General features: G+C 45.1%; 1 long non-coding RNA gene across 1 annotated transcript; it reads left to right on the top strand.

Annotated features, from left to right (window-relative positions):
• Window positions 1-28,423: 28,423 nt before the first annotated feature.
• Window positions 28,424-70,356, top strand: LOC144492273 (uncharacterized). Its single transcript, XR_013497572.1, has 3 exons — window positions 28,424-28,450; window positions 67,555-67,585; window positions 70,257-70,356. It is a non-coding gene; the product is annotated as an uncharacterized LOC144492273 (long non-coding RNA).
• Window positions 70,357-72,089: the final 1,733 nt, after the last annotated feature.

Genomic DNA, 72,089 nt, shown 5'->3' with positions numbered 1-72,089 from the left:
GGGTGGAGATTGTTATGCTGAATACATTAACAGTAACTGATATGTAGGATACTGGAACAGATTCACCTCTTGTGCGGGGTATGAAATTGAGTACTCAATATCTATAACACCAACCATTGTGAAAACAAGGAACAGGGCCTGAGGCAGTAAAGACAGTTGTAAATAAAATACTCTTGTTAGAAAAAGATATCGCTTATTTTTCTTGACGATATGAAGGAGGAGAAGCGAGGCGTAATAATTCTGCAGAGAAAGCGGAGAAAAGAAGAAAGGACAAAGGAAAATGTGCTCATCATTGGGTAGCAGGAGAAACACATGCAGAAAATAGTTATGTTCACCTTTGAGGGAGAAATGTTTGCATGTAAATTCTTAAGTACATCTTACCATAGTAAAAGCCACAGCAGTTTGATAGTCTTTTGATAAAACATAGTTAAATATGAAATATGGAGAAAAGCAGCCAGAAGCTGACAGCTATGGAGCTGTTGAAACTTCCAGAACAGAGACAAAGGACTTGCTGCAGATCTGAAAGCACTGAGAAAAAAAAACATCTATAGTCGTATATGAAGCTTAGTATGGCTGATGGAGATGGGAAGGTGACAGTTACATTGTTTTTTACTTAATAGGCACTCTGAGCAGAGTACAAGCACTGCACGAGCACTGTAACCCTAAGACAATTGAAGGCCGTTACCGGTTAAGTGCCAGAATGTTTTTTTTACTTGCAACCAAGAGGTAAAAGCGCAAGTGGAGAAGTATGTCACCGATCTAAAAATTTTAGCAGTTGTCTCCAGCTTTGGGGAATTGTATAAATCTTTCATTAGATTTAGGGTCATACAATGAATTAGTGGCTCATGCTTAAGGTAGAGGCTCAGTTGGTTGCAAATATGCTGAGCAGTCGAAAGAACAATGCTAAACTCAGATACAGATCATACTCTAAAGTCGGAGGTGATTGCACTGAAGCGGCATTTATACCAGGAGAGATTGGCTGCAAAACTTGGCTTCGTAGTGTCTCTATTTTTGTCATTATGGTTAGAGATTTGGATATAAATTGACAAGAGCACATTTCTGGGCATCATTTTGGTGAGGGCATTATTGTCAGTGTTAGGAACATGTACAGAATAGGCAGATCATGACGGCAGCCTGTGTGTAATGCCGATTTGAAGCCAGCACTGCCATATTTCAACTCAATGCTGAATGAGCATTGACAGAACACAGAACACAGAACAGTACAGCACAGAACAGGCCCTTCGGCCCACGATGTTGTGTCAAGCTTTATCTGAAACCAAGATCAAGCTATCCCACTCCCTATCATCCTGGTGTGCTCCATGTGCCTATCCAATAACCGCTTAAATGTTTCTAAAGTGTCTGACTCCACTATCACTGCAGGCAGTCCATTCCACACCCCAACCACTCTCTGCGTAAAGAACCTACCTCTGATATCCGTCCTGTATCTCCCACCACGAACCCTATAGTTATGCCCCCTTGTAATAGCTCCATCCACCCGAGGAAATAGTCTTTGAACGTTCACTCTATCTATCCCCTTCATCATTTTGTACACCTCTATTAAGTCTCCCCTCAGCCTCCTCCGCTCCAGAGAGAACAGCCCTAGCTCCCTCAACCTTTCCTCATATGACCTACCCTCCAAACCAGGCAGCATCCTGGTAAATCTCCTCTGCACTCTTTCCAGCGCTTCCACATCCTTCTTATAGTGAGGTGACCAGAACTGCACACAATATTCCAAATGTGGTCTCACCAAGGTCCTGTACAGTTGCAGCATAACCCCACGGCTCTTAAACTCCAACCCCCTGTTAATAAAAGCTAACACACTATAGGCCTTCTTCACAGCTCTATCCACTTGACTGGCAACCTTTAGAGATCTGTGGATATGGACCCCAAGATCTCTCTGTTCCTCCACAGTCTTCAGAACCCTACCTTTGACCCTGTAATCCACATTTAAATTAGTCCTACCAAAATGATTCACCTCACATTTATCAGGGTTAAACTCCATTTGCCATTTTTCAGCCCAGCTTTGCATCCTATCTATGTCTCTTTGCAGCCTACAACAGCCCTCCACCTCATCCACTACTCCACCAATCTTGGTGTCATCAGCAAATTTACTGATCCACCCTTCAGCCCCCTCCTCTAAGTCATTAATAAAAATCACAAAGAGCAGAGGACCAAGCACTGATCCCTGCGGCACACCGCTAGCAACCTGCCTCCAATCCGAAAATTTTCCATCGACCACCACCCTCTGTCTTCGGTCAGACAGCCAGTTACCTATCCAATCGGCCAACTTTCCCTCTATCCCACACCTCCTCACTTTCATCATAAGCCGACCATGGGGGACCTTATCAAACGCCTTACTAAAATCCATGTATATGACATCAACTGCCCTACCTTCATCAACACACTTAGTTATCTCAGCTACAGGAGGGATCCCAATAGACTTAAGGAAATCATCAACTACTTTCAGGTTAGTTGCTGATTTGATTTCTGCTGGCTTTCGCTGTGTTTGGGTAAGTCCTGTCGGTTTTCTATGACTATTTTCAGTTGGCGAAGCCTAAAGGGAGAGATGCTGCATGTAGTGGAGGCCTTGGTGCTGGCTTCAATAATTGCTTCCAAGACTACTTGCTTACAGTTATGTGCACTGTGGATGTGCTTGTCGTGCAGCATGTCAGAGAGTAAAGAAAACACAGGACAAACTGCTCTCAGTGGGATGGGGAATGGGGAGAAGGGTTCTCAGCTGGAGACCTAACCCACCTATGATCTTCCAGGAGCAACTACCTCACTGGGTAACAGCTTGTGTGAGACATCTCTGTTTTATGACAGAGGTGTTGATTAACTCTGCTACCTCCTGCAGACAGATCCGTAGCATCACAGCGGCCGAGGACAGCAGTGCCAATGCCAGAAATGTGGTTGACTCTGAAATGTCCTTTGAAATGGCCGACCAAACTCCTCAGTTCAAGGGCAATTTGAGATGGGCAATAAACGCTGGCTCAGCCAACAATGCCTATATCCCATGAATGAGTAAAAAGAAAGGATGTGAAGCTGACCCATGGCTATGAATTTCTCAGTGTTGGGATCCTTTCTGGAGGCAACAACTCTAACGTCTCCCAGTTTGCTGTGCGCTGCTGAATAAGGGAGGACTGACATCCTGTATGCCAGGAGGGGGAATACTTTGTCTTCTCTCTTTCCGTAGAGATGCACACAGAGCCTGTAAGTGGTTTCACCAGAATAGCAGGCATCACCGCGGTGCAGGGTACCACTAACTGCGCACAAATAGCTTTCCGAGTGCCGCAGTACAGATTTGTACCACAACCACAAAGGATTCCACTCCCTAACTGTGCAATCAGTCTGTGACCATACTCAATTGATCATGTAGGTTCATTCTCAATATCATGACAGGAGTCATGGGGCATGTTTTACATGTCATTAAATAATCGTCTGGGCTCACTTACCTTTCCCACCTCACAGGTCGAGCTCCTCACTGGCGAAGATCACAGATGGCCCCCATCAACAGGAACCAGATGTGATGGCCTCGCCGGTGGGATTGGAGGCCATGGAAGCCCCCTGGGTGGTTGGGGCAGAGCCAAAGAGTGCCCATTGGGCAGTGTCAGCCTAGCACTGCCAGCCTTGCACCCTGGCAGTGCCAGCCTGGCACTCTAGCACTGCCCACTGGGCACCGAGTCATTGCCTCCATGCTCATAAACAGTGACAATTGGTTTTCTCCCAGGCCTGCCATTACACCAAGGATTTCATTGTGCATCCCCATCAGCCTTTTTCTTCACATCTTCAAAGTCCTCACCTGAGTCTGGGTATCTGACACTTGTCTGCTTGTTTCCCCTTGCACAAGCTATTATGGAAGGAGTTCCAGGAACATGCAGGTGGTGGTGTTCCCACACTACACCACATTCACCATCACAGTCCCTATCTCTTGTAGGACCAGGTGGTACAGTACGCAAAGGCAACATAGGTCCAGCTCACTCTTGCCCAGGTCTGTGCCACCCTATAATGTATGCAGTGTCAGTATCTGAGCTGGTGACTGTGAGATGGCTTGCTGCTCCTGTGCCCTAGTCTGGTAAGGTTAGTATCCTTGGGTACTTGTGTATTGGAAGAGATTGTGGGGTGAGGGAGGAATGGAATTTAAAAAGGAAAGAAGCAAACCATTATCTTTGATCCTTTCAGACCACCTCTGGTCACCAACGCAATCATGATTTCTCCAATTCTGTTCACAGAATCACAGAATCTTTATAGTGCAGAGGAGGCTATTCAGCCCATCGAGTTTGCAGTGGCTCTCTGAAAGAATATTCTACCTAGCCCCATCCCCTGCCATATCCCCATGACCTTGCACACTCTTTCTTTTTAGATAGCAATCCAACTGCGTTTTAAATACCTCAATCGAACCTGCCTCTACCACCCTCTCCCGAAGGTCGTTCCAGACTCCAACCACCCTCTGGGTGAAAACATTTTTCCTCACCTCTCTGCTACACCTTTTGCTCATCATTTTGTACTTGTGCCCTCTAGTTCTTGATGCTCTCTTTAGTGGGAGCAGCTTCTCACTATTTATCCTGTCCATATTTATCAGGATCTTGAATACCTCTATCGAGTCTCCTGTCACCTTATTTTCTCTGAGGAAAACAGTCCCAACTTCTTCAATCTATCCTCATAGCTACAGTTCTTTCACCTTGGAATCATTCTTGCGAATCTCCTCTGTACTGTCTCCAGTATCTTCACATCCTTCCCCAAGTATGGTGCCCAGAACTGTCACAGTACTCTAGATGAGACCGAATAAGTGTCCTATACAAGTTCAAAATGATCAACTTAATCTTGTACACAATGTCCCTATTAATAAAGTCTAAGAAACTACATGCCTTATTAACTGCTCTCTCAACATGCCATGCCAATCTTCTCATTACAGTGAGGACATTCAACTGGACCTATGTTGCCTTTGTGTACTGTACCACGTGGTCCTGCAAGAGATAGGGACTGTGTTCGTGAATCTGGTGTAATGTGGGAACACCACCACCTGCATGTTCCTGGAATTCCTTCCTGAATAACACTGTAGGTATACCTACACCACATGGACCGCTGTGTAATGGAATCATAGAATCATAGAATCCCGACAGTGTAGATGGATGCCATTTAGCCCATCAAGCCTACACTGACAATAATCCTCCCAGGTCCTATCACCCTACGTATTTACCCCATTAGTCCCCCTGACACTAAGGAGCAAGTTTTAGCATGGCCAGTCAACCTAACCTGCACAACTTTGGAGCATGCAAGGAAACAGGAGCACGCAGAGGAAACCCACGCATATACAGGGAGAACGTGCAAACTCCACACTGTCATCTGAAGCTGGAATTGGACCAGGGTCCCTGGAGCAGTAAGGCAACAGTGCTAACCACTGTGCCACCATGCTGCCCAGTGGTTCAAGAAGACAGCTTACTACCACCTTCTCAAGGGCAACTCGGGATGAGCAACAAATGCTGGTCAGTGATGCTAATATCCCAAGAATGAATTTAAAAAATATATGTTTGAGTGATGGTTGTCATCTGCTATAGCTGGCACTTTGGTGATATCCCCATCTTCAGTGATAAGGAGCCCAGCCCATCAGTTCAAAAGTGAAGGCTGAAACACTTGAAACTACCGTCAGCCAGTAGAGACTGTGGTTGATCCATCTCGACTTCATCCTGAAGTCCAAGGGCCTGGATGTAGTCCTGAAAGAAGTTTAATGACCTCAAACAAGTGGTAAAGGTCTGTGAATAGATCTTCAAATGCCATATCCCACAATCTGTACCTGTGTGGTATCTGCTCCCATTGCCTTCTCAGTATCTGCCCAGTCCTCTCCAGATGCAGGACTTCTCTCCGCTTCTCTGCATCCTGCATGAAGGCTGCCACTGTTGTGTTGGGCACATTGTAGTCCACTCTCTGCCATCTTGTGCCTTTTTCTTGTTTCTGCCCAGACCAGGTCACTTGTTCAATGAAATCCAGCACCAATTCCAGCAAAATGGGCATCTCTCCTTCAAGAGGGTCAGGCTTACTGTAAGTGGCAGGCTCAAGACTGTGTGCCTCTGATTCAAGCATACAGTCACTCAACAATGCTTTTACAGCACGCTGCAATCATGTAAATGAGTGGACGATATTGCGAGCCTCATCCACCACCCCGCCATAACTGTTCTCGGGCCTTATCCAAATTTCTCCCATGAATTTATTTCAGGTCATCTATTTTGTTTTTCATGTTAAGCAAAATACTACGGATGCTGTAGTCTGAAATTAAAAACAGAAAATGCTGGAAATACTAAGCAGCTCAGAGATCATCTGTGGAGAGAGAAAGGGTGAACATTTCAGGTCGATAACCCTTTCCTCACAACTGGAAAAAGAATCTCTCAAAGGGCCATCAACCTGAACCATTAACTCTCCACACAGGTAACTGGCAATGCTCCTGCTTTCTGGTCATCACTGGGAAACTTTGTTACCACCATAAAACCTGGACAAACAGCAATGTATTTGTTTTGTACTAAATTCTGATATCTCTCCTTAATTTTATTTTAATTTATAAACCCACAGTACAGTGAGAGTCTAGTATTCAGGCGCCATCTAGGGGATGGTTCAGACAAGAAGTTGAGTTGAAGTGTAATGGGGCTTTGGTCTAACAACATTACCAGAACCAGAGAACAAGAGCCTCTTGCAAAGAGAGGGCGACATTTGGAAATTAAATCAGCCAAAAAGTAAGTTATTATTTTCTGTCAATGGGAAAATGAAAGGAATAAACTCTACTGCACTGTTCTCGCTGGTAGACGGTTCTGTATGTCCTTCTGTTTGTCTTTCTGTCAAAGCGACTGATTTTTTTTATAATTGTGAGGACTGTACCAAAGATTGGGGGGGGGGGGGTGCAATTGACTAAATGTCAAATCTTATCACTAACCTTAACATCAGCAGATTGTTGCACTCTTATCTGGTGGTGCCAAGTTGTCAGAAAAGGAAATAGAACATAGGTGCCAGCTTTGGTTCTCACCCAAGTTGCGGGTTCAAGCCACACTCCTGAAACCCGAGCACATAATGTATGCTGGCACTTCAGTGCAGTACTGAGGGATTGCTGCACTGTCACATGTGTTACACACTATCTTACAGATGAGGTGTCGAACAGACAACACTGGGAGAATTTTCCCGTTCTGTCCACCACTGGAATCGTAACAGGCGAGGGGTGGACCATGGAAAGGATTTTCCGGTTTTGGGGCGAGTGCAGCCAACAAATCCCACCCCATATATGTTGTCCCTGGTTGGATGAAAAAGAGATGATTCAAAGAGCAGGGAAACTCTCCCTGTGTCTTGACCAATATTCATTGCCATGAAATTACTATATGTACCACTGGACAGGCAATATATGGTTACATTATTTTCCAATGATGTTTTATGCAGATAAAAATCAACTTGCAAGACTGAAAGCACTTGTTGTCCTATTCTTCCACACCGGCAGTTTGATATTTTTGATGAATAATCTTGAAAAGTCAATGAACAGCCTACAACACATTGCATTATTGTTACTGAGATTCAAAGGGTGAAAGGGTTTTGAAAGCTGATTTTGCAGCACATACATTATCTGTTGTCACCATACCTAATGCATTGCCTTGGAAAGGAGTTTTCGAACAAGCTGCTCTTGACTATTACACACGTAGGCCCCGATTCTCCCATCGCGATCCGCAACTTTTCTGGCAGGTCGGGGTGGGAGATGTGAGTTGCCGGCCTTATTCCGGGATTTGCGCATGTGCCGAGAATGCATGCAGCATCTCCCAGAGCCGGCGAACAGTCGCCGGTCAGACCACGCTGGAAACCGGCGGGAAAGCAGGTAAGTAATTTGAATCTTTTTAAAATATGCTTTAAATGTTGTTTAAATCTAATTACTGGGAACTTTCCGGTCCCGATTGAATCTCCCACCCTGCCAGGAGTACTTCTGTCAGTTCAGCGCTTTTGGGAGAATCGTGGCCATACTTTCCAACGTGGGATCTTCAGATCATGGTAGAGAATGGGAGTTGTGGCGAAACATTTCCACATTCCACCCCCCTTCACCGACTCCCTTCAAATTACTAGCGACTGTCACCCCACTATTATCTTACTATCTAATCCTATATTCAGAGGGATGTTGGATCTTAGAAATTCCTTGTCAAAGAATCATTGAGTCAAAGAAGCATTGCTTTTAAAGGAAAATGGATACATAATAGGAGCACAGGAAATTGTAGAGAAGGATATTAGGCAATGGAAAAAGTGCAGGAATAAGTTTTTGATTGCTCATTGAAAGAGCTGGTAGGTACAGTGAGCTGAATTATGATATAATCCCTTTATCACAGTGCAGAACTGGCAACAGAGTTTTGGAAAACTTCAGTTGTCGGAATGCTTAAAAAATGTGTTTGACTGAATAGCCACTTTCTAGTTTCTCATTACTTTAGTTTTGCTTTGTAAAAGGAAAATATAAACTTTCACCAATTAACACATTTAGGTTAGTTTGTTATTGTAAAGGAACAGGATTTTTCTAAGGATACTCAATGCTCACAAAACAGGGTGCAAATTTTAACATTTCTATTTTGTGATGGATTTATCTTCGGATGACCCAAGTATAGAACCTTATTGATCCCTCTTCATTGGTCTACATAAGCTATAATTCAAAACCAGCAAAAAATCAATTCCACATCACCTTACTAATAAATCCAACTGTTTCACCTTCATTCTTTCAGCCTCAGCTGCCATTCTCTATTAGTCGGATGCAGAATTTTCAGCACAAAAATTGTTGCGCGCATTAAAAATGAAGGTAGTGTGTTTGTCGCTGCCCTTTTCTGCTCATTCCAATTTAGACAAATTAGAACTCAGCTTTCAATGTTTCTAGGTTGTGCCTATCCACATGTTTTCGGCTCCCGTTCCCAGTCACAGTGTTTCATGATGGTTTGGCCATTCTATGAGCACTACAATGTTATCTTAGATTACAAAAGAGGGTGGCACGGTGGCGCAGTGTTTAGAACTCCTGCCTCAGAGCACCAGGGACCCGGGTTTGATTCCCAGCTTGGGTTCACTGTCTGTGTGGAGTCTGCACGTTCTCCCTGTGTCTGCGTGGGTTTCCTCCGGGTGTTCCGGTTTCCTCCCACAGTCTGAAAGATGTGCTGGTTAGGTGCACTGGCCGTGCTAAATTCTCCCTCAGTGTACCCGAACAGGCGCCAGAGTGTGGTGACGAGTGGATTTTCACAGTAACTTCACTGCCTTGTTACTGTAAGCCTACTTGTGATTTATACATACATTTTAAACTTTAAAAGCAATGTGCAGTTTACAACAAAATACACCAATGGTCAAATCTCACAAAACTTTAATTCTCTACATTCGCAACTCCAAGGCCTGAATTTTTCATCCATTGGGTGCACGCACTCGGCCGGCTCAGAATTGGACACAAAACACGCAGTGATCGGCCCCGGAATGTGATTTCTTGCCGATTGGCCAAGTAACAGGCAGCCAGTGGGAAAGGTGCTGGGAAAGACTCAACACTGCCAGGGAGGGCGGGAAGGCGCTCTGTGCTGAGGAAAGGGAATGTGAGGGCTGGTGCTTCTAAGGTGCTCCCTGAGGGAGACAGCTGCTGAAGAGCCGTGTCAGGGAGCTGCAGACCCAGGAGACATAAGTAACAATGGAAAAATAAGGCAAAGGGTGTCCAGGCAGACATTCAGACACCATCATGACTTTGACAAAGGATCATATGGACCTCGAAACATCAGCTCTTTTCTCTCCTTATAGATGCTGCCAGACCTGCTGAGATTTTCCAGCATTTTCTCTTTTGGTTTCAAACACCATCACGAGCCCACAGATATCTTTTTAAACTTTATTTCAACCCGGACAGTTCATCTGGCCTTGGGTTGGGGCTACAGCTAAAACCCAAAGACCGTCTAGCCAATTGGCCTGCCCGCCAACTATATCAACAGATGGAAATTGCATCAAATTGGCCCTGAATTGTCTGTTTGACTGTCCGCGGGCGATCTTCCAACACTGGCGCCCAGCTGCTGACGGAAATATTGGCTGGAATTGTACCACTCTGCCCACCACGGGAATCGGATCTGTTTCGGGACGAGCAAGGCTGTAAAATCCCACCCAATGTGCAACTGCGCGTTGATGTGGGGGTGCGCATCCGGCGCCATTTTGCTCAATTCCACGCCATTCCGGGTTAGGCACACTCGCACCGGAGAAACACAAAGTTCTGGCCCATGAGATTTCCTGACCAAACAAGCCAAGGATCTTATTTCTGAGGTAAATTTTTAGTGGACATTTTAATAACAGTCAGTTAAGTTCACCAGCTCCCATTTTGCCATTCCCTATATTTCACATGAGAATTTGTCAGGCATTGTTAAATATACAGCACCACCTCAAATATTCAGTCAAACTAGTTGAAGCACCAAAACCAAACCATCTTTTTCATTAGCATATTGTCAATTTAATGAGCCAAATCTCTTGTGCATCCTTTTTATCTGAAATACCCTGTGCTTTCAACTGTCCGGCTATATTGACCCTTTAAAAAAAAACTGTGTTTCAGTATTGTGGCTGGGTTTCTCATTAATTGGTTAATGTGACCTAATTTCATGAATTTGTTATATTAATATTAATTAATGTTGCTGGAAGAATTAATAATTAAAGATTTCAGCCACATATCACCATTTTGGAGAGTGTAGAGAAGGACATTAATATTGATCTTGCGTAAAAGGAAATAAACTCAAAAGAAGAAAAAGGTGGAGTCGTTGAGGCTTTGCTCCAAGGGAAGACTTTACTAAAATATAAAAAATGCTAACTCAGGTAAATCCCGAATATTACTATCTTAGGCAAAAGCTCAAGACAAAAGGACAATGTACAAATTGGTTAAAAACTGATATGTTAATTTTGGCACTGTGGTAGTCCTCTCACTCCTGAATCAGAAGCTTGTGGTCTCAAGTTCAATTCAGAGACTTGAGTTAACACTGCAGTGCAGGATTGAGCGAGTGCTGCAGTGTCAGAGATGCTGGACAGGATTTTATGGCCTCACCAACCTCCAGGGTTATCCGTTCCCATCGAAGGTCAATGGACTTTCGGCTGGGCCACCAAAATTCCCGGTGGGTCCCGCCACAAAGGGGCCAGAAAATTCTGGCCACTGCCTTTCAGATGGAATGTCAAACCAAGATCCTGCATCCCGTCTCAGGTGGACCCCAAATGATACCATCACTCTACACTAAGGAAGGTAGGGGAGTTCTTTCCTGTATCCTGGATGACACAATGGCTCAGAGGTTAGCACTGCTGTCTCATAGTGCCAGGGACTCAGATTCAATTCTGGCCTCGGTTCAATGTCTGTGTGGAGTTTGCACGTTCTCCCTGTGTCTGCGTGGGTTTCCTCCAGGTGCTCCAGTTTCTTCCCACAATCTAAAGGTGTGCAGGTTAGGTTGATTGGCCATGCTAAGTTGCCCCTTAGTGTCCTAGGATTTGTAGATTAGGGGGATTGGTGGGGTGAATATGTGGGGTTACAGGGACTGGGCCTGGGTGGGATGCTCTTTCAAAGAGTTGTTGCAGACTCAATGGGTTGAATGGTCTCCTTCTGCACTGTAGGGATTTTATATCCATTATCACTTGATCACAGATCTTTCTGTGTAAAAATCGGTTGCAGTATTTCTCAGCACTGCAACTTCCTAAAGTGCTTCATTGTTTGTAATATACTTTGTTGTATGCTGATTGTGTGAAAGGCAAGACATAAGTGCAATAGAATAATGGAGACAAATGCATGTGTGGCATTCAAAATAATGCTGAAGTTCAAATGAGAACATTAGGGGACCGCAGAATGAATCTTGGGCTGACGCGGTTTTTTCCCATTCTTGACATTTTTTTTCAACTACTTCAACTTGGCATTATTGCTTTAGCACTGACAGAGACAAGAGGCAGCTTGGTGTTAGTGCTTCCTGTCTTTCCCACTGCCAACCGGACTTCAAATTCCTCTTTTTTGTCACCGCTTCTGATTGGGAAAATCAAGAAATGGGAATGCTTCTGCAGCGGCCATTTCAGAACTGAATAGAAAACCTGGAAATTCAGAATAATGCAGGGCAAGAAGCAAGGAAATAGAGATTGATGGATTTGTGCAGTCAACCTATGGATATCGGAATGCAAGGTAATTGACCTGAAACTTTGGAGGTGATTCTCCCAAAAGTGCTGAATTGGTGGGAAATCTGTTCTAGATCTCAGTTTTCTCAGTTCAACTTCACACTCGAATCTCCCCACTCTGTGCACTGCAGAGGTCCCAATCATGAATCTCATTACAACCCAGGGGGGCGGGGCCCATTCGTGCCAGAGTCTGACAGTTCTGGAGCTCTGCCCATGCACAGTGGTCCCAGTCTGTCAGTCTCCCCATTTGCTGACCAGCTCAATCACTGGCCAGCAAGGGACCCCCGCAATGCGGCCCCTCCAGCACCCCCCCCCCCCCCCCCCGCCCCTCAGAGCCTGATCGCGGCCCCCACAACAATTCCTGAGCCAGTCCTGACTCACCTCCTGCCCCGGAGCGCCCTGATGTCCAGCCTACCCCCCCGAGCAGTGGTGATTCCCCCCACCCCCCTCACCCCAGCAGACCCCCTCACCCTGGCAGACCCCCCCCACTGACCACCCCTGGGGTCAGACTCCCCCTGGGAGGCAGACCCCCCCTGGGAGGCAAAACCCCCCCGACAGACCACATCCCCCCAGCCCGCCCTGATCGCTGGCCTCCCTCCAGCCCAGACCGATCGCCATGCAGTGTGGCAGCGGGACCTCCCACCACCGCCGATTGTCCCTAGGCCCCACCCACATAAGCTCCACCCGCTTGGCATTGCCTGATGCCTGGTGGGCAATGCCAAGGTGCCCCCGGGCATGGGCACTTTGCCCCTTGGGGCAATGCCAGGGGGCACAGGCTGTTAATGCCAGGGTGCCCATGCCCGGGGGCACCACCACCCCCACCACCACTCCCACCCTGGGGGGGCCCCGATTGCCCCCCCTTCATTCCGGTGGGATCTCTCGCTTGTTCCCCAAACATGGGGAGCTATTCTAAACTCTGTCGGAATGAAGCACTCCTGGCTGGGTGGGAGATTCAATCGAGCCCGGCAAGCTCCCGATAATCAGATGCAAAACATATTTGAACTACATTAAAAAAAGATTCAAATTACTTACCTGCCTTCCCACCGGTTTCCAGCGTGGTCTGACCGGCGACTGTTCTCCGGCTCTGGGAGATGCGCAGGTGTTCCAGGCACATGCGCAAATCCCAGAAAAAGGCCAATGACGCGCATCTCCCAGCCCAACCAGAAATGTTGCAGGTCGCGATGGGAGAATCGCCCCCATTAACTCTGCATCCCTCTCCATAGATGCTGCCAGAACTGCTGAGTATTTCCAGCATTTCTTGTTTTTATTTCAGACTTCCAGAATTGGTCGTCCTTTGCTTTAGTGAAGGTATCTTAGCTGCCTATAATTTGCAAATAGATCTTTCTCCGTTTTGACTAGGTGCTGTGGCACAAGTGTTGAGTCCATTCATTCATTGGAAGAGATGAGAGGACAGCAGTGGTATGAGTTTTTAAATGGTTTTCTTTATTGGAAATAACTTAAAAGATTAACATGACAAAAGCAAGAAAAAGCGAACATGGAGACTGGCTTCTAAGCTAGTCCCTCTAATCTAAGAACTGAACTTGAACTCAAACTGAAAACACACTCTCCAGAATCAAAAATATATCTTAGCCCTTATCTCGTTATTGGAAGTGTTTGTTGCATGCTGTCTCCGTCTAGAAAAACATGGGAACTGTTATGGGAAACTGTTGTTTGCCTGCATTGTTTACCCTTCAGGAATGCAGTCAATTTTTAGCTAACCCATCATGCCTTCTGATTCTACATGTAGTCAAGTTAGCTACAATTATTCAGCTTAGCAGAGTTAGTTAACCCCTACAGTCTTGCATTTAAATGTAATTGTATATAGGCAGAAATATCTTAAAATGAAGTCTTTTCATAGACTGAAGCAAACAGGCTTACACATACACGGGATCCCTCAACTAGTAAGCATACACTAGAACAAACAGCTAACTTTGTACGCTTGCCAAAACCGGAGAGGAAACAGCTTCCTTCTGTCAATCTAACCGGGTAAGAACTAATCCTTGCAATGGGTAAATAATTGCCCCCTGTGATTATGCTTTTGGTAGCCCTGGATTACTATGTGAGCCAATGGTTTGGATTTTTCACTTGCTTTGGTCAATGGGCAGAAAATCTGGCTAAACGTCTTCTCTAGAGACAGTATGATGCATTGCTTTCTGCAACAATTTCAACTCTGCAATACTTAATAAAATATAATAGCTAGCCCCAGGGAGAAATTTGCAACACAGAAAGGAGAAACATTGCACTTGGTGGTAGCCTTGGGTGTGCTTGCAGTGTTAGTGTCATATGTGGCACAGTGGCACAGTGGTTAGCACTGCTGCCTCACAACACCAAGGAGCAAGGTTTGATTCCAGCCTTGGTCACTGTCTTTGTCCAGCTTGCACATTCCCCTCATGTCTGCGTGGGTTTCCTCCGGTTGCTCTGGTTTCCTCCCACAGTCCAAAGATGTGCGAGTTAGGCAGATTGGCCATAATAAATTGTCCATTAGTGTGAGGAGGATTAGGAGGGTAAATATATGGGATTGCACCAATAGGGCCTGGGGGTGATCGCTGTCGAAGCAGGCTCGATGGGCCAAATGGTCTCCTTCTGCACTGTAGATTCTATGATTCTATGTGCTCATGCATTCACTTGTAGATGTAAGTTGAAAGTGGGAGAAACTAGGCCATCTCACAAAAATGTTCTCAATATGTCACCGAATTCTGGTTGATCAGGAAGCTGAGCAATAACTTGCAGTTATTTAATGTCTCCAACATAGAAAACATCCCAAGGTGATACACATATTATAAAAATAGGTGCCAAACTAAAGGACGATAACCTAGGAGGAGTCACCAAATAGTTGAGCTATAATGGAGCAGTTGGAAACAGACAGTAGGATGGGAATTTCAGAAAATCAGATCCCGCTGAGCGAAGGTATGGCCACCTGTGGCAGAGTGAAAGGAAATGGATGCACAAGAAGCTGAATTTGGAGCAACAGAGGGTTAGGAGATGTTGTAGAGCTGGAGAGAGTTAAGGGGGACAAACTCCTGAAGGGATTTAAAGAAAAGATTATGCTTACCTATTTGAGTGAATTGGAAACAAGACTGGGCTACCTAAAGTATAATTCGGGAAGGAAGCTGATCTGAAACATAACCAGAAAGTTATGGGGGAAACATTGGATGATGTTCATAATCAGACATAGGGATTGCAATGTGCGATTAACCCACACTCGTTTGTGGGTTAATGGACAGCAGAGTGTAAACTTGGTGCTGTCTGCAAATGGAAATGATTAGTTATGTGTAAATAAGTGTTTAAAGTGTTGCAGAATGGCCACATGCCTCAGCAGCCAAATATGCGTGGGGCAAGCACAACTTCAAGCTCGCCCGCACTGCGTTAAGAGTTGCAAGGTGACTTTAAGAGAAAATTCTGGCAGCAACAGGCGCTGCAAGTGGCAGTGGCAGTGTGACCCATCTGCATGGAGAGTGAACATGAGCAATAGGAGAGAGAGAGCGGCTCCAAGGTTTTCTGCAGCACTGAGTAGGCCTTGGAGATGGAAGCGGGCAGTAGAAGCAGGGTGAACAACCTCCGGGAAAAAAATATAAGGAACACTTTGATATAAGGGACTATGTATGAGCAGACAGGGGTTACTGGGGAGAGGATGAGGAGTGGATGGGGGCTGGCTGGGGCGTGGCTGGCGAGAGGATGGGGAGAGAATGAGGATCGCCTAAACACATTCACTAACATACTTCCCTCTCTCCTGCAGGGAAAGTTTGCACACATCTAAAGGTAATAATATCTACCGGGCAGCGGAAAGACACTGATGCAAGTCCTAACCCTGACAGCAGTGGTCAGACTCATCATCATCAGAGTTACAATGACTGAGGCTATAGCCAGCAGCAGAACAGAAATCATTGAATATGATGGTGTGTTCCCACTCACATCCCACATCCCTTTCATTCTTCAATCTCTGCTGATTTAAAAGCTGCAGATGTTGTAAGCATGTACCCCCTCCTCTACTCTATCACCCCACAACACCCCTCATCCTTGTACCTTGCTCTTTTCAGACACCCAAAAAACTGCAACCAGGTTGAAAGAACGTGAAGTCCAGGAAGAACCAGGGACAGATGAAGATAAAATACCTGCTTCTCACTTACAACCGCTAGCTCAGGTATTGACACTGTGAATACTTTATTCGAGTGCATAGAGACGAGATCTGCATATGGTGAGTCATTGGCTATGAGTGGACTGCATTCAGGGGGAAAGGATAGTCAACTTGTCTCAGGGAAAGACTATGCATGAGTTTCACTGTCAACTTGGTGAAGCTACAAACAGGACTTCTTGTGTGCCAAACACCATAAGTGGCAATTGATAGACAGAGCTAAGCAATTCCACAATCAATGGATCAGATCTGAGCCCTGCTGTTCTGCCACATCCAGCTGTAAAGGGTGATGGACAATTAAACATGTCACTGGAGGTGATAGAGTAGAGGAGGAGGCTCCACAAATAGCCCCATCCTCAATGATGGAGGAGCCCAGCACATCAGTGCAAAAGATAAGGCTGAAGCATTCACAACAATCTTCAGCTAAAAGTGCCAAGTGAATAATCCATCTTGGCCTCCTCCTGAGGTCCCCAGCATTCCAGATGTTAGTCTTCAGCCAATTCGATTCACACCACAAGAGATCAAGAAATGGTTAAGGGCACTGGATATTTCAAAGGCTATGGATCTTGACAATATTCTGGCAATAGTACCGAAGACTTATGTTCCAGGATTTGCCATGCCCCTAACCAACCTGTTCCAGTACAGTTACAACACTGGTATTGACCCAGCAATGTGGAGAATTGCCCAGGTATGTCCTGTACCCAAAAGCAAGACAAATACAATCTGACCAATTATCGTCAAATCAGTCTACGCTCAATCATTAGTAAAGTGATGGAAGGGATCATTAACAGTGCTATTAAGTGGCACTCAGTTTGAGTATGTTCAACACTACTTGTAACTCCACAGGTACTGAAGCAGTTCATGTCCAAATGCAGCAAGTCTTGGACAATATCCAGGCTTGGGCTGACAAGTGGTAAGTAACATTCGTGCCACACAAGTATCAGGCAATTACCAAAGTTTAAAGTTTAAAGGTTAAAGCTTATGTATTCATAGAAGTCATAGAAACCCTACAGTGCAGAAGGAGGCCATTCGGCCCATCGAGTCTGCACCGACCACAATCCCACCCAGGCCCTACCCCCACATATTTACCCGCTAATCTACACATCTCAGGACTCTAAGGGGCAATTTTTAACCTGGCCAATCAACCTAACCCACACATCTTTGGACTGTAGGAGGAAACCGGAACACCCAGAGGAAACCCACGCAGACTCCACGCAGTGACCCAAGCCGGGAATCAAACCCGGGTCCCTGGCACTATGAGGCAGCAGTGCTAACCACTGTGCCACTGTGCTGCCCCTATGTCCAACAAGAGAAGATCTAACCATCGCCCCTTGACATTCAATGGCATTACCAACTCTGATCCCTGACTATCAATTTCGAGGTTACCATTTACCAGACGCTGAACTGAACTAGCAATAAAAATACATTAGGCTACCAGAGCAGGTCAGAGGCTAGGAATCCTGTGGCGAGTAACTCACCTCCTGACTCCCAAAGCCTGTCCACCATCTACAAGGCACAAGTCAGGAGTGTGATGGAATACTCTCCACTTGACTGGATGAATGCAGCTCCAAGAACACTCAAGAAGCTTGATACCATTCAGGACAAAGCAGCCCGCTTGATTGAGACCCATTCATAAACATTCACTCCATCCACCACTGACGCACAATGGCAGCAGTGTGTTACTCTACAAGTTGCACTGCAGCAACTCATCAAGGCTCCTTAGGTATCACCTTTTAAACCTGCTACCACTACAATCTAGATGGACAAGGCCAGAAGACACATGGGAATACCACCACCTGGAAGTTCCCTCCAAGCTACTCAGCCTTCTGGCTTTTGAATATATCACTGTTCCTTCACTGTCGCAGGGTCAGAACCCTGGGACTCCCTTCCCATGATGTGGAGATGCCGGCTCCCTTCCCAAACAGCACTGTGAGTGCACCTACACCACATGGACTGCAGCAGTTCAAGAAGGCAGCTCACAACCATCTTTTCAAGGGCAATTAAGGATGGGCAATGAATGCTGGCCTAGCCAACAAAGCTCACATCCCAAGAAATAATAAAAAGTAACATGAAATAACTGATGGTTTGGGAAACCTGTCAGAAATCCTGTTGACAATAGCAAGGAGCATGGAGAACTCCACCAGCTTTGTGTCTGGATTTGCACAGAACTTTACACAGCGGAAGTGACCAATTCCAGCAGAACCCTTGCAGATCCAATAGTGCAGCATCCTTTAGCTAGTGTTTCATCTTCCATTGCAGCACCACCAGAGACCACACAATATCTGGTTTCTACAGTGGAGATTCAGACTGAGGTCATGTAAGCACAGATTACTGCCATCTCCATTTAAGCTGCAGTCATTGTGGAATCCAGTGTTCAAAGGGGGCTTGCAGACTCCTACTACAGTCTCGGAATCTGCTCAAACAGATTACTGGATTGTTGGGAGTTCCAGGGTTCAGAGCCTGCGACAGTGAAGGAACAGTGACATATTTCCAAGCCAGAATGCTGCTTAGCTTGGAGGGGAACTTCCAGGTGGTGGAAGTGCCCCAGCTGTTGCCTGTCAGTGAGCCAATCCAGACTGGGATCTCCCATGTCTGCAGTCTGAAGGTAGACATTCTGGAGCCCGTGCTGCTCAAGGTATTCTGCAAAGCAATCTGCAGTCTCCCCAACTGAAATTCAGCAGCCTTCCACCACCCATGGTGCAGCCTCTGGAGTAGCTCTGTATAAAGACACGAAGACAAGCAAAGGCACATACCAGACAGGCACTAAAGGAAGATGCTAGGGTGATTCATTGTACGTGGAATACTGGATTGTTTGTTTTAGGTTGGAAACGTCATTTTGTAGTTGCTTTCATTTTTGCATTGTGGTCAAGGGGACACAATGATGGTCAGTGACAGAGACATTAATATCCTGGACTGTTGTAGAGTGGAATATTGTGTTTAGGTTTAATGGTACCACAGTCAAGTGAGCAGTCACCTGTGAAGGGACTGTATTGGCCTCCTCTTTCTCTATGTCAGCCTATTACCTTATGCTTGGTGGCAAGACCAATGCCCTCATGAGCGCATTATTGAGCAGGATGTAGCAGATCACATTGAATTGTGTTACAGGCTCCTGGGAGTTCTGCTGGGCTGTTCGATGATGATCCAGGCAGATGAATCATTATTGAGCAGCCCACTGAGCTGCATAATGACAGTTAAGTGGCAGTATGGCTCTCATTAATGCACACTACCCATGTGCGCTTGGGTTGCGCAACAGAGTCATGAGCCAGCTGCTTGGCAGATAGTAATTGGCACCCAGCAGTGACTCTCAAAGTTTCTTGTGATGGCTCAAATACTGATGGTACTGCTACCCAATAGGGGCATTGTGACTGCTGCCAGGATACTGGGCATGCGCTGCATGGTGTACACCTGCCCATTGAGGGAGTGGAAACCTTTGTGGATATAATACACCTATGCAGTTAAATGCAAAGTTGACAAAGCTATGTCGGTGCAGTCAATGGTACACTGCACAATGGAGGAATCCATTATCCTGGCAAAGGCACACATGATCTGTTTGCTCTCTCTGATCAGAGAGGGCACAGTATACTCCCTTCTCCTGTGTCAGTCACCTCCCTTACAGAACAGTGAACGGGAAACTGGGAGATGTTAGATGTTCCTGGTCCAGTCGAGAAAGATATCAAGACTTTTATGGCTACAGTCCCCTTCAAAGACATCAACAGCACATTCCTCACCCTGTTTTGGGAGTACGGGTCTAATTGCAAAGCTGGCCATTTTCTGTGAGCTCGTTCTTTGCAAAATGGAAGCATCACATACATGCTTCCTGTCTCAGGTGAAGTGAGCAAATTGTTCTCTGAAGACATTGAGCCTAAGGTCTCTGGCTGAGAGCCGTTGCAGTCTCTGACCCCGCTCTTCAGAAGCTGCAGCGGCGACTTCAGACTTTTATTTTGCAGGTCGGTAACAGCGCGGACGCGGATCGGGCCAGAAGACGGTAAAGTGGGATTTGGCGGTAGAGTTGGGCGCACGGTTTATTAAGTCGATTTAAATGCATGCAAATGCATCGGGTCGCCTGATTCGGGCGCGGGCCAAACCCACGCCCGAATTGGGTCTCAGTAAAGCCACGATCTGCTCGGAATCGGGTGCAGATCGCGGTATAGGCCCGATGCCTAACTTTACCGCGATTTTGGTAAAATCAGGCCCTATAAGTTTTTATAAGATATTCCCACATTCTTCTGAATTCCAATGAGTATAGCCCCAGTCTACTCAGTCCCTCCTCATAAGCCAACCCTCTCAACTCCGGAATCAACTTGCTGGAATGGTCAGGCCAGAAATGGCAGTGCTGACAGATGTCTCCACGTAATTCAACTGCACGCAGTACTTGCCTTCACAGCAATGGCATCCAATGTAACTTCACCAGAAGTGTGCCGCATAAATATCATTTTGTACCAAACTGTCTCTCATGATACTGAAACCACAGGGGTGCTGTAGAAGTGAACTTTGTGGCTATTGTGTTAGCATGAGCACCGAATATGTTTGTTGGTTAAGGAGTTAATGAAAAGAGTTGGTAGCAAAAAATATTATTTTTCACTTCCGAACATGAATTCCTATTTATTCCATTTTCAGTTTTGTCATATTAGGAACTTTATTGATACTGAAAAATAGCATACGTGGCACATTGTTACTGACAATTAGAAGCTTAAATTAAATGCAAAATCCTTACGGATCAGGTTTCATCTTGCTAAACTGAAATTCCCTCCACAAAGATTACATTTCAAACGTTTAATAAGCAAAGTATAATTCCACATGTGAGCATGCATGCCCACACAATATTATATTGCTTGACTCTTAACGCATTGTTGTTTGGATTTGACCTGTTTTATGGTTGGTTCAGCTGCTTTTTTTTACTGAAAATCCATCTACTTCAAGAAAAGCATTTTTCTTGGGAAGCGAAGAAAAAGGAGTTTTTGAAAGCTATAATGCTAAAATATTGCTTGGAGATTTACAGAAGTCACTGTGTGTTATAGCTGCCAAAGATGAGGTCATGCCTATGCCCCAAGGATAATATTTTAGCCCTGCAGTCGATGTTTGCTTTATTATACCTTTGGCTATAGTTATGTATCAATAGTTCAGTCACACTTAGTTCAGTCAGTCCTTCACCAGGCAACAGACTTCATTATGGCACCAGCATTCCTAAAGTAGCAATTTATTTTTCACAGCCTACTTCAGGGGAAGGTTTAATTTTAACTACATTAGAATCCTAGTAGCTACGTAAAAAGTGGAAGGATTTAGGTAGAACCGCTTAAGGAAGACAATCCCCTGGACAAGTTTCAGAGTTTATTGCGCAATTCCCAAACATCAGCTTGGATTCTTCCCAATTTTGATAGCTTTATTTATGCATTGAGGAAATTAAATGCTTTGAATTTCCAGTTCTTCGAACTTATTCTGATCATCATCTGCCATTTTCCTTTTCCCCAGCGTTACAAATTCTATCAGTTGTCACAAGATTATTATTTGGTTGTAGCACACAGAATTATTGCTGGCAATTACATTCATGAGCTTTATCACCATAGAGATGTCATAGAATCCCTACAGTACCGAAGGGGGCCATTTGGCCGATCGAGTCTCCACCAACAACAGTCCCCCCTAGGCCCTATCCCCGTAACCCTGCTAATCCCCACTAACACTAAGGGTCAATTTAGCATGGCTAATCCATCTAACCTGCACATCTTTGGAGTGTGGGAGGAAACTGGAGCACCCGGAGGAAGCCCACTCAGATAAGGGGAGAATGTGCAAACTCCACACAGTCACTTGAGGCCAGAATTGAACCTGGGTCCCTGGCGCTGTGAGGCAGCAGTGCTAACCATTGTGCCACCATGCTGTTGTTTGTCGTAGTTGAATACTGCGGATACGTGAGGCGAGATTTTACGGCCTCCTCAATCCGAGCCCGGAAAATCCTGCCCGAGGTCAATGGACCTTCCCAATGTTTGCCCCTCGCCCGGTCTGATTCCTGTGGCGGGCGGAGCGGTAGAATTCTGGTGCTGGTGAGAGAAGGCTGGTCTACATTGGCAGAAGTCATTGATTCACTGGTGTGGGAGCAATGACACTGCCAAATATTTCCAGTCACTTTTAACCGAGGATTGGCTGCTCCTGACAGGTTTCACATGTTCACCTTTTAGGACTTGGGAGCTGAATAAAGTAACAGGACTGTGAGCGTGAAATTATGGACCATGAGCACAAAATCTAAGCTGACGTCTCAATGCAGTACCTAGCGAGTGCTGCACTGTTGAAGGTGTGGTGTTTCAAATGTTAACTCAAGGCTTTGCCTGTCTTCTCAGAAAGAGACTGCATTGCACTATTTTGGAGAAGGGCAGATGAGTTATCCTTAATGTCCAGGCCAATATTTATCCCTCAGACAACATCAGAAAAGCAGATTATCTGGCGATTATCACATTACTATTTCTGGGAACTTATGGTGCACAGATTGAATGATGTGTTTCCTTTATGACTACATTTCAAAAGTACTTCATTGGCTGTAAAATGCTTTGGGATGTCCTGTGGTCATGAAAGGTGCTATATAAATGCAAGTATCTGTGGTGATTGTCATTTTAAGGGCAACACAGTCGAAGAGGCTCACCTGGTTTGGGGGAGCCAACTGGGGCTGAGTGGGTAATCACCCCAGGGGGTGGAGCTCTCTCTCTTAGGGAGAAGACGTGTAGAAGACTGGGGCAGCCGAGGAGGGTGTGGGGGGGAATGCTGCCAGCCTCTGTGCAGTTCTCCTTATTAATAAATACCCCCTGCGTATCTGACAAAGTCGGTGAGCGTGCAGCATTATAGCATCTCTCTCGTTCTCTTTTTCTTTCTCTCTCACTTCCTCTATCTCTCTCCCGCTTTGACTCCCTCTTTGTCACTCTCTCGCTCCTTCTTTCTTTCCCTCGCGCTGCCAATTTTTCCAATTTAGATTTACCTGTAATACGCTTAAGAATTTTTCAATTTTTCCACACCATTAATTTCTCCCAGCTTATCCCCAACATGTTAAGATACCATTCTGAGCCTTTCATTTCTCATTTGATTTTGATTCAAAATTATGATCCATCATTTTTCATATATCTTAAACATGAAGCACGTGGGCAAAGTAGGAGAAACAGAACAAATATATTTGGTGGAGTAGAGTTTGCTCTTCTTATTTCATCACAAGCTTAGTGAAGTCAGTTCAAACAGCACCAAGTACTGGGGAATTTTAAATGTGCTGTTAAGTTAAATAGGCTGCGATCAAAACCCATTTTGGCCGATAAATCTCACGAGAGGCCCAAAACGGGATTTGCGCTGGCAGGATCTCGGTTTGGGATCTTCTCCACCGTGTGGTTACAATGACATGATCAGATTCAAGTCTAGGAAAGGGGTGAACCTGGTTGCTTTATTTCAAAATAAATTTGCCAGGGGCACAAAGGTCAGTAATAGCCAATGGTTCATGAGGGATGTGACTGGGCAGTGCCAGGTGGGGGCAGGCCACCTGGGGAACCCCATTGGTAGTGGGTTCCCTTGTGTGTGAATGGGAGGGTGGGGGGTGAGGGGGGAAGGCGGGGTGTCCCAATGAGAGGGAGGTCCGATGCCTGTGAGGTAGGGGAGGCAATGCCTAGGGGTGAGGGGAGGGAGGGGAAGGCCTCTGGAGGGATGGGGGGGAGGGTGATACCTGTTGTGGAGGGTGCCTGATGTCTGGGAGTGGGAGGAGGGCGATTCTTGTAAGGGAGGAAGTGTGGGGAGGGTGATGCCTATAAGGAGAGGCTGTCTGCTGGACGCTGCAGAGGACAGGAGGGACATTTTCTTCCCCCGGAACGAGCGATGACCCAGGGGTCTGGATGGCAATGAGGTCTGGGAGGCGGTGGTGGCAGCATGTGAGTGCCCGCGCATTGGAACGGAGGACCAGCCACCAGTGCCAGAAGAAAACCTCATTCAGGCAGCAAGGGTGAGTGTGCATCCCTTCCTGGCATCAGTCCCGTCTGATACCCTGCGGTCTTCCAGCACTTGACCCCCTAGTGCTTGCCTCCAACCATTCTGACGACCCCAGTGCTGTCGGGAATCACCGCCCTCCGCTACTCCTGCTGAGGTACCTCACGACAGCAGCGGCGACACCCTGGTGGAAGACACTGAGGTACCCAATGAGGCCAGCACCATTCACTCAACACAGGCTTCCACCACACAAACCACCAGCACAGATAGTCACCTCAGTGGGACAAGTTAGTAGTGAGGCTTCTGGGTCACCGTCTGGTGTGCACAGTACAGCCATTGATGTACACCGGGCAGAGGTGGGAATGTCCGAGCTTGGAAATGCAGAGGTCTACAGGATCCAATGAATCAACTGTCCCCCGGCCAGGTGCCAGGATGATGGGATCAGTTCTCTCCAAGGTGCTGGAGATGCAGCAGCAGAGCTGGGGAATGCAGGACGGGCTGTCAGCAACACTGCTGCAACTGCAAGGCTGTTTTGAGGAGTCCCACAACTTTCAGGTGTAGCAGGTATTACCAGCATTGTGTGTTTCCTAGGTCAACACTGTAAGGGTGGCCTCCACAGTGGAAAGCTTGGAACAGGAAATGGTCACCATGGGCGGCAGGATCCAAGGTATGGGCCAGCCACAGAGAGCCATGGCCGAGTCACAGCATGCCATGGCTGGCGTGCTCAGGAACATTCTCGAAATACAGTGGGTCATGGCTGTGGGCTCCAAGAGCATGGCCCAGTCACAGCTGTCCATCGCTGAGGGACTGCAGAGCTTGGCCAACCTCAGAGGGCACTGGCTGCAGACCTCGAGAGCTTGGCCCAGATTCAGAGGGCCATCGCCGAGGGCTCGCACACCATGGGGCAAATGCAGTTTGGCCTCCAGGACTGGGAGAGCCATGGTGATGCCGAGGCTTCTGGAGGTCACACCAGTTGCCTCACCGTCCCATGGAGTGTCCCAGGGGCCCATGGGCACCATGAGGAAGAAGGAAGGTTCACATGCAATCTTATACAATGCCACGCCGATTGACGGGCGGGCTGAGGTCATAAGATTGCGCCCATATTCTTCAATGCAAAGTTAAAAAGGATTCTATTCTCTTACACTGCCTGATGATGCTGGTTCATGAGAGATTTTTGATTATGTAAGTGATTTTTAGCAGAAGATGAACTGTAACCAAGCCAACACAATTTGCACCCAATTTCCCAATTGCACCCAAAGTGGAAATTTACACATGATGGTCTTGAGCAAGTCGGTTGTATTGGTTTGCTTTGAATAGGATTTACATATTAAGTCTTTCCATGTCATTAGAACAGACCAAGGCCATTCAGCCCATCAAATCCATGCCGGCTCCCTACTGAGCAATCCAGTCAGCCCCATTCCTCTGCTCGATCCCCATAGCTCTACAAGTTGAATTCCTTTATGTGCCCAAACAATCTCCTTCTGAAATCATTGATTGCTTCTACGTCCAACATCCTGGACAGCAAGTTCCAGGTCATTACTCATCGCGGTGTGAAAAAACTTTCCTCCTCGCATTCCCCCTGCATCTCCCAGCCTGTGTGCCATCAGCTAATTCAATGCATAATTGTAAAGGTCATTTTGGTTTCATTTCTATGGCTGTAGTTCCACCTCTGGTGCAAATTTAGTATCAAAAATTTGCTTATAGTGGCACTGCAGCCAACAAGAGCCTTTGTGTTAATCTGAGCATTTAGCAGTATGAAAACATGTGTAACATGTAGTTGATGCTCTATTCATGGTACTTAAGTGGTCTTTCTTTGAATACTTGTAGACGGAGTGCACAAACAACAATCAGGAGTAATGATAGGTAGATTCGATCAGCCGTTATAGTGATTATTGGCGGAGCAGGCTCGAAGGGCCAAATGGCCTCCTCCTGCTCCTATCTTCTATGCTTTATGTCCTTGACTTGATCAAAATAAAAACTACCCAGTGCACCTGTGAGACTTTCTAAATAAGTCCCCTCTGAGGTCACCTTCAGGTATAACACATCTGAAAAACACGATGAGTTTTATATTTATTTATTTATGTCATAAGTAGGCTTACGTTAACACTGCAATGAAGTTAATGTGAAAATTTCCGAGTCGCCACACTCCAGCACCTGTTCGGGTACACCGAGGGAGAATTTAGCATGGCCAATGCAACCTAACCAGCACATCTTTCGGACTGTGGGAGGAAACCAGAACACCTGGAGGGGAAACCCATGCAGACATGGGGAGAATGTGCAGACTCCACACAGACAGTGACCCCAAGCTGGGAGTTGAGCCCTGATCCCTGGCGCTGTGAGGCAGCAGTGCTAACCACTGTGTCACTGTTCTGCATGGACATGCACCAAATGCAGCGTACTGAGTGCCTCTTTGTTTCATACATACCATTGTTAATGTTTAGAAGCATTTTTACATGAACACTTTGTATTGGAATTTTCTATAGGTTAGGGTGAGCCTGGATTGAATGCAATATTCAAAGCTCAGCAATTTGCCAATACCCTATCTTCAAAATCTAACGATGTAAAGTATGCTGTCCAATTCTCGGGGTGGGGGGAACGGGGGCGTGGGCGGAGAGAATGGTAGAGAAATTGTACTCAGATCAAATCCTTTGCGTGATATTCAGAAAGTTTCAGAAGAAAATAAAACATGAAGAGGAATATGACAAAATCAAATTGTTACCTTTTTCTAGCTTTGGGCTATTATGTACGTGTGAGATTGATAAAAAATGAGTAATGATTCCAATTGAAGTTTTAATAGTGTAAGAGATTTAGGAATCAAAAATCATAGACTTTATGAAAGTCCCTTTTCATTATGTTCAGTAATGCTTGGTTACTTAGACCATGATTTTCCCACCAACAGTAGCTTAATGCAGTGTTACCATTGTTGGCATTTATAGTCCATGCATGGCCATTAGCAATAAATCTGTAATCCTGGCAGAAATACAATTTTCCCTACTTGACAGCAAACTACCAATAGGGCTTAAAGAAAAGCTATCACCAGGGAGAAGAGGCCAGCTGGTTGACCAAGGGGAAAGGTCAGTTCTCATGCAGAGTGTTCCGTCTCTTGTGACACTGTTACCAACAGTGGAGGCAAGGCCATCAGATTGTTCCTGTAACAGCAGATAAATCCTGCAACTGGACTACTCCAATTACAATTAGAGTCTTTCCTGCACCAAACAAGCACAGGGGTGGAGAGCAAGAATTGGATTTGATTTGCTTTTTTCTTTAAAGGTGGAACCGTGATTCTTGGGTTCATGACCACTTACTATCTACCCTGGGGAGAATTGATGAATGGAGACTTAAGTTTAAGTTCAAAAAGTTCACCTAATCACTTGGAGCCTTAGATTTTGTGGAAAGATATATACCATTTCACCCCCTTCCCCCTCAATCTGCTTCCCTTTTCCCCATGCCCAGGTTTAGCTGCATATAAAGCTGCATTGCAACTGCAAGAACTCTTCAAGACGTTTGTATGATGTGCCCGGTATATATCCTGCTTGTAAAATCATTGAATAATTTACAGTAGATAATCCCTCGTGTCAAATGTTTAAGAGATACTGGCCTAGGTCAGTGGGCACTCCACAACCACCGCTCAGTTCTCTTCCATGTTTGTTTTTGTTAAGTGTTCCAACCTTGACAAGTTAAATTTATTTTTATCTGCTGAGCTGGCACCAATTCCACAACATTGCAAGCCATCCTTGTCTTTAGTTGATGATATTGCAATTGGCACCGCACCGCAGAAATGTAGATGCTCTCTTCCAAGTTCATTGCTGAGGTAGAACTGCCTTGTAAAACCCCGACATTTGTTTTGTATCAACTGGAAATTACTTACAATTTTCCATGGCTCATCCTTTTGGAGTTCTGTATTTTATTTTTACATGTCTAATAACAAGACCATGGCATCGCCTTTATTAATATGAAAATGTAACATTACCAACACGCATCTATTTCTTCCGCACTCAGAAATACAGAGAGCTGCGTAGCTGACTAACTCTTTCCCTACTCTTCTCTCTGTCACTGATTACACAACTTGTACCATCTGTTCCCTGTTGTCGAATGTTAGGCAGAAAGTGCAGCCAATACAAATAGCTGCGCTTGATGTTTGTTTGCATAAATTGTTCTGAAAGCTTCATGAAGAGTTTAAGGGTTTGCTAGCGGGAGCAGCGCACAATGATGAAATCTGGAAAGTTGGCAGCTACATGCAAGGTAACAATTTACAATGGTATTCACATGCAGATCTATGAATGGTCAAATGCAGTAAGAAGAGGAGAAATGTAAATGGGTGAAATCAAATAATGAATATGAAACTGTAATATAAACAGTCAAATGTACCTCATCATTTTTTCACAGTAATAATTCTTGTTTGAAATGACTTGACCTCCATCCTTTCATCTTCAGGTAAATCAGCTCCAGTTGTGAGCCTACCCGAGAGCTTATGTAGATTTACAAAGAGACTTAAAGCTCTACATTACACTGGCAGTTGGGGCATTTATACTGATGACAGTTAAATTGTTGAGCCCTCTGTAACTTATTTAGTGCACAGACACTATGGGTCCTCTGACGACCTACTGCAAATGCAAGCCATATGTGTCTAAATATATCCTTTGTACATATTACTTCATTTAAAACACTTCTGTTAACTCTCAACTCAAACCTTCTGTTTGTCATGTCATACTACACTAATTATTTTTTATAGCTTTATTTTAATTAAATGCTAGAATTTTCCCACTGTCATGTAGCTAATGGAGTGTGCTTGTATGTATCCTTGATCGGATCATTTTTAGCTCATGGGGGAAATGCTACACATCCAGTAATGCTTGGTGGCCGATTCTGATTTTTGTCCTTACATTCAAAGGAAGGGGGAAAAGACATTTTGCAATACTTGTAAAAAATGTGCCTGATTACCTTCATATTTCAGTTTGCTTCTAAATTGCATTTGTGATTCTATCAGTGGCAATGCAAAATAGAGTTGTTTCTTGCTATTCCAGTGATGTTTGAAAAATATTGATGGTGGGAGCTGCCAAGTAGACAGGACCAAATACGATGTATCGCTCTCTTAAAACCTCCATAAAGAGTGAAGCATTTCATATACCACCTAATACCAGTACGCACTGCACAAGAGGAGACAGACTGCTTCCACATGTAGTACGTTTCTTGAGAATGTGGTTTTTATTTCCACAATGAAAGCTGACTGTAAGATTCATAAGCAACAAAACCATGAGTGAGTGATGGTCATCCACGAGTTGAAATAAAAACCATCTTACACAAGTTAATCTGTTCTATTTAGAATAAAATGCAGTGGGTTTTTTTAGTAGCAAGAAACCTTTGGGAAGTTCCACCTCAGGTTTTGGGTCAGAAGACGACATCCTGTCAGGTGATGCTTCTCATCTTGAATATTGTGATCTACATTTTACTATTAAAGCTAACGCCAGTGATCATTTTGTTTTCATGGGAATTTGCGTGACCTGATTTCTGGCAGTTTGGATTTTGCACTTTTGCCATACTGAATTAGAAGAAAGAAAGTCCAGGAGATTGGCATCAAGAGATCCGGATACAAGTAAGCAACTTGCAGCATTTCGCTGTTCGCTATAAGCAGGATTGATGCCTTAACTCAAAAGAGAAAATGCTCAGAAATCTGTCAGCTGGTTTGAGGTGATAACAAGTAATGCACTTAATCTAAAAGAGGTTTAATGGCAGGTTTCTCTTCCTGTTGTATTAGTTGGATGACTGTGTAAATTAAAACAATGTTAAGGTGAAAGGTCACAAAAAAAGGGCTGAATTTTCATTCCACTCCCTGATTCACCTGGGATGAATTCCAGATCGGAAAACCAGAGAGGCTGATAGCTCAACCCTGGAAAAAGATTTTGGAGGAAGTGGCCAATTGAGTGCCGTCTCTTGGAGTGTTGCCCATTTAAGGGCAGTGGGAAAGCACTCAAGGATAGAGGGCCACTAGTGGGGGTGGGGTGGGTGGGGAACGGGGAGGGACCAGCACTGTTGGATTGATAGCACCGATGTCAGAAGTGGCAATTGCCATTGTAGATAGAACGAGGAGGCCTCAAGATGCTGGCACCCTCTGAAGACTTTCTATAAATTTATAATTACGAACAGGCCAAAGCTGGAGGGACAGGCTCGCCACTGGGTGATCAGCATCCGCAGCTGTGTCACTATTGTTATGGGGGATGCAGTGGCTGGGATCTGGTGAGTGTTTCCCTACAGAAGGGAGCCCGTGAGTCCATGCCTTCTGCTAAGAGGCTGTCTCCATCCGTCTGCTCTCTTTCGACCTCACTGGGGCACCCTTATACTGACTAGAACATTTTAGTCAACGTTGTTAATGTGGCCTTGATAGGCTCTTTGGTAGTGTTAGGTGTTCTTTTAGATCACAGAATCTCTACAGTGCAGAAGGAGGCCATTTGGCCCATCAGGCCTGCACCAACAACAATCCTACCCTGTATCCCTGTAACCTCACATATTTACCCTGCTAATCTCCCCAGACTACACATCCAAGGGCAATTTGCCATGATCAATCTACCTAAACCGCACATCTTTGGACTGTGAGAGGAAATCCATGCAGACACGGGGAGAATGTGCAAACTCCACAAAACAGTCACCCAATGCCAGAATTGAACACGGGTCTCTGGCGCTGTGAAGCAGCAGTGCTAACCGCTGTGCCACCGTGCCGCCCATTCTTATTGTCTTTTGGTGTCCAGATGTTGTTAATAATCTGACTTTAAGTTTGTAAAGATCAGAAACTTCTTTTGTTTAATTTTGCCATGCTGTCTGGTTCAAAAGAAGAACCAGATTGAACTGTTTATGTAAACATCACTTCAGTCTCGAGTGCAGCTGTGAAATGTGACCCTTCGAACACTTATACATAACACGTTAGTTCCTAGCTAAGTACTTCCAAGCTATTTACAGATGTCATACAACAATATATATAATCCCATTTCTGTAAAACATGATGCCTCTATCAATGTAGCTGTTCCAGTCATGAACTTTTATAAACTTAAGATCATCATTTGACTTTGGAGATAAACAGAACCCCTTCTTTTATAGGGTGTATTATTTTCTAAAATATCAATTAGTGTTGCTTAGGTGATTAGATGTTATGCCTCCATCTTGTAGTTTAGTCATTGATTGCTCTTGGTGGTGAGCTGGTACGCTGAACAGGCGGTGGGTGTTGTGCATGTTGTCCCCTGTGTTCCTAATGTCGTCCCATTTTCTGATGATGTTTCCGATGTTGTTGCTGATGGTCTTTTCTGTCTTTCCAGCTCTGGTGAAATAGGTTTCCCCTCATTTGCTTACTGGTTTCAATCTCCATTATGCATGACCTTGATCTCTCGGCTTCAGCGGCAGCTTTTGCTAGGTCCCAGCTCAAAATTGATTTAGCGTGTTTGTTGAAGTGCTGACTCCTTCTCTGCTTCAGTGAGCTGTTGTCTCAATCGGAAGATGTATTCTAATTAGTAGAACAGTCTTATATTTTCTTCTATTCAGCAACTCTGCAGGTGATTTCATGAGAGTAATGAAAGGCATGAATCAGAGTGATAATGAGGCAAGTTGTGGGTCTTCCTTCATCTCCCGGCAAGGATTTCACCAAGGTTCTTTGTGAGGGACCTAAAGAAACTGGCACGCTGGCTCCTCGGGGATGGGGCTGTCATTTAAAAGGCCTCCACAGTCTCCAGCAACCTGACAGCCCCCTCCCCACTCGCTAGCCAAGTTCGCCCACCCCCTGGCATTAGGCCCCCCACAATCGCCACTACCGGCAGCCTCTCCCCTACAACAAGTGAGCGAAACCCTGCTATGGGGTTGACCATTTAGCTACTGCCATTGCAGGTAGATAACCCTCACTGGTGTGTTCCAAAGTGGCACTGGAAGTGAGAACAGTGCCTGCCTCTTGTCCCACCTCTGCAGCTGAATTAAAATTCAACCCTTAGCACCTAGGGCTGAACATTCTCTGACATTTGTGGACTGGTTACTTTCCCTGAAAATTAGTACTTGTGAAATGAAAAGGGGATTTGATTTGTTTTTTGAGAGACAGAGTCTGGTGCTTTTATTACCCATATTCTGGAATTTAGAGTAAAGAGATGGCAATATACTGAAACCTCGGTGTCTGTGAGTGATTATTACTTGAATGGGTGCAAATTGAGAGAGGTGGATACTTTACGAGACCTTGCTGTCGCTGAAAGTAAGTGCACAGGTACAGCAGGCAGTAAAGAAGGCAAATGATTTGTTGGCCTTCATTGTGAGAGGATTTGAGTGTAGGAATAGGGATGTTTTGCTGCAATTGTATAGCACATTGGTGAGGCCATACTTGGAGTATTGTGTGCAGTATTGGTATCCTTATCTGGGGAAGGGTATCTTTGTTTAGAGGGAGCACAGCGAAGGTTCGCCAGGCTGATTCCTGGGATGGCAGGTCTGTCTTATGAGGACAGACTAAGTTGGTTAGGGTTATATTTACTGGAGTTTAGAAAAGTGAGAGGGGATCTCGTAGAAACTTATAAAATTCTATTGGGGTTAGACAGGGTAGATTCCAAAAGAATGTTCCCAATTGTGGGGGAGTCCAGAACTAGGGGTCATAGTTTGAGGATAAGGGGTAAACCTTTTAGAACTGAGGTGAAGAGAAATTTCTTCACCCAGAGGTTGGTAAACTACCACAGAAAGTAGTTGAGGCCAAAGCGTTGTGTGATTTCAAGAAGAAGGGGGGGATCAGGATATTGAATTCGATGATCAGCCATGACCAAGATGAATGGCGGAGCAGGCATGAAGGGCCGAATGGCCTATTTCTGCTTCTAGTTTCTGTGTTGCTATGAAGATTAAGGTGACCAACCTCCTCGGATTGTACAAGGATATGGACATTAAAACATTTCGATTTCCGACAACCATTCCCTGCCTTGTCACTTAATTCAGATAGTGTGGACAGAGAACACACCCTTTCCTCTCCCTCCTCGGGAAGTGCACCAATTATATCTGGGTGCTGAATGGGAGAGAGCATATTTTACCATGAGCAGTCTCATTGGACACACCTCCATGGCAAAGGAAAACTTGCACAATGAAAATTCAATATTTCATGACTGGTTAACACCCGAAGAATGGAGAGAAGTCTCTGGAAGAAATATTGTGGGGAGAGGGACATAAAAGAAATCGATCTCAGTGTCAGGAATTTCAGCTCCTACAATAAGATGTTAAATATAATTCAGGCCTGTGATTCTGGGAAAAACTAACTTAACCCCATTTTGTTTTGTGTCGCTAACACAATAAGCAGGTTGACAATTGGTGCTGATCAATAGTTGTAGGTAAAGAGGCCTGAATGACTCGACTGATAATGATTCTGCCAACAATCCCGATGTGATGAGGGTGACTCCATTACTGGATGTGTGGAGTAGCAGCGTCTCCTGGTTGAAGATCTGGACACTGGGTCAAAGTTGAGGGATTTCTCCATTTTGGAAATTACTGTTGTTACAAAATCTACTGTTCTGTGCCGAACGGATAAGAAATCCTTGTGTTTTACTGCGAACAATTTAATATTTGCATTCAAATGACCTTTTCCTGATTGGATTTGATTGATATGCTCTGAACAAAATGCCGTGAGTACTGAATGGCTCAGCTCTGTTGCAAAATGTTTTTGAAATGCTTTGTAATTAAGGTATTTTCATAGAAATCATAGAAACCCTACAGTACAGAAAGAGGCCATTCAGCCCATCGAGTCTGCACTGACCACAATCCCACCCAAGCCCTACCCCTATATCCCTACATATTTTACGCACTAATCCCTCTAACCTATTCATCTCAGGACACTAAGGGGCAATTTTAGCATGGCCAATCAACCTAACCCGCGCATCTTTGGACTGTGGGAGGAAACCGGAGCACCCGGAGGAAACCCACGCAGACACAGGGAGAATGTGCAAACTCCACACAGACAGTGACCCAAGCCGGGAATCGAACCCAGGTCCCTGGAGCTGTGAAGCAGCAGTGCTAACCACTGTGCTACCGTGCTGCCCTTTGGTAGCGCCCCTTTAATGAGAGAACAAATAATTTAGCCTTAGATTCAATGGACCACCTGTATTTGGAAATCCACTCCCATTTCACCTGTGTGGATTGAGCATTTCTTCTAAAATATCTTAAATATCGCTTTCCGAAAGTCATCGGCCCATACTGGGTGGGAGGGCCATTCATCATCGTTGTCATCCATCCAGAATGGTCCATTAGAAATTTTCTCAATCACTCAACAAACTGGCTGTAACTGCATGACTTGATTTTATTTTATTTGATTTATTATTTTCACATGTATTAGTATACAGTGAAAAGTATTGTTTCTTGTGCACTGTACAGGCAAAGCATACCGTTCAAAAGGAATGTTGTTCCTTTATTCAAGAAAGGGAATAGAGAGAGCCCTGGAAATTATAGACCAGTGAGTCTAACCTCAGTGGTTGGTAAGTTGATGGAGAAGATCCTGAGAGGCAGGATTTATGAACATTTGGAGAGGTATAATATGATTAAGAACAGTCAGCATGGCTTTGTCAAAGGCAGATCATGCCTTACGAGCCTGGTTGAATTTTTTGAGGATGTGACTAAACACATTGATGAAGGAAGAGCAGTAGATGTAGTATATATGGACTTCAGCAAGGCATTTGATAAGGTGCCCCATGCAAGGCTTATTGAGAAAGTGAGGGGGCATGGGATCCAAGGGGACATTGCTTTGTGGATCCAGAACTGGCTTGCCCGCAGAAGGCAAAGAGTGGTTATAGATGGGTCATATTCTGAATGGAGGTCGGTCACCAGTGGGGTGCCCCAGGGATCTGTTCTGGGACCCTTACTCTTTGTGATTTTTATAAATGACCTGGATGAGGAAGTGGAGGGATGGGTTGGTAAGTTTGCTGATGACACAAAGGTTGGAGGTGTTGTGAATAGTGTGGAGGGATGTCAGAAGTTGCAGCGAGACGTTGATAGGATGCAAGACTGGGCAGAGAAGTGGCAGATGGAGTTTAACCCAGATAAGTGTGAGATGGTTCATTTTGGCAGGTCAAATAAGATGGCGGAATATAATATTAATGGTAGGACTCTTGGCAGTATGGAAGATCAGAAGGATCTTGGGGTCCGAGTTCATAGGACGTTCAAAGCAGCTGTGCAGGTTGAGGCTGTGGTTAAGAAGGCGTATGGTATACTGGCCTTCATCAATCGAGGAATTGAGTTTAGGAGTCGTGAAATAATGTTGCAGCTATATAAGACCCTGGTCAGACCCCACTTGGAGTACTGTGCTCAGTTCTGGTCGCCTCATTACAGGAAGGATGTGGAGGCCATAGAAAGGGTGCAGAGGAGATTTACAAGGATGTTGCCTGGGTTGGGGGGCATGCCTTATGAGGATAGGTTGAGTGAGCTCGGCCTTTTCTCCTTGGAGAGACGAAGGATGAGGGGTGACCTGATAGAGGTGTATAAGAGGTTGAGAGGTATTGATCGAGTGGACAGTCAGAGGCTTTTTCCTAGGGCTGAAATGGTTGCCACAAGAGGATACAGGTTTAAGGTGCTGGGGAGTAGGTACAGAGGAGATGTCAGGGGTAAGTTTTTCACTCAGGGAGTGGTGCGTGCGTGGAATGGGCTGCCAGCAACAGTGGTGGAGGCGGATTCGATAGGGTCTTTTCAGAGACTTTTAGATAAGTACATGGAACTTAGTAAGATCGAGGGTTATAGGTAAGCCTAGTAATCACTAAGGTAGGGACGTGTTCAGCACAACTTTGTGGGCTGAAGGGCCTGTATTGTGCTGTAGTTTTTCTATGTTTCTATGTTTCTATGAAAGGAGACAGTGCAGAATATAGTGTTACAGACATAGCTAGGGTGTAGAGAAACATCAACTTAATGCAAGGTAGGTCCATTCAAAAGTCTGATGGCAGCAGGGAAGAAGCTGTTTTTGAGTCGGTTGGTGTGTGACCTCAGACGTTTGTATTTTTTCCTGACGAAAGAAGGTGGAACAGAGTGTGTCTGGGGTGCGTGGGGTCCTGAACTATGCTGGCTGCTTTTCCAAGGCAGTGGGAAGTGTAGACAGCGTTAATGGATGGGAGGCTGGTTTGCGTGATGGTCTGGGCTTCATTCACAACCCTTCGTAGTTTCTTGCGGTCTTGGACAGAGCAGGAGTCATACCAAGCTGTGATGCAACCAGAAAGGATGCTTTCTATGGTGCATCTACAGAAGTTGGTGAGAGTTGTAGCAGATATACCAAATTTCTTTCGCTTCCTGAGAAAGTAGAGGCGTTGATGGGACTTTCATAACTATAGCGTCCATAGGGGTAGTGGTGGAGAGGTGGGGATAACATCCAAATCTACTGCTCGATCATAATAGTGATAGAATGCAGGCAGAGACTCCAGGTGTGTCACCACTTGCCTTTCATTTGATAGCAGTGTCCTGGAGATCCATCTCCCTTCCCAGGATGTCGGGTAGTCTTGGTGTAGAATAGGTGTGACATGGGATGCACGAGACAATCTACCCACATGATTATATGTGATCAGATGCCACATGATCAAGCCTCCATGAATACATCATAAATTGACAACTCGAAATGAGGGAGGAGGGCCATTGTAGAAACACAGATTCAGGGGCAGTACATTTGCACTTCGCACTGGGGGATTGTTATGATCAGGTGGGAAGGGTCAAACTGGCTCTTTTCTACCTCCTCAGTTGGTCACAACAAAGGTTTAATTTCTTTTTTCATGAGGACATGCCTGTTCCAAATCAGAATGCACTTAACTATTTAAACAATGAGCAATAAAGAGTCGATCAAATAAGGTTCTCCTGAGTCAAAGAAAGAGCAAACTTATTAACCACTAAACTGAAGGAAAGAATAATAAAATGCAAAATCAAGCCTTTGGCCTTCATGCAGTCATTCTTATGAACGCATGCACACACACACACACCACACATAGAAGAAATAAGGGGAGTGAGAGTCCAATAAGAAAATAAAGAAAAAGAATATACAGTCAAGTGTCCTCTGATTGTCCTTGAGCTGTAGAGTTTAACTGTTGATTTTGGTTAGCTGATTTTGCGGATGCGGCCAGATGTAGAAGATGCAATTATTATGAGATCCTGGTTCACTGGGGGGTTTCTGTTCAGTTAACCTCTTGAACCAGGTGACATGCAAAGTTGAGATTCCATCCTTGTCATTGGTACATTTGCTCTGTCTCCTTATTATGGACAGCATGGTGGCACAGTGGTTAGCACTGCTGCCTGCCAGGGACCTAGGTTCAATTCCTGGCTTGGGTCACTGTCTATGCGGAGTCTGCATGTTCTCCCCGTGTCAGTGTGGGTTTTCTCTGGATGCTCCAGTTTCCTCCCACATTCTGAAAGACGTGCTGGTTAGGTGCATTGGCCATGCTAAATTCTCCCTCAGTGTACCCAAACAGGTGCCGGAGTGTGGCTTCATTGCAGTGTTAATGTAAGCCTACTTGTGACTAATAAATAAACTTTAAAAACTTATACTTAAATCATATTTTCAAAAATAATGGGGCATAGCCTCATGACACCTCTCCACCACAAAAAAAAAGAAATGGGATTTACTCTCATTTATTACAAGGTATAAAAACAATAAACAAAAAAAGAAAATCCACATTTACTCTCTTAGCCTTGGCCTGGGTTATCCCATCACTTCTAACTAGGTCTCTTTGAGTTTTTAGGCAAACCACCTGTAATCGCATTTGATTTTTCTGCATTTTTTTCTGTGATTTACAGATGAAATTGTTGGCGAAACAATCTCCAGTGGAATAACATTGTCCTTCATGTCGGTGGCAATGGGACAGATCATTACTTGCTTGTCCCCTTCTCAGCTGTGTGGCGGCATGGTGGCACAGCGGTTAGTACGACTGCCTCAGAGCGCCAGGGACCTGGGTTCAATTCCAGCCTCGGGTCACTGTCTTTGTGGAGTTTGCTCATTCTCTTGTGTCTGCGTGAGTTTCCTCTGAGTGCTCCGGTTTCCTCCCACAGTCCAAAGATGTGCAAATTAGGTTTATTGGCCATGGTAAATTGCCCCTTAGTGTCATCGGGATTAGCAGGGTGAATATATGGGGTTACGGGTAAAGGGCGTGTGTGGGATTGTTGTCGGTAAAGGTAGTTAATTCCATGATGGTAAGGATGTACTGGTAGCCCCCTTTTGTTTTGGGTCGGGCCCCCACACAGTCCACTAACACCTTGCTGAACGGTTCCCCGAAAGCCAGTATGGAAATCATAGGTGCAGGTTTTATTTTCGAGTTGAGGTTTCCCCACAACCTGGCAGGTGTGGCATGTTCCACAAAGCCTTGCTACATCCTTACGGAGGGGTGGCCAGTAAAAATGTTAGCTGATGTGGGCTTGGACTTTTCATATACCAAGGCGCCTAGTCTTCAGGATTTCGTGTGATGACCTTAATATTCTCCTTAGCGTGTCGGCAATACTACAACCTGGTGGATCACTGCCATCTCCTCATTTGTAGGTCTGTGAGGGCATCCCCACTCCCTCATCAACATCTCTTCTCAATGTAGCAGGGTTTGACACTGCCTCAGCTTCCGTTTGGGCAGTCTGAGCTAATTTCTTTAATAACAGGTCAACTTGTTGAGCAGAGACCAAGGAAGACCGACTTATTACCCCCTTAGGGTCATCTAGACTCCCAAACAAGGCCTCAGATAAGCAGATCGTTGGGTCATCTGGCTGCAGTGCCACTTCAGCCTCTGAGTCTGCACCAACTCTCAACATAGTATCTTACCTAGGCCCGCCTCATCCCATCCCTGTAACCCCACATATTCACCCCGCTAATCCCCCTAGCCTACACATATTGGGACAGTAAGGAGAAATTTACCACGGTCAATCTACCTAACCTGCAAACTTTTGGACTGTGGTGAGAAACCAGAGCACCCAGCGGAGACCCACACAGACACAGGGAGAATGTACAAATTCCACACAGACAGTAACCCGAGGCTGGAATTGAACCCGGGTTCCTGATGCTGCGAGACAGCAGTGCTAACCACTGTGCCATCGTGCTGCCCTTTAATTAATAAGTATTGTACAGAAGCCTCATAGCTGTAGCTAGCTCCCAAAATGTCTCTGATCTAGGAGCCTCTCTCACCATGGGGTGATTCCATATTCCCAATTGGTCACATGGGCCATATGATCCTTACTCTGCTATTTTGTTCTTAAAGGGGCAGTCACCACACACCTCTATCACCTTTGCGTAATTTATTCAGTATTGTTTTTCTTAAAGGATTATGAATAGGGGATCCACCTCTCGTTGATTTAATTATTTTTTATTAAAAGAAAAGGACAAAAGGAAATTTTAAATGTGCGTTTTAAAATTGTAAGACTTTGATAGAGAGGGGGTGAGGCAGGGTGGGCAAAATATATTTTTTTTGTTGGGGATTTAATGGTGTGGGATCAATTTAAGATGACCACAATGAGGAAAGTTGCTGTAACTTTTTTGTATTTATGTTATTGGGACATGAAATGCTTGCAGCCATTTTCTGTGACAGAGCCTATTGCATATTTGAAGGGAAACATTGACAAATGTTAGATGCACAAGATACAAGGCTGGGGAGGGAGTAAAAACATGGGATTAATTTTGGACAGTTGTAGTTTAATAGCATTGGAAAATAAAAAAAGCACACACTCCAAAGCACATTGCCTGGATATATCTACTAAAATCAGGGAGGCCGAGTCAGTACCTTCCCCACAGAATGTTTTGGGCTAAGTACCAATTATCTGGCTGTAAAAAATCCACAGCAGATGAAATTTAGAATCACAGACAAATTCTGTCAGATTTGTGTGAGGAAATGTGAAGTGAGTTACAATCCTAATCTGTAATTGTCACTCCATTACCAGTAAGTAAGGAGGTGATGGATGCAATTAACCAGGCCCTCTGCATGCAGGAATTATTTCAATCAGGATGGTCTACTCAAGGACATTGTCATTATACACAATTTACTTCAGCTGAATGTCTACACAGAGAACTCATAATTGCTCAACGATTACCAAGTGTTCTAAAAAAAAACTCAACAATAGCTAATAGAACTGCTGTAAAGGCCCATCTACACAGGAAACATTTTTCCTTCTTTGAATTTCCATGTGCTGTGCAAAGCTAATTGTAATCACATATGTGCTATAGTGAATACCCTGGCTCTCTCAGGACACTCTCTCATCTGTTTCAAACATTCAGGAGGGAATGAAAGAGTTTAGGGTTGATTTAGCAGCTTAACCCTTAGCCTACCAGCTATAGATGTAATCAAACACAAGGAATTAGTTAAATGAATAGGATGCTCTTCAGATTGTCGAATCTCAGCAAACCCTTCAAGGTTTGCAGAATATTTTCAGAATGCGGTATCCTGTATACCTTGGAGGGCAATGAGCTGTCAACACATTGATGCAAATTAAGGCTTACTTCATCCCAAAGAAATTTAATACCAATTTATCTGGTTTTAAAATGTTACAAAAGTTGTCAATTGCATGGTGTGGTACATTGGAAACAGTTATAATCATGTTGAGAGCCCCCTTCATAGATTATGGTATAGGAATGAAATCTTGATAAGAAAGAAAAATAAAAGTTTACTTTCGCCACATAGGTTCAATATTTTGCACTTTCTGCATAGCTTCTCTCACTATTGTAATCAAAGGTTGCTTGTTGTAGAACTGCAAGTAATGGGATCAAAGCTGTATTGTGTCTGCTCCAGATTTGACATTCTGCTGGCTTTTTGGCCACTTGGGGAATATTGTGTCCATTGTCTATGATGGGGGAAATGGGATTTCCAATGGTGATAACTCCAGAGTCCCTAACCATTGAGCAAACATTTTCTATTTGTCTCCAAGCTAGCTTAGACAGATGTGTGCATTATTGTCAGTTGTTAATCATTTTGATGAAACTAATCTATATAACTCCCTGTTATATATTTGTCCCTTTTGCCTCACTGTCGAGCCCTGCTGAATAATGCATGCAAGGAAGTGATGTAACCCCATGGAGAGCAGGAAACGGAGAAGCAGCAGGTATGAAAGAGAACACACCACACCAAAATTAGGTTAATTTATGAGTCTCCGAGTGTCATTCTCTAAATACTCAACAAAACTGGCAACGAGGATCAAATGGATCGTGATGACACTGCCTCTGGCCCGACATCTGTGAGTATCCTGTTTTAATCAAAGTCTGAAGAAAATATTACTCACCTGAATGCCTTTCTTTAGGTAGGTGGACCCATTTGAGATATTGCCATAACCTGAGAGGCAAAGGTGGAACAAACCTGAATTGACCGATACAGGTGCAGCTTGAGAAATGTGTAGAAAGAAGTAAGAAAAATTAATCCTCAGAAGAAAGAGCTGTGATTTTGAGTTTAAGGAAAAGTGGAATTTAAGTTGAAAAAACAACAAAGAGTTGCTGCAAAGTTTTTTTTTAAGAAACAGCACAGAGAGCAGTATTTTGGGTGAACAGGGAAAAATGCATCAGGGAGCTGCAGCGTGGTCTCCAGAAATGCAGGAAAGAGAAGAGGTTGAGATTGACAGGCTCCTAATGGGAGCGGAGCCTGCGGGGGTTCCGGGTGGCGGTCCCAGCACTGAGGGACTGTAGGCAGCAAAGTTCAAAAAGAAGTCAGCATGGTGGCACAGTGGTTAGCACTGCTGACTCACAGCTCCAGGGACCTGGGTTCGATTCCCGGCTTGGGTCACTGTCTGTGTGGAGTTTGCGTGTTCTCCCCATGTCTGCGTGGGTTTCCTCCGGGTGCTCCGGTTTCCGCCCACAATCCAAAGATGTGTGCGTTAGGTGGATTGGACATGCCAAATTGCCAATTAGTGTCCCAGGATGCATAGGTTAGAGGGATTAGCGGAGTAAATATGTGGGGTTACGGGGATAAGGCCGAGGTGGGATTGGTGTCAGTGCAGGGCGGAATGGCCTCCTTCTGCACTATAGGGTTTTCATGATTTCTAACCTGTTTAGAAGAGAAGTTAAAAAGTTTTTAAAATGGCCCCTTGAATCTTGAAAACATCGGGTCTCTTGTGAAATTGACGAAAAGCAAACCCAGCAAATCGAAAGCAGGCTTAAAATGGACTCTTGAAACGGCCAGGAGACCAGGAGAAAAACAAGTTGCAGAGGTCGCTGAGAGAGCTTTCCAGTGGCAAAAAGGAATTTTGGAGGTTTTGGCTTCATGCCAAAACTTCAAAAGTGCAGGAAAAATATAGAGAAGAAGCAGTTGCTGCCAGCAGGAAAAAAAAAAGAGTCTTAAAGTGGTGATGCATTTAAAGTGTTAATACAATTAATGCATGTACCACAAGAAGAAATAAATGGTAATGGATGGGAAAATTGGAGGGGACTCCAGAAAGATGGCAGCTCTCAAAAAAGCTCCATAAACAACACAGACCTCAAGGAAGATGCAACGGAAGACCTCAGAGGAGACGATGAAGACCCCAGAAGGAGGGCAAGACAAAAAACCACAGAAGGAGGGCAATGAAAGACTCTAAATAACCAAATGAAGGATGAGAGAATTGCAGAATGGAAACAAGTCAACACTTTGTCAGAGATAGACCAAACCAACAGTGAAGCCAAAAAGGGTTCAGCTGAAGTTAAGACAAGTAGAAATGAAGGTTCCATTTGTGAAATGTATATGTCCAGTAAGAATATGATGGATTTCCCTCAGAAGTACTGCAGAAATTAAAGAATTCAGAAGAAACTAGAAACAACTGAACATCAGCAAAAAAAATGAAATCTCTGGGAAAAAGATTAAAACAATAAGATGAAATGACTGACAGCAAAATTGAAAAAAAAGTTACACAATTGACAAAATGAAGTTAAGAAGAAGGAAAACTCAATGAAAAAATGGTGAATAAGTTGAACTCCATGAAAAGGCAACTAGAAAATCAGAACAAGTCCAGTGAATAATTGAACCAGGAGAATTAGAGCTTGAAGGGAAGTTTGGCAATGAGAAATTAACTGAAGAGGTAAAAACATTGAAATTGACAGCAGAACCAGCAATTCAGACAGAGAAAGAAACTGAGGTTACGTGCCAGAACAAGATTGTTGAAATGGTCACACAAATGGAAAAAGCAGCATGCCTGTGTGGAAGACTTCCATGCAGGATCATATTTGGAACTGTACATAGTTAAAACAAGCAGTAAAAGTATTCACGTTTAAAGACATAAGGCTCAAGATCTCATCAATGAGCCAATAATGCCTCAACAAATTCTTACTGGTCTATCTGAACACCACTTTTCATGCCAAAGATGTCTCCTGAATTACTTACACTGAAAAAGCAGCTACAACTGCATTTGATCTTCTAAAACCTCCAGAAACCAAGGAGATTGAGCGACAACAACAAGCACAAGTGGACTGGTGTGAAAGCAAGGCAAAGCAGAGTTTCCCACCAGGGACAAGAAGTGTGGCCAAATTTGCCTCCAATTCGATTTTCAAGTTTGCTGAGTGGGTCGGATCTCAAACAATGATGAGACAGAGTACAGGAATGAGATAGAGAATCTGGTGAACTGGTGCAGCAACAATAATCTCTCCCTCAATGTCAACAAAACGAAGGAGATTGTCATTGACTTCAGGAAGCACAAAGGAGAACATGCCCCTGTCTACATCAACGGGGACACAGTAGAAAGGGTCGAGAGCTTCAAATTGTTAGGTGTCCGGATCACCAATAACCTGTCCTGGTTCCCCCATGCCAACACTATAGTTAAGAAAGCCCGCCAATGCCTCTACTTTCTCAGAAGACTAAGGAAATTTGGCATGTCAGCTACGACTCGCAACAACTTTTCCAGGTACACCATAGAAAGCACTCTTTCTGGTTGTATCACAGCTTGGTATGGCTCCTGCTCTGCGCAAGATTGCAAGGAACAACGAAAGGTCACGAATGTAGCCCAATCCATCACGCAGATCAGCCTCCCATCCATTGACTCTGTCTACACTTCCCGCTGCCTCGGCAAAGCAGCCAGCTAATCAAGGACCCCACGTACCCCGGACATTCTCTCTTCCACCTTCCTCCTTCGGGAAAAAGATACAAAAGTCTGAGGTCACGTACCAACCGACTCAAGAACAGCTTCTTCCCTGCTGCTGTCAGACCTCTGAATGGACTTGCGTTGCATTAAGTTGATCTTTCTCTACACCCTAGCTATGACTGTAACACTACATTCTGCACTCTCTTGTTTCCTTCTCTATGAACGGTATATTTTGTCTACATAGCGCGCAAGAAACAATCCTTTTCACTATATATTAATACATGTGACAATAATAAATCAAATCAAATCAAAGTCTTGGCTCAGAATTACTCCTCAGGGGGGAAATAGATTCCTACCACAGTCCTTGTGCAAACCTGTCTCTTACACTGTCCAGACCTCAGATCACATTACCTGTAGGAGACATGCAGACCTGTTACTGGCTGGGAAAACAGATCTGCTAAGATTGGAGGCTGCTGAGAATTCAGGTTCAGCCTGACCAAGTCAGGACTTTCCTGGGACCACCAGATACTGTTGAACAAGTCAACACCTCGCCCTCTGATGAGGCACAGAGACAACCTCCAGTTCCCATGTCAGTGCTGGTTAAACCAACTATCACTGACGTCAGTGTGAAGGTGAAAATGCCAGAGGTTCGCCATCAATTGTTGCAACAGCAACAACCTCCAGAATTTATAGCAGTGACTAACCCATTGACTATTGTTCACGTTGAACTTGTTTTGGGGATGTTTAAATTAAGGGGGCAGGAAATGTTATATATTTGTCCCTTTTAGTTCAGCATAGAGCTCTGCTGTAATAACATGGGCAAGTAAGTGATGTAATGTGAAGTAGAGCAGGAAAACAGAGAAGCAGCAGGTATGAGAGACAGCACACCATAATAAAGTTACATTCATTTATCAAGTGTTATTCTCCAAATACACACTTCCCACATTTCAAAAATATTGATACAATTCATGAGAGTGCAGATCGGTTTTCGCATGCTATTATAGTTTGCAAGGTGACTTGCATACCTGCTTTAACCAAGTGCAGATCTCCATGTCAACATGGCACACTGAAGGTCTGTTGGACTTGTCTTCTTTCAATGCATATTTCGAACAATTCTCCCATTGTCCACTAGCGTTGATCCCAGGTATGGAGGGATTTTCTGACAAGGCTAGGTTAGTAAGTTGGGCATGTACCCATTGGAGTTTAGAAGAATAAAAGGCGACTTTACTAAAACATATTGGGATCTCGGGGCTTGACAGGGTAGAGTTCAGAACCAGGGGTCATAGGCTAATAGTTCTGGGGGCGAAAGAATATGGGGGTTGGGGAAGGCTGGATCAGGCCACTGAGTTGGGTGGTCAACTATGATCATAATGAATGGTAGGCGGAGCAGGCTCAAAGTGGAAAATGGCCTACCTGCTCCTATCTTCTATGTTTCCATGTTGAGAGGTCATTTCTCCTTATGGGAGGGTCAAAGACCAGAGGGCATAATCTCAGAGTAAGGGGGTCACTTATTTAAGACAGAGATGAGGAAGAATTTGTTCTCTCAGAGGGTAGTGTGTTGGTGGAATTCTTTACCACAGAGGGCTGTAGAGGGTGGGTTGTTGATGCACCATTGATTATGCAAAGACTCGTTGTTGCGAAATAACAGGCTTTTATTTACGAAAGAATTGGAGATGCCCGAACCGATAGCTAATCTGAACTGAGGCAAAAGGGGCGGAGAGCAGTCACCTTTATACCCAGAGAAGGACGGAGCCCCGGATTGAGGCAGCAGGGGCGTGTCCAGGCATATCACACAAACAGACAATACTACAGTGATTCACCACATCCAACCCCTGTTCAAAAAAAGAGTTCGGCGGGAGCGAGGTGGTGGAACGACAGTCACAGAGTTACAAGTTCAGTCTCTCCGGGGGCTTGATCTGCCGCTGCGACTGCCGCAGTGTCAGCCGTGGTGCTGGGTGGCCGCGGTGATGAGTCAGACGCCAGTCCGTAATCGGTGAAGCCGTCTGTAGCCCCTTCAGACTGCCGGGTGTGTGGAGGCTGCTCCTGGGGCTCAGGCGTGCCGTACACGGGGGCTAGATGAGCGTGCTGCGACCCTGGTGCATCATGGGCAACGTTGGGAGCTGGGGGTGAGGGGCCGTGGGTCGTAGTACCTGTGGGTGCCAGATCGCGAATGGAGACCGTGTCCTCCTGCCTGTCGTGAAACGCCACATAGGCGTATTGGGGGTTGGCGTGGAGGAGTTGGACCATTTCGATCAGGGGGTCCGATTTATGGGTCTGCACGTGCTTCCGGAGCAGGACAGGGCCTGGGGATGTCAGCCAAGACGGTAGTGAGGGCCCCAAGGAGGACTTCCTGGGGAAAACAAACATTCGTTCATGAGGGGTGGCGTTGGTAGCTGTGCACAGTAGTGACCTAATTGAGTGTAGCGCATCAGGGAGGACCTCTTGCCAGCGGGAGACTGGAAGACTCTTAGACTGGAGAGCTAATAAAACGGCCTTCCAGACTGTCGCGTTCTCCCTCTCCACCTGTCCATTCCCCCTGGGGTTGTAGCTGCTGGTCCTACTCGAGGCTATATCTTTGGAGAGCAGGTACTGGCGCAGCTCGTCACTCATAAAAGAGGAACCCCGGTCGCTATGAATATAGCTAGGGAAACCGAACAGGGTGAAGAGGCTGTGCAGGGCCCTGACAACCGTGGCCGAGGTCATATCGGGGCAGGGAATAACGAAGGGGAACCGCGAATACTCATCGATGACGTTGAGAAAGTATATGTTGCGGTCAGAAGAGGGGAGGGGGCCTTTGAAGTCAACGCTTAGGCGTTCGAAAGGGCAGGTGGCTTTGATGAGGTGTGCTCTGTCTGGCCGATAGAAGTGCGGCTTGCACTCCGCGCAGACTTGGCAGTGCCCGGTTACAGACCTGACTTCCTTGGTGGAATAGGGCAGGTTCCGGGCTTTGATGAAGTGGAAGAACCTGGTCACCCCCGGGTGGCAGAGGTCGTCGTGGAGAGTCTGTAATTGGTCTAGGTTCGCGCTGGCACAGGTCCCCCAGGACAGGGCATCTGGGGGCTCATTGAGCTTCCCAGGCCAGTATAAAATGTCGTAATTATAGGTGGAGAGCTCGATCCTCCACCTCAAAATCTTATCATTCTTGATTTTGCCCCGCTGAGCGTTACTGAACATAAAGGCAACGGACCTTTGGTCCGTGAGCAGGGTGAACCGTTTGCCAGCTAAGTGGTGGCGCCAGTGCCATACAGTCTCCATGATGGCTTGTGCCTCTTTTTCGACAGAGTGTCGAATTTCAGGGCCCTGGAGGGTGCGCGAGAAGAAGGCCAGGGGTCTGCCCACCTGGTTAAGAGTGGCGGCTAGGGCAAAGTCAGGTGCATCGCTCTCCACCTGTAATGGGGTGGATTCGTCTACAGCGTGCATCGTGGCCTTCGCGATATCCGCTTTGATGCGGTCAAAGGCCAGCCGAGCCTCCGCCGCCAGGGGAAAAGATGTGGATTTGATGAGCAGACGGGCTTTGTCCGCATAATTGGGGACCCACTGGGCGTAGTATGAGAAGAAGCCCAGGCATCTCCTCAGTGCTTTGAGGGTGGTGGGGAGGGGAAGTTCCAGGAGGGGACGCATGCGGTCAGGATCGGGGCCGATGACCCCGTTCTCCACAACACAACCAAGGATGGTGAGGCGGCGTGTGCGGAATACGCACTTCTCCTTATTATAGGTCAGATTAAGGAGTGCCGCGGTGTGGAGGACTTTTTGGAGTTTGGCGTCGTGGTCCTGCTGATCATGGCCGCAGATGGTGACGTTATCCAGGTACGGGAAGGTGGCCCGCAGCCTGTTCTGGTCCACCATTCGGTCCATCTCGCGCTAGAAAACCGAGACCCCGTTGGTGACGCCGAAGGGGACCCGAAGGAAGTGATAGAGACGGCCATCCGCCTCGAAGGCAGTGTATTAGCGGTCTTCCGGGGGGGATGGGGAGCTGGTGGTATGCAGACTTCAAGTCAATGGTGGAGAACACCCAATGTTGTGCAATCTGATTAACCGTGTCAGAGATGCGGGGAAGGGGATACGCGTCCAGCTGCATGTATCGGTTAATGGTCTGACTGTAGTCGATGACCTTGCGATGTTTCTCCCCAGTCTTAACAACCACCACTTGGGCTCTCCATGGGCTGGTACTGGCCTCAATGATCCCCTCCCCCAGGAGGCGTCGCACCTCGGACTTAATAAACACTCTACCTCCAGCGCTGCACCGTCTGCTTTTGGTGGCAATGGGCTTGCAGTCGGGGGTGAGGGTGTTCAAAGAGCGAGGGAGGGGTGACTTTAAGGGTCGAAAGACCACAGGTGGTGCGCGGTGGCTGGTCTAATAGCTGCGGATTACGGACGGAGATTGAGGGAAAAGGCCCATTATACACCATGGTGACGCTCCCAAGGTGACACATGAAATCTAGCCCCAGTAGTACGGAAGCGCAGAGCTGTGGCAGCACGAGGAGCCTGCACTTCTCGTACACCATGCCCCGTACAGTCAGAGTTGCCACACAGTAGCCGAGGACATTCACCGACTGGGACGTCGAAGCCATGGAGACTGATTGCTGCATTGGCCGTACTGGCAGTGCGTAGCGACTCACCGTGTTAGGGTGGATAAAACTCTCCGTACTCCCACTGTCAAATAAACAGTTTGTAGTGTGACCATTTACATTGATGTCCATCATAGACCAGGTGAGTTGGTGAGGCCTGAACTGGTCCAACGCGACCGAGGCCACTGTCGGATTAGGCGAGGAGCCGCACGCGGTGGACGGTTCCCAAAATGGCAGCCCGCGTGGCTCGCACGTGGCTGATGTCATCCAAGATGGCGGCCCCCGTGGGTCGCACGCGGCTGATGGCATCCAAGATGGCGGCCCCCGTGGTCGCACGCGGCCGATGGCATCCAAAATGGCAGCTCCCGCGGATCGCACACGGCCGATGGCGTCAAAGACGGTGCCTCCCGCGGATCGCACGTGGCGCTGCTGGGCCTGGAGGCCGATTTTGCCCTGCAGACTTTCAAGTAATGGCCCTTCTTACCACAGCCGGAGCAGATCGCGTCTTTAGCCGGGCAGCGTCGTTGTGGGCCGCAGAAGTAGCACCTCGGGCCTACGGAGACTGCCGCAGTGGTCAGTTCGGTGTCGAGACGGGGCGTGGCGTAGGTTTGCGGCCCTCCCAGGTACAGAGATGGTCGTGGTGTCCACGGTGCGCCCTCATGGTTGCGGGTGTAGGCCTCGAGATTTCGAAAAGCCACCTTCAGCGAGCCGGCAAGCGCCACAGTTTCCTGCAGGTCCAGCCCACCTTGTTCCAGTAGACGTTGCCGGATGTAGGTCGACCTGATGCCCGTGACGAAGGCATCTCTGATCGTCGGCGTTTTGGGCGGCTGAAACGGCCTTGCAGTTGCAGGCTCTGCCGAGTGCACGCAGTTCACGCAGGAATTGTTCAGTCGATTCCCCCGGCTGCTGTCTGCGAGTGGCCAGCAGATGTCTGGCCTAGACCTCATTCAGCTGCCGGTTGTACTGGCTCTTTAGGAGATCGATTGCCTCCTGGTAAGTTTCCACGTCTCGGATTATCGCGAAGACGTGAGCGCTGACGCGGGCGTGGAGCACGTGTAGTTTGTCGATGTCGGTTACGACGACGGCGGAGGAGGAGGCGATGAAGGTCTCGAAGCAGCGCAGCCAGTGATCAAAACAGTTTGAGGCCCCAACAGCCTGGGGGTCCAAGTCAAGTTTATCAGGTTTTAAGAGTTGCTCCATCCCAAAAACTTTCGTAAATAAAATTGATGCACCATTGATTATGCAAAGACTCGTTGTTGCGAAATAACAGGCTTTTATTTACGAAAGAATTGGAGCATACCCGAACCAATAGCTAATCCGAACTGAGACAAAAGGGGTGGAGAGCAGTCACCTTGATACCCAGAGAAGGGTAGAGTCCCGGATTGAGGCAGCAGGGGCGTGTCCAGGCATTTCACACAAACAGACAATACTACAGTGGTTCACCACAGTTGTTAAGTATGTTCAAGGCTGAGATAGAGAGATTTTTAATCAGTAAGGGAATCGAGGGTTATAGGGAGATAAGGCTTGAAAGTGAAGTTAAGAATTATCAGTTAAGATCAGTCATGATCTCATTAAATGGTGGCACAGACTTGATTGGCCAAATGGCCTAATTCTACTCTCATATCTGAAGGCCTCATGGTTACCTCCAGTAGTTTCAAATTCCACAGGGGAAAATTTTATCTATAAAGTAGGGTATGTTGTTCTTTTGAGACATAGCAGGCCGTGATGCCACACTTTATCCCTGGACATGTAAGGGGTTAAGCCCTTTCTTACAGTGCAGCTTTGAGGGGTGAGGTAAGAAGAACATGACCAGACATGAGTGAGCTGCTGATGAATGTGCCGGGGGATGGTGGGGTGGGGGTGGGGGGTGAAGGGTGGGGGGTGGGGGCGGGGGGTGAAGGGTGGGGGTGAAGGGTGGGGGTGGCGGGGTGGGGGCGGTTGGGGGCGGGTGGGGGAGGTGGGGGCAGGTGGGGGCAGTGACCAGTGATTGTGCAATGGGGTGGGGGGAGAAAGGTAAGTTAATACTTGAGGCGTGAACCTTAGCACTGATTTTGAGTTGAGATGTGCAATGACTCCATACAGTTCAAACTTTCCTCCCTAAGATTTACTTATGGTTTTGCTGAAACAGAATTTGCGTAACATTTTTCTACCCTGCTCCTTTGTCTTGGATTAGTGTATTCCTTTCTCATCTGATAGTTTTATGGTTTCCATAAAACTTTGGACAGCCGCCATTTAAAAAAAAAAGGAAAATGTTACAATTCCCACAATGAACAAGGGAAGATGGGAGTCATGGAGAATGGTTCCCTTACGGTATCAGGTATTAATTCTCAAACTTGAAATTTAGGGATGGAAATTAGTCTTTGGTGTGTATATTTTTGGATGGACAACAAACACAAAAGTACCAATTTCTGCCGTCAATGCCCCATGAGCCAAGGACATCAGAAATACAGTCTAGTCCCTGTATTTGGTTGAGGAATTTTTTCAGGTGTCCACTGGGCCTGCCCCACTCAAGAATCTTCCGTTGTTGCTGCAGCTAGGCTAAACAGATGTAAAGTTGCTCTTCAAGGTTTGATTATGGAGCTGGGAGATGCAGAAGTTGAATCCTCCTGGGTCCCCAGCACTGAGGGCTGCTGGTACTGTAATCTTTTGTTGTCACTTTTGATTTTGGCCCTGTCCATCAACACTGTTGCCCTCCACCCTCACTCCCACTGACTTTGTGAAGGACAGTTGCTGAAAAATGAACATTAAAATAGGCCAAGGATTGTTCACTTGGACAGGCCAATGAAGTAGCTCTTTTAAAATAATGACAAGTGCAAAAATAATGGGGACTTGGAACCTCTATCCAAAGTTCAATCAATATTTTAGTTATAAAACCTTGTCACTGAAATTTCAATTTTCTTTGTTCTGAGTTCAAGCCATTTCACTCCACTTAATCTGAATTTCAACCATTCTCATACTTAAGATTATGTGATATCAACCTCAGTGCCACCTGGCGCTGTATCCTTGTGTGAAGGCCCAGAGGCAAAGGAATTAAGTGCTGCTTTCAAGGCCATTGGCAGGGGGAAGCCTCCAAACTCATGTGGTGTCAGATCTTTTCAGAATAAGTGACATATGTGACGGGCCAGATCTCTGGACGATCACAGCCTTGCCCTGCAATGCCTCTCACTCATTTGTGGAAAGGAGACTTGTGGATGATAGACCCTTGGCGTTGCCAATTGTCTCCACAGCCTATGTCTCTGCTCCTCATCCTCATGTTGGTGCCCACGACCTTGTCCCATATTCAGTGCTTCCTGCTGGAGCTGCACACTCAGCCACCTTGCCCTCCTCTAGCTCCTCTCTGAAATGAGCATTTGTAGAAAAGCTCCCTGACCACTGGATCTATTCTTGCTTTTGGCTCCTATCTAAAAAGAGATATTGAAGATCAGAATTGGTAAAGGGTGTTGAATACATAGGTGTAAACAAGAGTGCTATGGGAGAAGATGGTCAGCTAGATTTTGGCATCTTAAATCACATTGTTCCTCATGTTACCTTTCACCTGGGAAACATGCATTGAGGTGTGTAGCATTCCATTCCACAGATGTTACATCTGAACTCTGTGTGTGGGCGGGGGGTGGGGCGGGGGGAAGAACTTGTGAATTATCTAATTGAACCAATGTGGCTCTGAATGCCATTCATTGACTTGGCATAACTGTAAGCATTTGTTTGCTCATGGTGAATGAATGGATGGATGGAGTCTGTTTAGCCGCTGATGAATGCCTTAATTGTTAACATGTGACGTCTCTTCACTGATGGGATGGCACAGTTGATGCAGCTGTGCCCTCTTCACTATATCCTTCACTCCCCAAGGCTGTGTTCCTGACTCCCACAATGTAACTTCTCAAAATTTGATGTGAGACTATTGAGTTGTGCCTTTAAAAGTGCAAAATTAGAAACCTGGTTTGCTCTTGCTTCCTGGAGAATGGGCTCCAAGTCCTGTGTAATTGACCTGGATCCTGTCTACTGCAGTGGCACCATCAAGTGAGAATGCATTCCAAGAAAGAGTTCCAGGGGCCAACTCAGTGGTCCTCCCCCAGGCAGAACCAATCTTACTGACTATTTCATCTTACACTATTTTATCTGAGTGTCAAGATAATTGTTCTGCACTTGGATTAAGGACGGAATTCGACCCTCCCTCCTTTCAAAACCAGCCTTCCATCCATTGACTCTGTCTACACTTCCCACTGCGTCGGCAAAGCAGCCAGCATAATTAAGGACCCCATGCACCCCGGACATTCTCTCTTCCACCTTCTTCTGTCAGGAAAAAGATACAGAAGTCTGAGGTCACGTACCAACCGACTCAAGAACAGCTTCTTCCTGCTGTTGTCAGACTTTTGAATGGACCTACCTCGCATTAAGTTGATCTTTCTCTACATCCTAGCTATGTCTGTAACACTACATTCTGCACTCTCTCATTTCTTTCTCTATGAATGCTTTGTCTGTATAGCGCACAAGAAACAATACTTTTCACTGTATACTAATACATGTGACAATAATAAATCAAATCAAAATCTCCATGTGCCTCTGATTTACCGAGAGCCTCACAATTTTCAGGTAGAGATGTTACCTGTTATTCTCCCCCATTAATACTGAATCCTGTGGTGGACATTCCCACCCTCCTCCCAAGCTCATCACCTGTGAGGTGCTGTGCCTCACATGGACCTGCATCCACTCCATTTGGAGGTTGTGTGCACCGTCACTTACAGGTGTTACCTCCCCTCCCCATGAGAGCTTCACCTACCCACCCTGTATAATGTGTTCCCTATCGACAGGCTGCAGATGCCCCGGTGATCATCACCGTTCCCCTGCAGCCCAGTACCGATCCCACGGAGCCCAGGGACATTGACTTGCACACTAAGCTGTACCATTTTCCTTTAAAGCACTCAGCCTTTGCCCCTTCCTGCAGCTGGGCTACTCCATGCTCCCAGTGATTGTTCCTGCCGTATGATCACTGCTCTTCTGCATTGTCTCCAATCTCTGACTTCAGACCAAGCTTCACATAGCCCCTGGACAGCCTCTGCCATCTGTGATTCCTTTCCATTTCACAGCAGCAATGCCTGCACTTTGTGACTCCTGTCTACCCGCCCTTGAACTAAACCGGGAGCCTTGACGTAGTTTCTGTTTCCAAAGAGGACTATGGGCCATAGTGACCTTCACAAAGCAGTGCAGCCCTGACCTGTTTAGTCCTTCATGCGAACCATCGCTAATGTGCCACCCTAACAAGCCCCCATCCCATAATCTGCAGTCTGCATGCATTCCCTTCCAGCAATACATGTGCTAACCTTTAGATCCCCTTGTTTGTCTATGTGTCGTGCAGCTTGGTTGGGGTCCAGTTTCCCTCCACCTTCCATTGTTCATCTTCTTTACCTACCTCCTTTCCTCTCTGCCTGCCGTCATGAGCCCTCACCCTCCCCACACTCCAATCCTTGCACAACCCTCCTTCCACATTGCCACCCTTATCTTCATCTGTCCAACTCGACCCTCCACCCTCTCCTCACAACCCATCCTCGGTTGAACTCTATTCCTTTGTTGCAGTGGCTGCCTGAGTCCCACAGCATAGTGCTGCATAGTGCTGCTCAGATAGACAGTGGTGTGTGGCATCAGATGGTGGGGGGGGGGGGGGGTGCAGAAAGAAGACCCCAGCACTTCCCAATACCAGGCGCAATACTGATCTGAATCGGTGTCACAGAGGGGGTTTCAGCAGCATGGTGTTGCCCATGAAGACCAGCTTGGCATGGAGATGGAGGGCAGGAACAAGAGTGCCCTGGTAGGCTGGTGGACAGCGCATCGGGAGCAGCACAGCATTGTGGCAGGTAGGCTTTGCATATTGCACTCGCCTCAAAGTCTCTGGTAAACTGAGGACCATCTTCTGCACACCACTCTTTCGCAACCGGGTTTGAGGCCGATGTGATTTCCCGCTGAGGTGATGCTAGGTTGGAAGGCCTGACGGGATTCCAGTGGGCCGCTGTTTAAATGAGCATTCATGAGACACAAGTGAATGTAAATCCACGCCACCTGCCAGCCAGAAGGCCAACCTGCCATTGGGAGAATTGCAATGTGATTTTAAACTCATGTTTCTGACTTTTCGGCTCCTGCCAGACTGTCCGCACCTGTCTGTCCGCCACCAAACACGTCATGGATTGGATGGAAGAATTCCGCACTTAATTACAAGACCTAACCAAGAAACAAGCCACTGGGCCTCAAAATCTATTGTTTATTTGACATCCGTCATGTTGGCCTAAATAAAGGACGGCACGGTGGTTAGCACTGCTGCCTCACAGCGCCAGGGACCCGGCTTGGGTTCAATGTTTGTGTGGAGTTTGCACGTTCTCCCCGTGTCTGCGTGGGTTTCCTCCGGGTGCTCCGGTTTCCTCCCACAGTCCAAAGATGTGCGGGTTAGGTTGATTGGCCATACTAAATTGCTCCTTAGCATCAGGGGGATGAGCAGAATAAATGTGGTTACGGGGATAGGACCTGGGTGGGATTGTGGTCGGTGCAGACTCGATGGACCAAATGGCCTCCTTCTGCATTGTAGGACTCTATGATTCTTTGATATATCTTATGAACAGGCCACCAGAAATATTTCCTCAGCCAGTAAAGAACTTTATATTCATGTTCAATAAAGATCAGCTGTCATCAACAATCACAATTAATCTTCCACATTTTTGTTACATTTGTGACAATTTAAAGAGGTTCAAGTTTTTGTTTTAATCTTGGGTTGCTGTTACACTACAAGTACGAATATCAGTAAAGCTCACTTTGTAGCCAACACACCTGAATATAAGACCAGCTGAACCTTACTGCGAGTCCCACTGAGTTCATAGTGACCAAGGACTTCTGGACATGGGTGGTTTGATGTGGATCCTGCATACCAGTTAGTTCATTTTATTTTTATCGATGGCAGAGACATCTGGTTCAATGTCACACGGTCCTAGTATCTGGAGTAATGCTAAGTTTAAGTTTATGTATTAGTGTCACAGGTAGACTTACATTAACACTGCAATGAAGTTGCTGTGAAAATCTCCTAGCTGCCACACTCTGGCGCCTGTTTGGGTACGCTGAGGGAGAATTTAACATGACCAATGCACCTAACCAGCACATCTTTCAGACTGAGGGAGGAAACCGCAGCACCCGGAGGAAACCCACGCAAGCACGGGGAGAACGCGCAGACTCCGCACAGACAGTGACACAAGTCGGGAATCGAACCCGGGTCCCTGGCACTGTGAAGCAGCAGTGCTAACCACTGTGCCACCGTGCCACCCAGTCCAAACACCTAGTCCAAATTGCAAGCAGCAAGTGCCTACCTATTAAAGGTAATTTCACAGTTACTGACAGCAACATTCTTGGGAGAGTTAGATAAAATTCTGCTTTTGTTCAGGTGCACACTGGAAACTGCTCCGCATCAATGCAAAAATAATAGTCTAATAGCAGTCTCAATATATTAGGCTGAGCTGCAAAATACCCAAGGACCTTAAGTGGTTTTCCTTACTAAAGCTACTTTGTAATTTTTTTTATTTACAAATTCAATTTAATATTTTTTGAAATGCCCAGCTGCACGGTGGCAAGAAAAATTAATAATGCAACGTTTGGAAGCGGCTTATGCTTTACCAGCTTTCATTAACTCGAAATTGTTCCTGAACAAACAAGATTTTCATAAATGCACCATGAGGAGGTGTCTCAATCACATTCCACTCAAAAGAGGAGAAAAAGTACTGCTGCTGAGTTGCACCAAGACAGCCGTTCATAAACACACACATTTATTCATTTAGTCCAGCTCCTATTACTTTTCTCGGTGGTCTGCTGTGTCATTTTGTTTAAAGTTCAAGGGTCCACCCCCACCTTGCTTGCTCCTTTCAATCTTTTATGCATAATTTGAAATTTGCTCCAGTAACATGAGTAATTAAATTGCACCACCTATCTCACTGTCTTCATGCCATCGCTATTGGTGATACCCGGGGAGTCGGTTAGCTCAGTTAGCTGGATGGCCGGTTCATGAATCAGAGTGATGCCAACAGCGTGGGTTCAATTCCCGTACCAACCCATAAGGCCCTGCCTCTTCAACCTTACCCTTTGCCTGAGGTGTGGTGATCCACAGATTAAATCACTACCAGTCAGCTCTCCCCCTCAAATGGAAGAGCGTCATCTGGGACTATTGGTATTACTTGTTTTCTTACTAGGGAGCATGAAAATAAACCTAGTGAGGGCGTCAACCATTAATCTGCTGTTTATTACTTTTAATTAATTGGATATCATTATGCAGGATGTAAAATTTTCAATAACTTTGTTAGTAATCCTTTGTAGCAATTTCTATTTTCTTTTGATATTACACACAATACAGGCAGCAGTACAATCCCCAGAGCTATATGGACTTTCTGTTATTTTACATAGCCTGTGGGATCAAACACTTACCCTTCAGTTTTAAAGACGGCTAGATGCAAATAAATTCAGAATCCATCGGGATCCCTTCACTATTAAAATGTGACTGGTTGTTGATAACTTGTCTATGAGTCTCCAAGAAACAAATCATTCTAAAACTAGATAAGTGCAGTTTCTCACCTGTATTTCTCAGCAAACCTTAAAGATATCAGGTGTTCAGCTTTAATGCGAAGTACCAGAGTCACCATTTAACGTTTTAAATTATCATCCATTTGGGGATTTTATTCCATCTACTGCAAATATTCGAAAAGAGTGGAGAGGAGAAATGCAAACTCAATAAAGATTGAAGTCTCTACGGATTTGGTGCTTCCCTTTGATTTTAATATAATACACCAATCATAAGGTATGCCATTTTGAAATGGACTGAACAAACAAAAACTTGCAGATGATGCCAACTATATCGACCTGGCTCCTTACCCATTACCTTTCAGAAACAGCTGGCATTATGGCATAATACACAGACCAGGATTGGCCAAATTTAAATCCAATGTATGCTATGTTGCCTATTTAAAACCTGGTTTTGCTTACTATGCAGTCAGTTTAAACTCATGTTCAAGTTTAACTGGAAAATCAGGTGCTACGTGTCAACCTCATCCAATCCCCAAAATGTACAAAGTAGGCTGCAACTTAGTTGTAGTGTGGGAAATTCTAATGGTGTTGGGAGAGCCTGTATTTGTTCATTTTTTGACCTGTTATGAACAGATGAGATAGTGGAAGTCTGCTTTCTGTCATGGTATCTTTCCTAACCTGATCCTTTCACATGGTGTTGTGGGAAGCAAGTGATAAAAAATGGGACTTGCTTTGTATACACGGAAGGAAAACAAAACATGGAAAGAATGTTTCCTTTTTGTCCTGAGACATTTGATAACCTTAAATGTGCTCAGTCTGTCAACTGCACATTGATTGTACCCACTGTTAAAAGAGCTATTGATTGTCACTTTATTTAATAGCTCTGCACATGGACTACACTTCAAACTAATGTTATTACCGTATCAACCTTTTCCTCTTTCAGTGCTTTCTTAATATCAGAAATAACATTACCAAGACTGGTTTTCCATTGATGTCTTTTGAAAATGGAATAGAAATATAGTATAGAAAATCTTTATTTTAAGGTAAAGATTCTGTGTGTGCACGTGTGTGTGTGTGTGTGTGTGTACACATGAGTGTGTGTGTATGTGTGCCTGCGTGTGTGTGTGTGTGCGCGTGTGAAGATTTTTGGCACAAATATAATATTTGCACTTGAACATTATGATCAGGCTGAGAGCCAATGGGACATGTCACATGTTGAGAAAACGAAGGGTGGAATTTTCCTGTCCCGCTCGCCACAGGAATCATAGCAGGAGGGTGAGAAAATCTGGCGGACCACGCAAAGGTCTGTTGATCTCAGGCAGGATTTTCCGGTCTTGGGGCGAGCACGGCTGAAAAATCCCATCTGAAGTGTCAGTTCGAAGTTCGAATTTGAAACCAGGAAATAGAATATTAGATAACAAATCCCAAACATTCCACTAACTGGCAGACGGATTCGAGGGAGTAAAATCTACTCCTTAATCATGATATTTTTAAAAGTACAACAGTTAATCTTTAAGCAGTATAGGGTATTAAAAGTAAGAAATATGAATTGGGTATAATCAAAAAAGCTTCAGTCTCCCTCTTGAGTAACATATCATTAGCTCATGCTAAATGATATCATCTGGCTACCATGTTACATCAAAATGACCTTGAACTACAATAACTACAAGCGAATGGTTTTTTCAATACATATAAAGAAAGCATGGCATATTTCATAGAATTCCTACAGGGCAGAAGGAGGCCAGTCAGCCCAATGACAACAATCCCTCCCAGGCCCTAGCCCCATAACCCCACATATTTACTCTGCTAATCTCCCTGACCACTAAGGGGCAATTTAGCATGGCAATCCACCTAATCTGCACATCCTTGGACTGTGGGAGGAAACCAGAGCACCTAGAAGCAACCCTGCTGACATGGGGAAAACGTACAAATTCTGCACAGACAGTGGAGGCTGGATTTGAACCTGGGTCCTGGCGCTGTGAGGCAGTAGTGCTAACCACTGTGCTGCCATTACATATTTATAAATGCCAGTAAATTTAATTTTAGAGCTTCAGTTGTTTGATTTCTAGCTTCTTGCCTTTTGATATCCGAATGCTTAAAGTATAACCACCTTCTCTTTTCCATATAACAAACAACCTGTATTTTTGTAGCATCGATCACATCCTTGGGACATAAGTGTTCCAAAGCCAATCAACTAGTTTTTGAAGTTATGTCATTTTTATTGATGCAGGCAAATGCAGCACCCAACATGCACACAGTATTATATTACACAGGAAGATCCACAACCAGCGACTACTGTAAGCAGCAAAACTCCCTGCTCTTCTATGAAAAAAGTAGCATGGGACTTTACATCCATTTGAATAGACAGATGGGGGCTCAGGTTAACACCTCCTGTGAAATAATGCTGCATTCCCTCAAAACTGAAGTATCAGCCTAGATTATCTACTCAAGTCTTGAAGTGAGACTTGACCCCCCCAACAACCTTCTAACTCAGGTGAGAATACTACTGCTGAACCAGGCTGACACTTATGTAGTCATTTATTATTGGATTATCTGCCTTGGAGTGAAACAGCTGGTTTTAACTAACTCCATGTAATTCATCTGAATCCTGCAGTGACCAGGCTCTTCTAATTTTTGTGCTTAAAATCTTTCAATTAAGTGCTTTTGATCGGCACTGTATCATGCTTTTAAGGTGCAAATCAGATGCATGTTTGACAGGTCTTTACTTCCTGCCCTGAATTAACTGAATGGCTCAGTGAAGCTGGTAAACATTTTTCAGATATAACTTGCGTGCATTTTTCAAGACATAATTTGCTACCAGTTTTTTTTTCTCTTTTGGTGCCTCCCTGCTTTTGAGATCTTTAACTCCACCATTTGAATTTATTGCACTCACTTTTCCTGTTCTCTCATGACAAAATGGTCCCCGAAAATATTTAGCACATTATGAAAGATTATTTTCATGACCAAACGTAGGCTGCAAATCCCATAAGATGAGTTGATAAATGTGCTGACATTGGAGATTGTGTGTAAAGCTATATAATTACTGCATTATTGCTGGAAGTTATTCTGAAACATTAGTTATTTTATTTTTGTCACAGAATTTGAAGCAGCTCATTTCACAACGCTGTCAGCGTGGATTTTATATTGGCTGCAATCCAATAGGCCCAATGAGGATTGTCAGTTTTCAGCTCGGCTACTGAATGGCTTGGCTCAGACAAGCAAACTCCATTCAAAAGTGTGTAAAACCTTTGCAGTTTACATGACATAACTGGCTGAGTGAAAAATAGCACTTTCTGTGGAAGTCATGGACTTTTTTTTCAGTTGGTTTGTTGGCTGCTAAAATAAATAATCAAAATTTGAGACAGCACTGCTGATGGAAAGAAATGCTGTTCCTATTTCAACTACCCACTTCTAGCGTAGAGCACTTCAAGGTTGGGTAGAGCAGCCAGTTGCGGAGAGAACACTCATTCAAGCTCAAAACCAGGAGAGGCAGCAGATTGTTTTAAGGTTTGCAGAAGTCACACAATAGTCCAATGGAGAGGGTGGGAACCTGGAGCAGTACGTTTTGTTAACGGACTCACTAATCTCTGTAAATCTCTGAGCTCCAGCTCAAGCAATAATACTCCAGAACTGCAGGGACAGTGCACAGGCAGAGCCAGGGAAGTGTTGTTAGGGGGCAGTGTGAAAGGGCAGTGCCTGGGCATGACCCTTCCCCTTCCCCCGGGGCCCCCCAGTGGGTTCTGCTTGCCAGATATATGTCATGTGATTCACATTGGTGTACCCTCACGCTGTTGTGAATCTAATGGGGGGAGGGATGGGAGGATGACGATCAGGCATAAAGGCCTGACAACGAGAATTAAATGTATTTAATTAGGATCCTGACTTTCAAAGTCGGGATTCCTGTTCCGTCATTGGCAGGGGGCAGGTCAATCCATCAGCGAAATCCCGCTGGGTAAAATTTGGGACTGCCATTGGAATTTCCATCCCTGCTGCCCCCCCCCCCCCCAAACCAAATACCACACATGGGGCAGCACGGTGGCACAGTGGTTAACACTGCTGCCTCACAGCGCCAGGGACTCGGGTTTGATTACCGGCTTGGGTCCCTGTCTGTGCAGAGTCTGTATGTTCTTCCTATGTCTGCGTGGGTTTCCTCCGGGTGCTTTGGTTTCCTCCCACAGTCCGAAAGACGTGCTGGTTGGGTGCATTGGCCATGCTAAATTCTCCCTCAGTGTAGCTGAACAGGCACCGGAGTGTGGCGACTAGGGGATTTTCACAGTAATTTCATTGCAATGTTAATGTAAGCCTACTTGTGACACTAATAAATAAACTTAAAACTTTAAATATGGGAATGAGGGGGTCTGGACTCAAGAGAAGCACTCAGACCCATGATTTATCTTCCTAGCAGTCAATATTTACATCTTCAAACTGCCCTGAAGCCTCAAACAGCAGGGCCTCAAAGTTCAACCTGGGTCCAGTCAGGTCATCAGCCCACAGAAACCATGTCACTTAATTTAGCCTCCCATTCTGTAACATGTATGTGTGTGTTTATTATTTATTGGATTAATACAATCAATACAACCCTCCCTTCTTTCTGAAAACTCAAGGAAACCTGTCTATTTGTGTCACGTACAATCACAGCCCATAAACAGTTCAGCTTTCACTGAATTGGCAAGCATATCTTTTTTTTAAAAAAGAACTGTTGTGGTCAAATGAGGAATGGAGAAAGAAGGGAGCCATTCCTCACCTGATCAGAATACATGTGTCAACTCTTTTGATCTTGGAGATTTCCTTTTTTCTAACAATTGTTTCATATGAAGCAAGGTCAATCATTAATCTTTTTTCACTTTTGTTTTCAAATGAATGTGATCCCACAGGGAGAGATTGTCAATGTAATATTCAATTGGAAATTGATTTTCATAAAGTTTCCCTTAAAACATTTGACATAATAGCCCATATCCATTAGAAGAGCCAGTGTTTCTACAGCTGGAGTACTTTTAACAACCATTTTCTTCTCTTGGTTTCCCAGACTAAAGGACAACATTTCCTTTTATTTTCCAATCACCAAAAATATTATGAAGGTTGCTGCACTTGAATATCCATCAGGAAGATTGGCATGAGAAGCATCACAAAATATTACTGATTTCATGCTCTTTGGGTCACCCAAGGATGAACAATTTTCTATTTTAATTTTTTAATGTTTTATTTGCTCTTAAAAAATCCTAAATGTTAGGGTCCTTTATCATGGTACTTAGCTCCAAACACCAGAAGTAGCATCCAGCCTTCATAACCAATTCAACTGACCAATCAAGCTTTGCAACTGCTCAATTTCCTGTTTAGATAAGACAACATGGAAAGGTGACAACCAGGATAGAAGTAATACCCTCTTAAGGATAGCTAATTCAAAGCTATACCAGATCTATTCTGCATTAATGTCTAAACCAAAACTCCTGAATTCCACTTTAATGTTATTAATAACATTTCTCAAATTCCATCGTCCCACCCCATAAATCATCCCCAAATATCATGAAAATGCCTGAATAGTTTAGACTCCAATTAAGCAATACTTTTTAGATGAACCCAGTCAACTTCTAGTGCAAAGGAGCTCACCGAAAAATACCACACGCCAGGAGAGATCGTTCAGGCAATAAATGCATTTATTTAGTTTTCATAGGTTCGCTTTTGCATTGCTTTCCACTTTAGGTGGTTTCACTCCTCTGAAAATTTTCACCCTGTAGAAATGATGGGCGCAATCTTACCAGTCGTTCAGCCAAATCTCCGTTCACTGCAGCAGGATGGGAAAATCCTGCTGGCATGAACGGTGATAAGATTCTGGTCTTGATTTTTATGTCAGTTGAGTTATATTCCCACCAATATGTGGCCAAAAGAGCTAAAGATAAAAGTCTTTGAGGATTAGTTTTCCCACTGTGGGAGTGTCCACTCTAACAACCGCTCTTAACATCCACCCAATCACTCTTCAAAATCCCAATCAACAAGCCTCTCTTTTAGCCTTAAGTCCCCTTTGCAAGGATCTATTCAGTACAAATCCATCTATGCGATCTGGTACTTCAGAATAAAGTCCAAATTCCTTCCAACTATCTAATTTAGTTCTTCCAGAGCTTTTTCTGGTGTGACCCCATTTTTACTCCTCAGACTTGATGTAGGTGGGGGGGGAGGAATAATACAGAACAGCAGGATAGCAACTGTTATTATTTTACTATTGAAGTGCCAAAATGAAACAAAACAGCCAGGCAATACCCTTCACTACTGTACTATTGAACCAGCAGCATATTAAGGTTCACTGCCATATCCAAGTATCAAAATAAAACACCATGAAATCATGTTGTCATTGGGTTCCTCCTTAAAAAAAATTAAAACGCCCTATAATTTGAAATGCTAAATTCCTATATCAAATAACATTTAAAACATAGAAGTGGCTAAGCTAACCCTTTCTACTTGCCACCTGCTCACTGCCTCTCCAACAAGTCGTCTCTTGCCCTCTCGTCAACTCTCTGCATCTCTGCTTCCTTGCCCGAACCTCCCACTTCCCTCTCACAATGCGAGCAAGGGCTTCAGGAGAGAATTGGACAGAAAAGCATCGAATAGGAGTAGTAATGCACAAAAAATTCAGATTCTTGTTAAGCCTCACACAGATTCTGCATAATTATTTGGGTATAAAGTTATTGAAATTGTTATCCCTGATGTTGAGGAGTATTACATGATGTCAAAATGAGTGTAATCCTAGCACAATTTGAAGCTTTAATCCTATGAACAAAAACCATTGTAATTATATTTCTTGGCAATTAGTTATCGACTGTTAAGAAAAAGGCACTTACTGCTACTTTGCAGCTTTATTCTAAATTGTGCTTGCCAAAGCTTCAAATGCTGCATACCAATGATAAGTTTGAGTTTTAAGGTGTGCAGAGGCTACCTCCTGGCACCACCCTGTCATCACACTGTCCCCCAATTACTATTTCTCCATACGGGATTCCCATTTGAGTCAGCGAGCTGTGAAAAAACACATCACGGTGCATTGGATCCACTCCCAGGATGGAGTCTCTTCTCCATGGCTGCCATTACGGTTTTGGACAGTCGCAAACTATGGTTGGAGAAGCCATGATCAATTCCTTTGGTTTTGCCTCTCTTACTTTTCCCTGTAGGTTATCGGCAGCCACCAAAACTCCACGGTCAAGAGAACTCCTGTTTCTAGGACCATTCCATAGCCCTAATTTCATTTTGCAAACTATTAAGATAGGGCTACTATTTGTGCTTTGTCTTTTGGGGCTACTACTATAAGATCTCTTGCTCCAGCAAGTGATCATTTTATATCACAAGAGTCACTCTCAGGCGCATTATTGAACTCGCACCATGGTTTTTGTACCTTTACCCTATTCAAAGGCCATCATCTTGGACATTTAACCAATATTTACCCTTGCCAGTAGCTTTTCCTGCAGATCCCTCAATAACTGCATCCCTCCATTCTCCGGACCCTTTTGGAACATATGTCAGCCGAGCACCCATTTTGGCAATGGGCCTCTAGCTGTGATCTTGGGCGGCACGGTAGCACAGTGGTTAGCACTGCTGCTTCACAGCTCCAGGGACCAGTGTTCGATTCCCGGCTTGGGTTACTGTCTGTGTGGAGTTTGCGCATTCTCCTCGTGTCTGTGTGGGTTTCCTCCGGGTGCTCCGGTTTCCTCCCACAGTTCAAAGATGTGCAGGTTACATTAGCAATAATAAGGTGAATTACTCCAGTTATTTTGCATCAATGAGTTGTCATCCCTGAACCTGAACCTAAAACAAATAGAACAAATAGAACAAAATTAAAATCATGGTTAGGTTAGGTTGATTGGCCATGCTAAAATTGCCCTTAGTGTCCTGGGATGCGTAGGTCAGAGGGATTAGTGGGTAAAATATGTAGGGATATGGGGGTAGGGCCTGGGTGGGATTGTGGTCGGTGCAGACTCGATGGGCCGAATGGCCTCTTTCTGTACTGTAGGGATTCTATGATTCTATGATTCTATGATTGTCATACTCCCTAACCTTGTACCAATTTTATCTAGATAACATTTTAGCTAGTTACACACTGTGGAAGTACAAACACTACCTAAAACCACAGCGTTAAATGAATCTATGATTAATACACATCTTTGAGCTGAAATTTCTTAATACCAGTACAATTCTTTCAAACTGATCATTATCATATTCAGTCTCCAAATTCATGCGTCACTTTGAGAACCCCGCTGTTCTGCTTTGGGCAGTTCATCACTTAATATTGATCCATACCTGAAGTATCTTTAAACTGTTCATTGGACATTCCTGCGGTTCATTTGCCTGCTACTTTAGTTCCAATCCTGTCATCTGTTGTGGCTTCCAGGTATGATAAAAGTATTTACATTCTCGTTCCTTCTGTCTGTAACTCTTCCTTTGTACTGGTGCCTGTCTCCATTAAGTGGATGATTTTGGAATTCCACAATTATTCAGTCTCCCATCCTTCATGACACTGCAAAATGTTCAATTTGTGCGGTGAAGACTACTAGAATTGACTGCTCCCCCAGGATTTTCTCCTAAGTAGTAGACAATTGCTCCACAAGGCAACCTAATTCCAAAACTTAATCTCCGTTAAGACCAGGGGTGGGATCTTCCAGCCTAGCCTGACCCGAAACCGAAAAATCCCGCCCGAGCTCAACGTCCCTCTCCCGCTCTGATTCCCATGGCAGGCGGGACGGTAAAATTCACCCCCAGGTGTCCATTTGCAACCCCTTAGCACAATCCAGTAATTTGAAATAAAATTGAACAAGTAATCTCTAAATTTCTGAAATCTTTTCTACAGTCTGTTAAAATTCATGATATATTCTTCCATGGGATGCCTGTCTTTCAAAATCTGTTAAGTCTGACCATGCATCATAGGCATCTAAGAGGTCATCTTTCTTGTAAATTTCATCCATGAAGCTTAATAGAAGATCCAAACCTTCATCAGCCTCCAACTGATGGGGTTGCAACTCTTTGCTTTTGATTTTACTTTAGTTAGAAAGTGGCAATGTCAAGGCTATACCATGTTTCCTCTTTGGTTGCGATGCAACCTGTGTCTGGATGTCCACTTCATTTTTCCACTGGTCGTAATTTACACTTGGTTTCAGCTATTCTTCACAAAGGCAATTAGATTGCAATCTTCTGTCTTCAAAAACATTCCCTTTGACTGGAATTCTCCAGCCATTCACATTGGCGGGATTCCCTGGTTCCGTCAGTGGTGTTGTCTCTGCCGTGTGTTTCCCAGCAGTGTGGGGTGGCTTCAGTGTGAATTCCCAATGACAGTTGCAAGACCAGAGGAACCCGCTGCCTGTGAATGATGCACCACCTCCTGTCGTCAAGGTGAGGGCAGAGAATCACACCTCTAGTTTCCAATCTTCATCTTGGAGCAATCGATCTCTGCTACTGTGTTAAACCTCTTACAGCCAGTTGGTAAAGGAGGAAACATCTTTACTTACAAAGTCGAGACATTGCAACCCACCACCAATGTCAATAAGTGTCTCTTTATACTGTTTTAGTTAATCCAATAAACAAATCGACCATTTAAAAGGGCACTCTCAGGTTATTATAACAAAAATTAAAATCATGAAAGGAAACTTATTAAATGAAAATGTCTCTCAGATGATAATGCCTCTCTTTATACACCTTTGAGCAAACAATAATCAAATTGATAAATTAACTAACAATCCCTCAGAGGGACACTGTAACAAAATGAAATCTTCAAAGGAAACTTAACAAATTAAAATAATATTTTGGATGATATAACACATTCCAGGCCCAGCAGTGCCCACTAGTCATGGAATGCCTCAAACAACTAGGCAGATGTCCTGGGTGTGAATGTGGCCATGGAAGAGAGGCAGACAGTTGGGTCAAACAATCTCAACTGCCTGCTGCCAGAACTTGTAATGGGCAAATTGACCAGGCCCAATGGCAGGCTAACAAGGGAGACCTTGCAAACTCCCCCCACCCCCCTCCCCCCTCCACCACCCCTCGCATTCTGTAAGGGGCTAGCAATCTCAGTGTGTGCTTTTTATCCATTGCCCAGTTACCATGATCCATGGTGATGCTTTAGTTTTGTGAATAAATATCCAAACAAATGCAAAAGCTACAGAAGTTATCTAATATGTTAAATGCCCTTCAGTGTGACGACATTTATTCCCAGTTACTCAGATAGCCAAGGATGTGAATGTGTGGGGGAAAGTTGCCTTGGTCAATGGTTCTTTATTAAAATTTAAAATATAGTCCTGCATTTTCCTCCTGCAGGCACTCAGGTGATTTTCATCCAATCAACTGGGTATGTATAAAAGCTGGCATTGTTATCAGTTGCACATTCTAGAAACTGGTTTTTGTTCCTCTGTTTGCAAACTGTACTTTTTTGAGGTTTGTTTAAAACAAGTTTCAATATTGTAACCTCCCATCCCTGTCCCTTTCCCACCCCCCACCCCCCAACTATGCTCAAGTCCAAATCCCTGTGGATACCAAAAATACAACTAGACCCAGCATTCCTTTGGATGCACTAATCCTTGCATTTTGGTTCTTCATTCTTTTAACCTGTTCTACCACTTTTCCCCTTTCCCTCCCCTTTGAAATTTTCTACAAGTCTCATACGTGACAGCTTTTCAGTTGCCTGAAACCTTAACTGTCCTGCTTAGGTGAGCTAAGCATACTTCTGAACACAGGTTTGGGCAACTCTGTCGCCCAATAGTTTAAAAACAAGCATTTTTATAATAAGTGGAGAGCATCGCCTATGGGCATGATTGGGGAGGGGGAGGGTGGGAAAGGGACAGAAAGGCGCAGCATAGTAGGTAGCACAGTGGTTAGCACTGCTGCCTCACAGCTCCATGGACCTGGGCTCAATTCCTGGCTTGGGTCACTGTCTGTGTGGAGTTTGCACTTTCCTCCAGGTGCTCCGGTTTCCTCCCACAGTCCCACAGTCCAAAGATGTGCAGGTTAGGTTGATTGGCTATGCTAAATTGCCCATACTGTCCCAGGATGTGTAGGTTAGAGGGATTAGCGGGGTAACTGTGTGGGATTGGGGGGATAGGGCCTGGGGTGGGATCGTTGATGGTGCAGACTTGATGGACCTAATGGCCTCCTTCTGCATTGTAGGGGATCTGTGATTTCTATGATCCCCACACTCTCAACATTAAAGTTGCAGTTAAGACATGTTTAAGACATGTTCTGGAGGCTCCACAGACCCTTTTGAGCACTTTTGAGAACAGGTTAAAAAAAAGAAACAAGATGCTAGGATCAGTGCATCCAAAGGAATGCCAGGTCCAATTGTATCCACGGAGATTTGAACTTGGGCATGGTTAGGGAGGGGGGGCGGGAAAGGGACAGGGGTGGGGGGGGGTTACAATATTGAAATGTGATTTTATACGTACTGCATTCACATCATGTTTGATATCTAACTGAAGCAGGGAAGCTCTGGAATTAGATTTCCACATAGCTCTGGAATTAGATTTCTAAGTCCTGCGCCAGGAGCGTCGGGTCCTTTAGGCCTTGATGGGGGCAAGCATAGAACCAGGGAAAATTCACACAGCCAACTGATGTGCTAGTTTGCCAACACCATTACATTCCAGGAATATTTTTCTGAATGTGAGAGTGGGGGCAGTAAGCAGGACCCAGCCGCCAACACAGAGTGACCAATTAATGGACCTCTGGCTCCTCCAAGGAACAGGGTCGGCTGTCAGGAGGTGGACTCATGGTGGCAGATCAGGGAACCAACACGCCAGACAGGCTTTAAGGGTCTCACTGCCTGCTTGGCCACAGCTGTGGCTACAAGCTGTGGAGGGGTTTGGTAACCTGGCCTACTTCCATTTTTTAAGTTAAAAGTATAAGAAGTTGGTGAGAGGGCCCCACTGCTTTGAGCTACTCTCTCTTATCTGAAAAGGCAGCTTTTTGCTGCTCCCATGTCAGAGGATCCCCCATTGGCTGCCTGTAGCCACTAATTGATCAGTTTGGAGTTATCACTGCCAGGTGACTGTTCTGCACACAGTGTGAGGTTGTGGCTCCCATTGACCCTGACATCCTAATATCCCTGCCCTCAGCATCAGCACAAAACTAGTTATTCATCCCGATAACAAGCGTGATCTGAGATCTCTGCTCTTTCGCCAAATTGGCACCTTGCAAAGGTCAATTTTCACCACTCACCATTGACTGCCCGAGGGTGGGATTTTCCGGCCCTTGCCTGCTGGCGGAATCTTCCAGTCCCATTGATGGCAACACCCCCCGAAGCTGGTTCACGGGTAGCAGGACGGGTGAGGTAGACATCGCACTAGCGACCAATGGGGATCCGCCTCCGCCACTGTAAAACATGCCACTGGGGGCATGGGGATGAAGGGGGGAGGGAGGTGAAAAACCCACTGCTAGTTTCAGAATTTCCTTTCTAACCTATCTGCTCCTTTTAAACCTACCACTATGATCAAAATTTTGCTCACCTGTCCTACGTAATATTTCATTACGTAGCTCCATGGCCAAATTGTGTTCTTGTGAAGCATTAGGACATTATATAAATGAACATTATTACGGTTAAGTTCATCCTTAAATGAAGTTGCAAGAAGATAACTAGCCAGAAACGTACTTTTGCCATTTCTGCGTCAAAACCTTTATTTTGGGGGGAATTTGAAATTAAATGGAATGCAACAATCGATCAGAGGGTTGAAACTTCACAAAACTGACACATGGATAAAAACTGTAGGAGAAAGCAGTGGAAGATGTGGTGGTAATTGAAGGCTTTTGGAGATGGTTCTGATTCTATATTTGGGCCAGCACATAGGTTAAATTAGGTCAAATTAATTTTGTTTGGTTCACTGACTATGTTCAGATCTGGACAGAAATGATAAAGTAAAGCCAGTTCAGGGCACGTCTGTTTGAGATCTGTTACTTGCTGCGCAACATCAAGTGAAATTATGATTTGATGGCGGATCATTTCAGTTTAACGTTGCTGTTTTCTTCCATTGTAGAAGTTGAACTTGTGCACTTTGACATGATGTGGTGCCAGCATACCAGTTACACTCACGAGCTGAAAGGAACCATGTTAAAGCTGTCAAAATGCATTTGCTTGGACATCGGGTGTTGACAAGATGCAGTTGCCAGTCAAGTTCCCTTTGTAGATTACAGCACAGTCAAACTAATCCAGGAGAACTTTACCTCTTTGTAACATAGCAAGGTTGCGACAATGTGACCTAGAAGTTTGAGATAGCTGCTGGTAATTTATGGTATCTGTAATCCATATTACTCATTCCTTTAAAGGTTCATGCGAGCTGGTTGACCTTGGAAACTTTGGTTGTGCAACGGTACAGACAGAAATTGTGAATGTTTTCTGGATCATTTCGTCAGCAATCTGCACGTCTGCAGCCTGAAGATTGTCGGTAATAAAATTTGAGATTTGATCCTTGCCCATCTGGACTGGTGAAACTTGAATCAGACAATGATCAAGGTGCTTTACTGAGTTTAGCCTATTCGGGATGGATGTAAAATAGGACAATTCACATATGTTTATAATTGTTAGTTCTTAACCCATGAGCATCCTAATGTGACACATGGCGGTGTGACCTGTGCCACGTACAGAATTCATGGGGCCCTGAGCACAAGTACATTTGAGGGCTCCTCACATCACATTGAAAAACCCTCCCCCCCTTACACAAATCTGTACTAAAATGCAGAAGGAAATAGACCTGTAGCATGTTTATGCTGCATTGACTATAAAGTAACTTAGATAATAATACACACAACATTTAAATGAAACTGATCCAATGGTTATATGCTATTTTTGTGTTTGGCTAATTTCTTAACAGAGCCTATGCCTCCTCATCCCCAGCATTTGGTCGTACAGACCCTTTGGTTCATTCATTAGTCAACCCAGTTATGACCAGTGTCAAAGAGTACATTCTGCCTGCTGTATACTCTAAATTTCCCCTAGATTCTTCCTCAGAAACAGGTGTAAGTGAGAGGGTCTGCCCGTGATGTGTCATTTGGAATCTTTAAGGACCGAGGTGGTCTTTCTTGTGGTCTCATTACGAAATGCGACTGGTGCTGCCAGACCTGAAAGTTTGGTAAGAAGGTCTTGTGGCACAGAGAGTAGCATCCCTACCTCTGAGCCAGAAGCTCTTGGTTTGAGTCCCACCCCAAGAGTTGATGGCCAGGGAAGGAGCATTTGTGGCATTGCCAAGCAGGTTGAGGATCAACCTACGTATCCTTCCAGATGATATTTGTTGTGGGTTTGGAAGGTGCTGCCTAAGGAACCTTGGTGAGTTCCTATGGTACATTCTGTAGATGGTACATGCTGCTGCCTCTCTGCATCAGTGGTGGAGGCAGTGGATGTTTGTCGATCCAGCACTTGGTGCAAAGAAAAATGGAGGCATGGCTCATGCCATCATGCTAGCAGGGGAGGGATGGAAAAAGCCTGCAACATCGGGAATCCCAAAATAGGGGCGCCATTTTAAAAGGGACCCCTGATCAAAAAAAAACAACAAAGCTCCCCACAAGCCCACTGGCAACCCTCCCATGGACCCTGTCCACCTGGTACTGCCTGGACATGTCTCTCTCCACCTGGGGGCTGTACTTACCTGTGCATCCACAGTGGGTCCTGTTCACCTGGTTCTCATTTAAAAACCTGTCATTAATCTTGCTGACATAATGCCACGTCAGCGAGGGAGGGGCTGACCCTAATATGGGGGGCAATATGGAGGGGAAGCCCTTGAATGTTATTATAATTTATTTAAATGAGGTTGCCAACCTTTTTAAGTGGCAAAGTTGTTACTTCACCGGAGAGGGGCAGGGAAAATCATGCCAGT

This window comes from Mustelus asterias, chromosome 4, assembly GCF_964213995.1.
Source record: "Mustelus asterias chromosome 4, sMusAst1.hap1.1, whole genome shotgun sequence".
Classification (NCBI taxonomy): domain Eukaryota; kingdom Metazoa; phylum Chordata; class Chondrichthyes; order Carcharhiniformes; family Triakidae; genus Mustelus; species Mustelus asterias.
The sequence above is the reverse complement of the archived record's forward strand: the minus strand, read 5'-3'. Positions and strand labels throughout refer to the sequence as shown.